Below are 72,089 nucleotides of genomic sequence, written 5' to 3'. Positions count from 1 at the left end.
GCTCAATAGCTTTGAAAAGAGTAACAAGGTATTATGCCATAACATCAACTTGATAAGGAAGGCTCTAAACCATACATGTGAAATTTAGCTTCATCACACTAATGCTCTTTACATACATGGTAAGATTGAGAAATTGGTTGGTATACTCCCTTACACTTAGGCCTCTTTTCTCTAAACCATACCATCTACGTGCTAATTTCTATGTTTCAAGAGGAGAGAGAAAGACCTCAGTCATAAGTGTCTTGAAAGCTTCCCAATTCTCTACAATTATATTTTCCTTTTTAATATACCTCCACTAAGTATGCGCAAATCCCTCCAAATGTAAGGAAGCAAAATGAATCTTCATATCATCAATTCTAGGGAATATATCAAAGTAAGATTCCAATTTGAAAATCCATTCCTCTAGATCAGATGGTAAAGATGATTGACCATTGAACTTGGCTAGGATGATCTTATCTTTCTGCTCTCTTTCATGGAAGAGTTGTTGTTCCAAAATAGACTAGTCATGAGTATTAGGAATTGAGCCCCCAAAATTAGATGGAACTCTCCCAATAGGGGACTAAGAACCAATATAAAACCTTCCCGTTGGTAGAAGACCTCTAAGAAGTTGGATATTCAACCCAAAAGCTTGGGAGTTGACACCATTCAAACTGCCCAAATAGTCATCATATCTTTGTGAAGTCTCACCTACTTCATATTGGCTATTTGGGATACCCCTTCATCCAATGATTCCATGACCTTGACCATTTTGGTTAGGTGGTTAAAGTGGACTGAGAGTTCACTGTTTGTATAAGCTTTCTCCTTTGCTTCTTTGGATCCCATTTTCATTTTCATCCATTGGGAAAATTGAGCCATTATTTGAGTATTAGATTCTACTAACTTGTCAATGGAAGCTTTTGTTTAGGTAGTTGAATCCACTAACTTCTCAATGGAAGACTTCGTTAGTAGACAAGACCATCTACTCTACTCTTGATAATAGCTCCATATGACGTTAGGCATTCATATTTTCATGTTCTCACATGGTTTTGTTAAGTGCATTGATTTCTCCATACACTTGAGGCTCCTCAGGGCTCTCTTCGGGTGTATTATCCAACATAGAATCTCTGATTTGCTGAGCATACTCATCCTGGGCCTTATTTTTTCCTTTATGCCCTGCCATAATAGTATAGTCCTACAATAGCCCCTATCAGAAAATTGGCTATAACTTGAGCTAGGAAGCTCCGATTCCAAAAAAAATTATTCAAATAAAAGCCAACAATTCCCTCTTTAAGATGAGCTTAACACATCATAGTAGGTTTAGGACATAAAATTTTGTAATTCAATCTTTGAGTCTGAATTGTCCAAGTTTGCATCCTATTTCAACCTGTAAATGCCATGTTTTCATGTGTAAGAGTAAAATGGTGGTTCCAAATGGCTACCAAACCTCGTAGAAGGCTGAATAGGACCTATGGGCATCATGTAGTAGCTACACATATACTTCAACAATGAAGTTGGTACCTGTAAGAATTCTCCACTTGATATACTTGTGTGAGGGATAAAATGGTAGGACAGGCTCCCTACACAAGCTCTGAATCACCAGGAAGTGGGCAAAATTCCCCCTGGGTCAATTGTTACACCCCTTCGCGATCTTCTATAATGAGCAAGGGTCACCTCTCTTTTGCCCCACTATCTCCCTCAGCATAAACCTTTTTCCTCGGTAGGTATATCAACATGGCTGTAGCATACTACTCTAATTGATCAACATGAAATGCATTTCTAAAATATTCATTCATCCCCTTTCATGGAATGCAATAGGATGAAAATTTTGAAAGATTGGATGGGAAAGGATCTTACCAATGCAATTCAGTGACTCATTGATTGCTAGCACTTACCCTTTTACAATATTTCAAGCTTGGGTAAAAGAAATTAGCCAATCAATAGATTAGAGTGAGCAAACTTATCAATCAATAGGCTTAATCAATCGGATTAAATGTGATGCTAGAAATTTCAATTTAAAGCCTCTAATTCACATATTAGAGCCAATATGCATCAAGCAAACATTGCATTACATAAATCAATGGTTGGCTGAGATTTGATGGAAATTATTCAATTCTTTAATCTCTCAATCAAGTGGATTAAGTTAAGGAAATGGATTAATGAGAGAGATTAAAATTTGAAGAATAGGACCTTTGACATGGTTGATGATGACTTGATTAATCCCCAAATGCTTGATGAAGCCTTCGGTGGTCCAATGTTGCTAAAATAATCTTCAAGGCTTGTGTATTTAATGCTTGGGAGCAATCTTAAGCTAAGATGCTTAAGATTGAAGTATGAAACATGTTTCCTCTAAATTTTGACTCCATGGAAGCTCCTAAACTTCAATCTTTGACCATTCGTGCTTAATCCTTGCAATTTCTTCAAGAGTCCTTAACTTAAATGATCCCACGGGCTGAAATGACGAAGAATCTTCAGGAAATTGAATGAAATTTGAAGCTTGAGTCGAAGCTTTCATGGCTGCCCATGGATTTTTCATTTAGGATTTCAAGAGAGCAATAGGATGAGAAATAGAGCTTCATTTGGGAGTCCAAACATCAGAGACTTGAAGTAAACGATGCCAATGATCATTTAGAAGCATCAACGTTGTCAATGAGAAAAAGATTTGTTGAAGAAAAGGGCTTAAAAATCAGCACAAATTTCGGGTTGCCTTCCTACACATGTGGATGTCCATGCATTCATCTTGAACTTGTTGCATTTTACGCCTAGAAGATCACTATGCATGCCATTGTTGAAGAGAAACCAAAATCGATGAAGGAGAAGAATATCTTTGCTAAAAACTCCATGGAAGCTTGACCAAAACTTGAAGAAAGAGGAAAGAGAAGCCTCTCTTAAAAAGTAACCACAATTTAATCCCCAACTAAGCCTGGTTTTTTACCATTTGACCTAGTTACCTCTAGATTGCATGAAAATTTGGTGACGTCTTGCTATTTTAGCCTTCCACTGCCATATATGCCATTGAAGATCTCCAAATATAGTCTCTTGCTAGTTGTAGATGATCTGCAAACCTCTACTAGTCATTGTCTATGTCAAGTACCTGTAATACTTGTTTGAAAAATGTTTGGACTAAAATAGAAGGAAAATTTGATCAAAGACCAATGCTCTAATACCACTTTTCAAGAAGTGAACTGAAGAGAGAGAAAGAGGAGATAGAATACTACATAAAAGAGAGAAGTGCAGAAGAGAGAGAACGAGAGTGATGGTAGAGAGAAATACTAGAATAGATGAGAGAAAGACAAGAAAGAGAAAGAACCCATTGAAGCTTAGAGCAAGGTGAAGAGGAGAAGAACAGTAATGTATAAATGTGTCAAAAGATGAGAAAAATTACATGTCCCCTCCTTTTATACCAATGTCAGTGTGACATGGCATCAATACTATTTACACACTAAATCCTTATTCTTTCCAATTTCTTACAGAGCATGTGAGGTAGTTGTAGGTTGTTGCACGTGGACAAGAAGGTTATCATATACTATGATAGCCTTCATAACATTTAGCTAGCCAAGAACCCACTGTCATGCAAAGACCAAACATATAGAGATTCATTTCCATTGCATTTGAGAGTGGATTCTATTATGTGATATTAACTTGGCTTATATCAATACACAAAATTAAGTTGCATATATTTTCATCAAGGCCTTGGGAGCTAAGAAGCTCTGTCACTTCAAAACTATGCTTGGAGTATATGAGCTCATGTTGAGCGCTCAAGGGGGAGTGTTGAGATTTCAAGCTCCACATGATTTGACATCCACTACAAGAATGATTTGGCATATGCATTTCCACTTCTCTACGAGTGCCTGCTATGACTATACCAGATGCCAAGCTATATGGAATTCCAAGAATGATTTGGCATAAGTGGTTTCCACTTCTTTATGAGTGCCTATGACTACACAAGATGTTGAGCTATATGGAATTCCAAGAAGGATTTGGCATATGTAGTTTTCACCTCTCTAACTATGATTGCCTATAGCTATGCAAGATGTCGAGCTATTTGGATCATGGCTCAACATCACCCTCTACTAGACAACCTCCTCAAGGAGGAAGAGATGCATGTTGCTAGCAAAATAGGAAAAGGAGACATGATACTTGATATCATTGCTTTGCTTGCTAGGGTATCACAATTTCTTGATGCATATACTTCATGACAATACAATCCTAACTTTTATGAATGGCTTGTTCCAAATATGACTAACATTAATATCATAGTCCACTAACTTATATATAAGCAAAACCCAGTACAATTATGTATAAACAATTTTTTTTTAAATCCAAGCACATGAAAGCATTACCCTTGCAATGCTCGATAGCATTGCAACACTTCCATTGCGGAGAGAGAAAATGAGCTACAAACTATAGTATAAGGTAAAGTTGTGAGATTATCGACTATTACTCAATTTTTTCTGATTCTTTGGAGCTAGTTTAAATTGTATATGCTCTCAAAGTTTTATCAAGTGAACACAAGATAATATAGGTAACAAGCAAGAGAAGTAAAAGTTAAAGAAGATTTCAACATAGCAAAGACATTCGCCAAAAATCTCAAAGCATAGAAACACTAAAGACACAAAGATTGCTCATGAGCCTCAAGAGCTTCAAATACATGTAAGAACTATCAACATTGAGTCCCTAGTTTCATCAAGCAAATGTACCCTGACTTCTATATCTATAGTAAATACATTCTCCAAAAAGCTCAAAGCATAGAGACACTAAAGACACAGAGACTACTCAATGAGCCTCAAGAGCCTCGAATACATGTAAGAACAATCAACATTGACTCCCCAGCTTCATCAAGCAAAATATACCCTGACTTCTATATCTATAGCAATCAACTTCCTAAAAAGGATGTACAATTTACTCAACTAGGAATACTAATTTTTACTAACAATCATGATCTTCATTAGCAATATATGCTTCAACAGGAAGGCTTGTACTATGATAGTTATGGCCCAATATTCATTGTACAAATTGAAAACATTTTTGGGGCCCAAAGTTTCTGATTAATCAACCTGTCAATCTCTAATATTTCCATTGACTCTATAAAAGGCTAAAAGCCTCATTGTAAGGCATTATATGTTTATTCAAAAAAGATATTAAAAGTTTTAAAAAATAAAAATCTACACTCATAGGCACTCCACATACCTAGGGATCCTAAAGTTAGGTATGTCCAATGGCCTTGGTTGGCCAGCTTCATCTCTTAACTCCCTAGCCCTTTTTCTAATTCCCACACATTCACTCAAGGCCCATCAAGGGCAAGGCATCCCTAGGGAACTTGACTCATCTACAATTAGGCACGTCTCCTTAAGTCATTTGCACTTCTCTCTACTTCTCATTCATCTAGTGCCATCTAATGAGCCATGAAAGTAAGGTGGAAGAGGCACTTTGAGAAGAGATTGATCACTCTAACTGCCATGCAATTGATCCATTAGAGCCCTTGTTCTCTAGTTATTTCTTGAATCAAGCTTCAAACTTTTGTCCCAACTACCTTCCAAGTCCTAAGTACCCTCTTCATTAACAACAATAATTTTTCCTATCTCCATCCACCAAATTCACTTACCTATCAATTATCATTAATAAGAACCAATGGAGTTGTTTCTAACTATATAATAGTCTATAATGCACATATTAATTTTGCAATAACCCATTATATCGTTTGGGTCCTCAAGTTTGGGACAATAATCCAAGCTTTCTTGGAGCTCAACCTATCTCACAAACTAGTAATATATCTAGGAAGCAAATGCTTGTGAGGTATTTGTTACATGTAAAGAAGTTTACATAGATTCATGGAACATCTTTTTTCTTTCAACGCAACAACCCCACCTTCCATAACCTAACCCAAATTGATATCCATTGGAGTTTGTCCAACAATTGGACCATTAATCAAGTATATGAACATCAACAACGTCACCCTCTAAAATAGGCTCATCTTTGATGACAACCCCTCTAGGTTGATGATGATCTTGCCATATTTATCCATCTTTGCTCCAATTAACTTCAAATGTGGCCATGACCAATGATAGTAACCAAGAATGGTAACTCTAGTTACCCTACCTAACCTCTATAACCAAATCTATGGTAGAAAATGACCTACTACTTGGATATAATCAAAGCTCTGATACCAATGTAAAGAAGGCGAAACATCTCTAACAGAAACCATGTCTAATTGGAAATAAAACATGAATCTAAGAAATAATGCCAAGAAACCATTGATAAACCTTGTATTGTTGAAAGACATAAGAAACCATAAAACACATGGTCTGGAGAATCCGTGGCTATAGTTGAAATGGGGAAATAGATGGTGGCTTTTGTAAAGGCCTACTCTAGGCATGATACTCACCTCATGCCAAAAATGTCATGGAAATACACCTCCATGAAAGGTGGACATGGATACACTCCTCCATGAAAGGTGGAAGGGTAGAAACCCCAAAAATCCAAGATTGGAGAAGTTACAAATGAATGATCCAAAAAGTTGTACACAATACTAATTTCTAGTCTTTTATATCTAGCCCTAATTTCTAAAGCTAGCACACCCCAAGTTCCATTGCAACGAGAGAGAGAGAGAGAGAGAGAGAGAGAGAGAGAGAGAGAGAGAGAGAGAGAGAGAGAGAGAGAGAGAGAGAGAGAGAGAGAGAGAGAGAGAGAGAGAGAGAGAGAGAGAGAGAGAGAGAGAGAGAGAGAGACATGCATATACATATAAGGCACTCTATGTTTAGATTCTTCTGGTGCTTTGCATTTAGGTTTGAAAGTAAGTTTTATATAGCAAGAGGATTCATGGGAGGTTGATATAAGAAGCATAATCCGAACTTTGAAAGCTTTGGCAACTTAGACTAATACAATGTTGAATATTAAAAATAGAATATATAGCAATATGCCACTCACTAATATATATGGAGTAAAAGACCAACATTAACATATATTATACACATATACATTATACATCTTTTATTAAAAACCAATTAACGCATTAATAGTTCATGATCGATACATAATCAAATATATGAATGTATGAATAACTATAATTAATTCATATATTATTAAATTAATATACAATTATATTGTATGTATAATTTTTATTATTTATGATTATACATATTAAATATAATAGTACATATACTTATTTTATACACACACACACACATATACATACATACACACACACTCACTCACACACATATATATATAGTATGTATATGTGTGTCTATGTATTGATTATTATATACATATTTATAGTTATAATATATATAGTAATTATAAATAATAATTAAGTATTAATACATAATACACACACACACACATGATACACAAATTCATACATACACATTCGCACACTTTCTCTTTTGCTTCTTGTTTTTTCTATGCTTTTTGTGCATGTGTGTCTGTGTGTGTGTGTGTGTGTGTGTGTGTGTGTGTGTGTGTGTGTGTGTGTGTGTGTGTGTGTGTGTGTGTGTGTGTGTGTGTGTGTGTGTGTGTGTGTGTGTGTGTGTGTGTGTGTGTGTGCACGCATGCATATATATGTGTATTACATGTATATATGTGTGCATATATGTATGTATGTATATATGTGTGCATATATGTATGTATGTCTGTATGTATGTATGTGTTTAACTATGTGTGTCTTTATGTAATCATGTAGATATATGTCCTCTCTGCCTCATCATTTTTATTTTCTATCCTTTCATTTTGTTCCTCTTACTCTCACAGGTTTTCACCTCATATGTGTGCATGTGCACACAAGTATATGTATTTGCACATGTGTGAATGTGTATGTACATGTGTGTGTGTGTGTGTGTGTGTGTGTGTGTGTGTGTGTGTGTGTGTGTGTGTGTGTTATAAGCCTATATCTATTGTTTGTCCTCTCTTCTCTCTCTCTCTCTTTTTTTTCTCGCTCATATATGTTTACATGTGAAAGAGCATGTATGTATATATATGCATACACGTAGGTATGTGTGTGCAAGTGTGCATGTATTGTTCATATAATTTTATAGTCTATATGTATCTATTGTGATTTTAGAGTACAGGTCCCTATTAAGATTCTTGTACAATTCTGATGCCAGGAGGCATATTCCACGGTGGATTCCGTGAGGTTTTACGGTGGATTCCGTAAAATTAGATGATCGGGGCTCATACGCAAAGAGGATTCTTTGTGCGAGAAGTTGATGGGGACGCCTGTCCTTTTCGGGCGTTTCATTAATTTAGTGTGTACATGGGTGATTCCATAGCGGGTGATTCCGCAAAATGCATATTAAATTAATAAACGTTTATGAGTTTAGAGTGCGCACTCGTAATAAATTAAGGTTAGGATTTATTTCTAACCAGTTGATTTATTTATGTAGCTGAAGACTGCTAGGTATTCACTTTTGTCGGTTTAATTGTGTTATTTTACTAACGATTGTGAATGCTTCAGTTGATGTGTAGAGATAGCAGGAGTGGCGGAGGAAAGCATTGGAGTCTAGCGGGTTTCCGACCTTTGGATATATTTTGATAGGCGCCACGCCTATATTTTGATTATGTCTATAGAGACATCGACTATTTATTATTATTTTGTATGCGCTTATGCGCCTGGATATGTTATTTTTATTTGGACATTGAGATTGGGCGTGCCAGACTCTTTGGGCACCGTCCATTAGCTTTATTTTCCTATTTTTGGTAGAAAGCAAACTCAAAAGCTAAAAGCTTGTATATTTTTGTAATTGGACTATTTTTGAGCAAAAAGATTGAAAATATATATTAAATACATGCTTTGTGAAGCGCTCACACAAGGCATGGGGGAGATTCAACCCAATTTGTCTCTTGTCTCATGTCGTGCTTGTTTTTACATTGGTCTTTGTGCTAAAAAGTAGAGTGCTTTGTTCTTGGGGACCTTTGGGAATTCACTACGTGAGCTACCTGCGTCCGATCTGCGCACCAGTGGTATCAGAGCGGAGCAGAGATCAAGGGCTTCCAATCGCTACCAATCTCGGGCGAAGGCGGAGCTCCAGGAACAAACGACCTCTACAGTCAATCTCGTCGCGAACCGTCGATACAGGCAAACTTCTGGCGATCAAGAACCCCTGTTTCCACTCTCAGATCGCGAAGGACCACTCTCTGTCGGCGGAGGACCACTCATCCATTCTCTTCATGAAGTCGTGGAGTTACAGATAAGCTTGCCTAATTTTCTCATTCTTTCATTTAAAAAAAAGGCTTAAGACAAAGCTTAAGAAGCTTTAAAAGCTTCTAATCTTCAAATCGACCTACAAGAGGAGGCGCCCGAAATTTTCGGCGGAAAAAACGGACCCCCCCCCCCTCACGATCAGAAAACGGCGGCCTATTTCCTCCTTCTTAAGCTTATTAGCTTAAGCTTAATCTATTAAGCTTAAGTCATTAAGCTACTCTCAAGTCAGTGAAGGCAGATAAGTCTGCAAACTCTCGGTCACGCACTCCAGAAGACAAGTTTGGCAAGTCGACACTAATCAAGTACTGCAAGTCCTGCAAATCAACTAAGTTCAGCAAGTTCACAACCCTGCAAGTCTGTTAAGTCTGCAACTCTGCAAGTCAGACTAAATCAGAACTGACTAACGCTTGAAATTCCTAGAAGACTTGTTCGTTTGTAAAAACTCTGAACTGGAAAGTTGTTCGCAGCAAGCTGGTTTACCTATCTGCAACTTCGTTGAAGTATTTTCAGCAAACGGAGACAGAAATATTTCAGAATTTCTGAAAATTGAAGAAGAAAATACCCAAAAATACATAGCCTTGTAACCCCAAATTTGAGCTACGCTCATCCCGCTAACTGATTTTGAGTGAGAAAGGTTTGTTGAGTTTTACAGGATGACTACCCCACATATGGATGATCCTATGGCTGAAGACGACCTACCCGAGCCTACCATGGAGCAAAAGCTGGATCTTATCATGCTTCAATTGGACGAAGAGCGAAGAGCTAGGCAAGCCTTGCAAGCGCAATTGACAAAGCTACAAGGAGCGTCCACTGATAAAGAAGAACCTCAAGCTGAAGATTTGATACGCCGTACCATCGACGCCACTCTTGAAGCACAAACCATTCGCAAGGAATCCAAGATAAGTAAACGAAGTTTCAAGTTTCGCACTTTCAATGGCATAAGAGAGGGAAAGACTGTTTTATCATTCATTAGCCAGTTTGATGACTATTTCCATGAGGAAACTTATCCTGAGAAAGATAAAATCAAGTGTGTTACTAATCATCTGATAGATAGAGCATCACTTTGGTGGACTGTCGTCCGCAAGAGCATAGAATGTCCTGCTACATGGGAAGATTTCAAGAACAAGTTCATGCAAAATTTCCTTCCACCGCAATTTCATGAGAAGGCAATCAAGCAATGGGATTTACTGCAACAACGCGACCGTGAGCCTATTCCACAGTATACAGAGCGTTTTTGGAATGCACTTCTACAGCTACGCATGCTTGAAGACGTACCAGAGACGACCCATAAGCGGAAGTACATGTCTGGACTTCTTGGACATTACTACGCTGAGGTGAATATGTTCAAGCCTGCTACCCTTGAAGATGCCATCTCCTTAGCTCACGACACTGAAGATAAGTTACGTGGAAGAGATCGACGACCACAGCCATTCCAAGCAAACGGTAATTATGGATCTAAACAATTCAATTCAAATTTCAGAAGGTTTAATCCAGGTCGTTTTTCATCACCATCTTTCCGCAAGAATTGGCCTAAACCACCTGCATTACCATCCACTGTCAATCCAAATCCTAAGCCTATCCAACAAGCAAATCCAAATATACCCAGACTCCCAGCCATTGCAAATAATGTGACCAAAGCCAAGCCTATCGTATGTTACAAGTGTCACCAGCCAGGCCATCTCGCAGCAAATTGTCATTCAAAGAAGCCATCAGCACATATCAACTACCTTGGAGCTATGGACGAAGACGAGCATGAGGATATGCCGGACTTCACTGAAGAAGAAGATGATCCTACTACTACTTCCGACACTTTACCAGGTATGCCTACTTTACATTCATTGTTGACTATGAAATGTATGGTGCATGGAAAATAAAGAACTGTATTGCATGATGACGGTAGTACGCATGATTTTATTTCAGCAAAATTGGTAAAGGAATTGAAATTGCATACAGTACCTACGCACTATCGCATAAAAGCTGCATTTTTAGGCACTAGGTACAATGGCACACAAGAAGTTCAAAATTTAGAAATTCAAATTGGTCCATATATTGAAAGAAGAAATTTCTTAGTTGTCCCATTACAGTCTAGCGACATTATTCTAGGAATGCCATGGAGACACCAACATAATCCCAATATAGATTATTCCACACACACAATGAATATTAATTTTCAGGGAAAATCTATTACATTATTTGGTATGCATGCATCTCATATGTTTCCACTGCTTTCGCATACTCAAGCAAAACGTGCACTACGCAAGAACACTAAATCATATCTCATTTGGGTGAATGAATTGCACGCAAAAGAAACTCATATGCACCCTAGGCATAAGGAATTTCTTGCATATTTTAAGGACTGTTTTGCAGAAGACCTACCACCAGGTTTACCTCCATCACGTCCAGAAGACCATAAGATTGACCTAATACCTGGCACACAACCACCTTGCAAAGCCCCATATAGGCACAATCAAATAGAGCAAAAAGAAATCCACACTCAAGTAGAAGAATTACTAAATAGAGGTTTAATTCGACCTAGCAGTTCTCCATTCGGTGCACCTGTGCTCTTAGTCAAGAAAAAGAATAATACTTATCGGATGTGTATTGACTACCGAGCATTAAACAAGATCACTGTAAAGAATAGGTATCCTATACCTAGAGTTGATGACCTTATGGACAAACTGCAAGGATCTTCTATATTTAGTAAAATTGATCTTAAATCTGGATATCATCAGGTGAGGTTAGATAGATCCGACATATTTAAGACTGCATTCAGGACACAGTTTGGCCATTACGAATTCTTAGTTATGCCATTCGGATTAACTAATGCACCTACTACTTTCAGTAGAATGATGAATCGTATTTTTCTAAAATATCAGTATTGTGTGATTGTTTTCTTTGATGATATTTTAGTGTTCAGTCAAAGTGAAAAAGAGCATTACGAGCATTTATCAATAGTTTTTCAATTACTGAAAGAAAATCAATTGTTTGCAAATCCTGACAAGAGTGAATTCTTTAAGACAGAAATAGAATATCTAGGTCATATTGTATCAGAAGAAGGAATAAAAGTTGATCCTAAGAAAATTGACGCAATATTGCATTGGCCTATTCCTAAAAATGTACATGAATTACGCTCATTCCTTGGTCTTGCTAGTTTCTATAGGAAGTTTGTACGTAATTTCTCATTACTTGCTTTACCACTGACCAAACTTCTTAAGAAAGGCATTGTTTATCAATGGACTGAAAACCAACAGAAATCCTTTGATTTACTTAAACGTGCATTGACCAATGCCCCTGTCCTACAATTGCCTGACTTTAATAGACCATTCTTTTTAGTTGTGACTGATGCTAGCGGATCAGGAATAGGAGCTGTGTTAATGCAAGATAACCATCCAATAGCATATTCTAGTTCTAAGCTGAAACCCTCTGAGCTCAAATATTCCACTTATGACAAGGAACTCTTAGCAGTTGTACAAGCATTGAAACAATGGAAGCATTATTTAATGGGTTCAGAATTCATGATAAAGACCGACCAGCAAAGCATTAGACATCTACTTAGCCAACCCCAAATTTCTGACCGTCATATCAAATGGGCTTCATTCATTCAAAGTTTCCATCCTATCATTCAATACCAACCTGGAAAAGAAAATGTAGTTGCCGATGCATTAAGTAGAAGACCTGCAATTCATAACATTTCTATCATATCTTTTGATTCTTTGATTGCTATGAAAGACACATATCACCAGGATATTACTTTTCATTCTGATTGGCAAAAATTAGTTCAAAATAATTTCATTCCTGTTGATTCATTGTCATATAATGATGGATTCATGTTCTTTGAAAAGAGACTGTGTGTTACTATTCCATTCCGATCTTTTGTTTTAAATGAAATTCATTGTCCCCCATATCAAGGTCATAGAGTTATCATTTCTACATTACGCATGTTAACTGAAGATTTTTATTGGCCGCATATGGATGCAGATGTGTCTAATTTTGTTTCTGAATGTCTGATTTGTCAAAGAATAAAGAGACATCATGGTAAACAGTATGGGTTATTAATGCCTTTATCTATTCCATCTAAACCTTGGGAACATATATCTATGGATTTCATTACTGGCTTACCAAATACTAAATCTAACCATGACATGATTTGGACAATTGTAGATAGATTTAGTAAGCAAGCATATTTCATTGCATGTAAGAAAACTTTAACAGCATCACAAGCAGCACAGTTATTTTTGAAAACTATTTTTACTAACCATGGATTGCCGAAAGTGATTATTTCAGATAGAGATTCTAGATTTTGTAATAATTTCTGGATTACACTGTTTGCAAATCTAGGCACAAAGATTGATTTCTCATCTGCATTTCATCCAGAAACAAATGGACAAACAGAAGCCACAAATAGCACTATTTTAGATCTTTTACGTGCATACACTATCTCTAAACCTCAGACATGGGATACTCATTTACATTTATTACAGTTTGCATATAATAATACACCGCACACATCTACAAAGAAAGCACCTTTTGAAGTTATTTATGGATATAGATTATCTACACCTGTTGCATCTTTGTCTAATAGAATACAAAGTGCCGATGATATTGCTGTTATGCATAACACTATTTTTGATGAAGTAAAGGATATGATTGCTAAAGCCCAACAATCATATACCAAACAAGCCAACAAGAAAAGACAAGCCATGAATTTCAAAGTTGATGATTATGTTTGGCTTAGAATAGAAAAGCGTAGACTGCAAAGTGTAGATAGACATCCAGTTGTCAAATTAGCCCCTAGATTCTACGGACCATTTAGAATCATTTATAAGATTAATGACAATGCATTCAAGTTAGAACTGCCATCTCATTGGAAAATTCATAATACCTTTCATATTAGTTTATTGAGACCATTTAGAGGACAATTACCTATCCACCCTGTCTATGAAAACCCACCTTTACTAGAAGAAGAGACTGAAATCCTTGAACCAGAAGCCATCATAGACACTGATTACATGACCACTAGAACTGGCCGAAGGTACTCTAGATATCTCGTGAAATTTAAGAACCATCCTGTAGAGGAAGCACAATGGATGCACGCTAGAGACCTAAATGCTTTCTCCACTCTGTTAGCTCCACATTGAGCTAATAGCAATTGAGGTCAATTGCTATCCCACCCCGGGGGTATGATGCCAGGAGGCATATTCCACGGTGGATTCCGTGAGGTTTTACGGTGGATTCCGTAAAATTAGATGATCGGGGCTCATACGCAAAGAGGATTCTTTGTGCGAGAAGTTGATGGGGACGCCTGTCCTTTTCGGGCGTTTCATTAATTTAGTGTGTACATGGGTGATTCCATAGCGGGTGATTCCGCAAAATGCATATTAAATTAATAAACGTTTATGAGTTTAGAGTGCGCACTCGTAATAAATTAAGGTTAGGATTTATTTCTAACCAGTTGATTTATTTATGTAGCTGAAGACTGCTAGGTATTCACTTTTGTCGGTTTAATTGTGTTATTTTACTAACGATTGTGAATGCTTCAGTTGATGTGTAGAGATAGCAGGAGTGGCGGAGGAAAGCATTGGAGTCTAGCGGGTTTCCGACCTTTGGATATATTTTGATAGGCGCCACGCCTATATTTTGATTATGTCTATAGAGACATCGACTATTTATTATTATTTTGTATGCGCTTATGCGCCTGGATATGTTATTTTTATTTGGACATTGAGATTGGGCGTGCCAGACTCTTTGGGCACCGTCCATTAGCTTTATTTTCCTATTTTTGGTAGAAAGCAAACTCAAAAGCTAAAAGCTTGTATATTTTTGTAATTGGGCTATTTTTGAGCAAAAAGATTGAAAATATATATTAAATACATGCTTTGTGAAGCGCTCACACAAGGCATGGGGGAGATTCAACCCAATTTGTCTCTTGTCTCATGTCGTGCTTGTTTTTACATTGGTCTTTGTGCTAAAAAGTAGAGTGCTTTGTTCTTGGGGACCTTTGGGAATTCACTACGTGAGCTACCTGCGTCCGATCTGCGCACCAAATTCCATATGTTCATTTTTTTTAAAAAAAATCAACTCTTTTTTCAATTGTGTACGTAAAATTATCAATGTTTTTAGGATATGCACACATTGCATGTACATGTTTAACTATTAAAATATCATATTATTTTATATGTTTAATTTTTAAAAAAATCATCTGTTAGAGAAATAGAGAGAGTGAGTGATACAATTTTTAGAAGACTCGTCCTTTCCATTTTTATGATCGTATTCTATATTCAAATTTTTTTTAAAAGAATGTGTATGTACAAGTATGTTCAATTGAGAGAGAATAATTATAAACTCCACATATTCTTTTTTAAAAATCCATCTTTTATTTTTTAATACCAAACTCCTTATACCACATATAAACTTAAGAACCTTCTGGTTGGTTATATATGTGTGTGTATATATAGAAAGCAAGTTTGGCTCCACTAGCCAACTCTGCTCAATGACGCTATGCTCACCAGCAACCAGCTCCGTCCCCATGGAGTGGCGCCTTTCCACCTGCACAGACACAGAGAGAGAGAGAGAGAGAGAGAGAGAGAGAGAGAGAGAGAAGTGCCTCTGTCGCCCCGAATGGCAGTGGTTCTCTCTCTCACAGCAGGCGCCATAATAGGTTGCATAGCCTATAGTTCTCCATCCATCCATCTCTCTCTCTCTCTCTCTCTTTCTCTCTCCACCCAAAAGTGTTGGCTGTTTCCTGCTGTCGAGCCGATGGCCGTGGCAGCATAATGCCTCACCCAGCCGCCTTGCCTGCAGACTCGCCTGCCAATGGCTGTCAGAGATAGTGAGAAAGGGGTGAAGACTGTGTGGCCTGCTCAGGCCAACCTAAGTGAAATTGAGAAAGACTGCGTGGCCTGCTGAGGCGCACAGAGAGAGAGAGAGAGAGAGAGAGAGAGAATCTCCAGGCCTGCTCGTGCTGCGCGAGCCTGCTAGAGAGACAGAGAGACCCAAGCCTGTTCTACAAACCGCTGCTCCACCGGATGCTCGGCTACTCTCTACAGTGCTTGCTTTGGTCGCCACTGCTGGATACTTCGCTCAGCTCATCTCAGCCCAGCAGTCAGCTCTGCACTGCCCCGACGTGCCGAGACTGGCACTGCTCAGCTACGTATGATCAATGGCAGCCGTGCATGTGGCATCTAATATATCTTAGAATATTGGGAATATATTGGGAATATATTCAAATGCCAAACTAAATATATCTAATGTCAATCTAATATATGCTAAAATGTTTCCAAGATTTAATTTATGTATTTGATGCCGATCTTTCTATCTTAAATGTTGAGAGAGAGAGAGAGAGAGAGAGATCAGTCTTAAAGCAATGAAGAGAGACAATCTATTCTATCTTTAAAGGTTTTTAACATTTAAAAGAATCCAATCTCTCTCTTTCTATTTTAAAAGAGAGAGAGAGAGAGAGAGAGACATACACACATTCCCATATAAATCAAACAAAGGTTGGAAACATCTCTACATAAACTAAAACTATTATAAACATCTCTATCTCAAAAGGTGTGTGAGAGAGAGACAAAGAGAAAGATCCATCTTGCCTATAAAATTAGATTGCATAAATAAACAAATCAAATTTTACCAAAATATTCAAATTCAATATCAAATTAAATGTATTATTTAGTACAACCTATATTGAAAGAGAGCTAGATCACCAACCTAGACAATAGTCCCAAAAAATACTTGTCTAATCACAAACTTACAAGCCTCAATCCCAAAAAAATAGCCAAAACCTCAATTAAAAGAGCTCTCTCTCTCTCTCTCTCTCTCTCTCTCTCTCTCTCTCTATAAATTAATAGTAATAAAGTAAGCAACTAAACAAACTAATAGATAAAAACAAAATAACACACTAAACTAACCAAATTGAACTAGAAACCAACTAATAATAGTATCCTAGAGTATTCTAACCAATCAATAAACTAAACAAACCAACAGATAAGAACTAAGGATATATAAATTTACTATAACATAATAAACTAAAGTAAATAATTAATTAATAGATGATAATAAAGTAAATAACTAAACTACCTAATTAACCAATCAATAAAAAATTAAACTAACCCTAAACTAAATCTATAAATAAACAATTATAATAACATAAACTCACACACATAATCTTACTAACTAAAATCGTAAGAAACTAAAGTTAATAAATAATAATATTAATAATATAAATCACTAAACTAACTAACCAAACAATCAATAAAAATTTACACTAATTTTAAACAATCAAAGTAACCAACTAAACAAACTAATAAATGAATATAAAATAAAATTAACAAACCAATATCTTAACCATGTAACTGACTGGCCGACCAACAACCGCTAAACTAAATAAACAATTAAATTTTATAAACTCACACCTAAACTCACAAATAACATAATAATAAAAACTAATTTCATAAACAATTAATAGATAACAATAAAGTAATCGTTAAAATAACTAATTAATCAATCATTAAATATTTAAATTAACCCTAAACCAATTGAACTATACATACATACATACATACATATAGAGAGAGAGAGAGAGAGAGAGAGAGAGAGAGCAAAACTTACCAACATTAGCTTGCACATCCAAATCAATAAACAACTAAAAAGTAAGTAAACAATTAAAGACTTACTAATAAATATTCTCTCTCTCAAAACTTACTAACAGTAACTTGCACTTATAAACCAATAAATATCTAAAAAGTAAATAAAATGTTAATAAACTTATTAACAACTATTCTCTCTAAAAACACACTAATTAATTCTCTCTTTTTTTCGTAAATAATTAATTTTCTCTCTCTCTCTCTCTCTCTCTCTCTCTCTCTCTCCGTCCGACCTGGCGACGGCCATGGCGGCGAGTCTAGCGGTGGACAGGGGGGGCAGGCATGGCGTTACCTAGTGGGTCTGACGGCGAGCTGTGTACCAATTGCCCCTCTCTCTCTCTCTCTCTCTGTGCCCCCGCCCCCGCCAATTATAGCCATTATACCCATCCAGTTAACGAGTGGGCATACTTGGAGTTAGAATTTTGACTGGAACAGGTGCTCAATGGTGCTGTATTCCCAACTTATAGCTTAAATAATTTAGAATAGATAGATATAGATAATACAGTAGTATAGATATAGATATAGATAGTGAGAAAAGAATATATATTCTAAAATTTAGATAAATACGAATGATAATACATTGAAGTGATTAGTACCCTTTTATTATGTGGCTTATTGTAGAAAGCCTAGACAGACAGACCTCTAGGCACAATTATTACCTTGCGGATGACATGCACATAAAATCATGATAACACCTCTGAGAATACAGGAAATCAACTAGCTCTTCAATCAATGTTAGATGTAAATCTTACCCAGAAAACCCCATACACGAACCCACAAAAATTCCCTGTCGGGTCTTTACAAGAAACTTTGCGCTGAGCTTAATACCTTTCTAGAAGAAACAAGTGAAGATTTCTGGATGACAATTTCTTTACAGTACTCAGATACAAAAGCTGTGTTCCTCGCACATGAATATATCTTGGATTTGGACCCCATCCCCAAACTATTGCTTGTTTGAAGAGAGCAGAATGCTACTTCTTTACATCAGATGTTTCACTTGTGCATAAGCAGAAGACCGTTTCCACTTTCCAGGTATCTTTACAAAGAGGCATTTGAAAAAATCCTGTCCTTTCAATGATGTAGCTTAGCACTCCCTACTCACACCCTCTTTCACTGGCAGGTGAAATTGCTCGAGACATGGTAAACAGCACACAGCCTTCGGAAAGAAGCCATGAGACCCAAAAGGCACTCTTCCCTGAGACCCATAAGACTCTTCCAGGAGAAAAAAATATGACAGCTGAAAAGAAGCCGCTTGAAAGCCCCTTTCCAGGCAGCTCAAATTGGCCGAGACAAGGCATTGAAAGAGCCATGAGCCCATAGCCCATGAAACACTCTTCCAAGAAAAAAATGAGAGCTGACAACCAGTCTCTCCAGTGCAAGCTGATTGGGGGGAGCAGGCCCTCAAATGGGGAGCCCGCCAATTCTTTATTGAAGAAAGAATGTGTTAACTATCCATCCTGTTTGTCGGAATTGGTGTTTGTAGGCGCCTGTAATACAGATTCATCCACTGGTTCAGGGAAGATCTCGCTTGATCCTGGTCTTCTCTGGGAGACTTCGCCTTGGCCACTCCCTTGTGATCCCCCGTTTGTAGGCTGTTTGGAGTTGGTCTTTTGAAGGTATTCCTCTCTCAGTGAACCAGGAATAACAACTGTTTCTGATGAGCTATGCCTCCAGCTGCCAAATAAAGCAGCATTCCATGAACCATGCGAAGACGTTCGTGACCTTGCAGAGCCGTTTGACGTATCCTCTCTCACAACCTTGAGAGGATTCTCCAATGCTTTCAATATATACCTCATTAGTGGTCGCTTGGAAGGCTTTGGATTAAGACAGGATTTAGCCACTATGGCCATTGCCCAGACCTCCTCCATGAGATCTTCATCAACAATCAGATTTGGATCCATGATCTTGCTAAGTGACTCTTTATCATATACATTGATGAATGTTAGGGCCCATTCAAGCCACGAATCTGAAGAAGGATCTGTAGAGCCACTTAATCCTAGCTTTCCAGAAACAAGTTCCAATAAAACTTTTCCAAAGCAGTACACGTCATAGGCACATGTTGGAGCAGCAGCACCTGCTTCACTATGTTCCGATGTCCTGGTCAAACAGACAACTATTGCAGTTAGATACACTTGTCTTGGTAGGAAGACACAATTCAATGGAAGCTGAAATGCTAAAACTTGAAGACAATCGCAAAAACTGCATGAACAATGCATGAATTGTTTGCATGAATTGTTTATCAGTAGCAACAGAACTTAGAACTGGTTCAAAAAAGAAATTTAGGAAGTAAAAGTCACACGTGTACAGTTCACCACCTTAGAACCATGATCCAAGAAATTGAGTGCGAATTTGCTTTGCCTCCTCTCAGGAAAGCAAGATCCAAAGAAGAAGAAGAAGAAGAAGAAAAACTAGCCTCTAAAGTATAAGTTAACCTCTGCAACAAAAAAGACAAAAGATGTCCAAAGAAGCTCCCTGTCTCCCTGTAATGTGCCCTCTCCAAGCTCCAGCTCCCAATCCCGAGTCACAGGACTTCTCCAATTTGACCAGTAGTACAGTGAGATCCTCCGGCATCAAGCTGGGACTGCAGTGCCCTTGAATGTGAAAGCACTGTACACCCACTCCTGGACAAAACCTGTTTAACTGAAATGGAAAATCTTGAGCATCAAAGTTCAAAGCACCTAACTACCAATCAACTTGGCTTTCCGGGGTTTGTTCAGTGAGTGCATGCGAAAGATCATGCAAAGCCGTATTTCCAAGGAGTGAGGGATAGTTATTGGCCATCTCTCGTCATGCTCTAGTGGAATAGCACATCAGCACCTGCAAATCAATTAGAATACCTATCAGACATAATAACCTTCGGCTGGGCAAGTAGCCCAATACGGCCATTAATTAGTGTGTCCCGGACAAGGGCAAGAAGTACCAAGGTCCGAAGCTCGGGGGATACCCTCAGATTTCTTGCTAAATTGGACAGGACTTGTCTATTTGGGAACACCGGTCAGGTGCACCATGAAAACAGGCCCTAGAGACCCGATTAGAAGGTGGGAAGAGGGTATATTTGGTTGGGAGGTGAGTAAGACAGACAAGAAATCTTCTTCTCTTCCTCACATTTGGTATCAGAGCCAGGTTTCAATCCTGGGAACTGTGGGTTATGGGCCCACCACGCTTCTGCTGCGCAACTCTGATTGATGGTATGGTACCTTTGCAAGAACAGGATTCAGTTGTTGACCATGGACCAGACAAGATACTAGATCCGAGAGAGAAACGGTTGCGTAATCGTACTCTCCATGAGTATCTAGTTGCCTGGAAGGGTCTACCAATTACTAATGCTTCATGGGAATCAAAAACTCTGATTTGACGACACTTCCCATCACTAATCATTGAGGACAATGATTTTTGAAAGGGGAAGAGAATGTCAGACATAATAGCCTTTGGCCGGGCAAGTAGCCCAAGACGGCCATTAATTAGTGTGTCCCAGACAAGGGCAAGAAGTTTCCTTTTTGGGATTGTTAGGATTCTATAGGAGATCTATGTACGCATACTCGTATAAAGCTGCTCCTATGACATATTTATTGCAAGATATGGTGCCCTATGTGTGGACATCAGTGCCACAAGAAAGTTTTGAGGCTATGAAACAAGCAGTTTCTACTGCCCCTGTTCTCAAGATAGTTGATCCTAAGAAACCATTTGTTTTAGAAACAAATGCAAGTAGCATCGTGATAGGTGCAGTCCTTAGCCAAGAAAGTTATTGCAAGATATGGTGCCCTATGTGTGGACATCAGTGCCACAAGAAAGTTTTGAGGCTATGAAACAAGCAGTTTCTACTGCCCTTGTTCTCAAGATAGTTGATCCTAAGAAACCATTTGTTTTAGAAACAAATGCAAGTAGCATTGTGATAGGTGCAGTCCTTAGCCAAGAAGGCAGGCCTATAGCTTTTGAAAGCAAGAAGCTTTCCCCAAGCCAACAAAATTGGCCAGTGCATGAACAAGAGCTTTATGCTATTGTTCATTGCCTTAAAGTTTGGCGGCACTATTTATATGGTGCAAATTTTAAAGTTTATACAGATCACCATACCCTTAATTATTTTTGTAGTCAACCAGATCTTCGAGGGCGCCAAGCTCGATAGGCTGAAATGATGCAAGAATTTCATGTGGAAATTCTACACAAGAAGAGTAAGGATAATGTTGTTGCTGATGCATTATCTCATATAATGTATCAAATGAGCTTTACAATTTTAGAAAGCTCTGCTTTAAGAAATAAAGAAAGCACAGTTGGAGAACTCTTATATGGCAAAAATTTATGCGGCCATAGAACAAGACTCTTTGATTAGAGATGGACCGAATACTTCTGCTTCATTACCTACTGTTATTTCTGATAAGGCAAGTTCATTTAAGAACTTTTCAAATGAGAATGGGTTTCTTAAATGAAAAGGCAAGATCTGTGTTCCTAGTGCACGGGAACTACGAAAGAAAGTTTTATTTGATAACCATGATGTGCCTTGTGCAGGACATCCTAGTATTGATAAGACCATACAGCTTGTTAGAAGGACATTTTGGTGGCCAAAGTTGACCGAGGATGTCTGCCAATATGTCCAACAATGCTTTCAATGTCAAGTTAATAAAGCAAAAAGGATGAAGCCACCAAGTCTACTAATGCCATTACAAATTCCACAATCTAATTAGAAAAGTATTTCCATGGATTTCATTATCGGCTTACCTAGAACCCAGAGACAAAAAGACACTATCCTAGTGATAGTGGATCACTTCAGTAAAATGACTCATTTTATAGCCACTCGCGAAAGTGTGGAAGCTCCACAAGTCGCAGATTTGTTTATTGATCATGTGTTTAGGTTGCATGGTCTACCTACATCCATTGTGTCTGATAGGAATGTCAGGTTTACTGGTCATTTTTTGTGTCATGTCTTTGGTCGTTTAAAAGTGTCTTTAAACATGTCAAGTGGTGATCACCTAGAAACAAATGGTCAAACAGAAAGAGTCAATCGGATACTAAAAGACATGCTGAGAGCATATGTATCTGATAAACAAACAGATTGGGATACGCATTTGTCTTTGTTAGAATTTGCGTATAACAACAGACGTCATAAGGCGACAAATTTGCCTCCTTTTGAAATAAATTATGGAATGAATCCAAGTTTTCCTAGTACAATAAGGTCAGATGAGAAATGCCCACAGCTGCGACAGAACTTCTTACTGACATACAGACTAATATTAAAATTGCTCAACCCAAGTTACAGCAAGCTGTTGATAGAGCTAAGCATTTTGCAGATAGGAAAAGGTCAAGTAGGATCTTTGAATTAGGAGAGAGAGCTTTTCTCCAAGTACCAGCCAAGTCGTCTAGTATATCAACTAGCAAATATCCAAAGTTATCTCCAAGATATTATGGACCGTGGAAAATTATTCAAAAGCAAAGTGATGTAGCTTACCGATTGGAACTTCCTCCTAGATGCCGTGTTCATCCAATGTTTCATGTTAGCAAATTAAGAAAGTATATCTCACGTGATGATAATCTAATTGATGGTATGGTACCTTTGCAGGAACAGGATTCAGTTGTTGACCATGGACCAGACAAGCTACTAGATTGGAGAGAGAAACAGTTGCGTAATCATACTCTCCACGAGTATCTAGTTGCCTAGAAGGGTCTACCAGTTACTAATGCTACATGGGAATCAGAAACTTTGATTCGACGACACTTCCCATCACTAATCATTGAGGACAATGATTTTTGAAAGGGGGAGAGAATGTCAAACATAATAACCTTCGGCCGGGCAAGTAGACCAAGACGGCCATTAATTAGTGTGTCTCGGACAAGGGCAAGAAGTGCAAAGGTCCGAAGCTCGGAGGATACCCTCAAATTTCTTGCTAAATTGGGCAAGACTTGTCTATTTGGGAAATCCGGTTGGGTGCACCATGAAAACAGGCCCTACAGACCCAATTAGAAGGTGGGAAGAGGGTATATTTGGTTGGGAGGTAAGTAAGACACACAGGAAATCTTCTTCTCTTTCTCACAATACCTCTTTTTGGTGACTGTAAAACGAATGTGCAAATAGGAGTTGAACCTTTTTCAAATTTATTGGCAGTAAAGCCCTTGCATTATACATGATGAACCACCCTAGTTGGAGTGAGCAGTAATCAAGATGGGGCAATCAGCATGAGTGTCCTAGTCTCAGCAAGTCATGATCTTCAAAGCCACTGCACACAATTTCATCAGCTTGTTTGTGTTTTGCTTCAATTGGCCTATGTTTCTCATTGCATGCTTGCTGGCAACAAGCTCAGCCTGAGTGATTCTCGGCCATAAAATGCATCCCTGTGCTGGTATCCATGGTTAACAGATAGTGGTGTGCTGCTAGATGGTTTTGCTTCAATTCTACTTACAGAGAACAGACCAAGTATCACATCAGGGTCTCACGAGGGACATCCAAGCCCAAAACCCACGAGATTTGTGCCAATTGATAAGTATGTCTGATGCCCAAAAAAATATGGTTAACAGATAGTGGGGTGTTGCTTGATGGTTTTGCTTCAATCCTGTTTAAATGGGACAGCCACATCAGAGTCTCAAAACCAAGAGAGATGTTCAAGCCCAAAACCTACAACACTTGTGTCAATCAATGAGTACATCTGATGCCAAATGAAATACCTCCAAGGCTGTAACACCTTCCTCTAAATACTCTCCCAAATCTGATGAATCGTTCAATTTGTATTGACTCCAACCATGTATTATCAGTCCACAGCCAAAATCCCATTCCAAAACCTATCCAATAATGTGAAACCAGTTGGAGTTTCAACTTCAATGGCGCCAGCTACTGATGTGGCTATCATATTAATTTGGGAGTCAGCTAAATTTACATCTGTCAACTCCTACTCTAAAATGGAAGTCCTAGGAGAGTTTTCTTTCAGAAGATCAAGTTTGCATGTTGCAGCACCACTCTTGACTGGCATGGCCTACATTTGGTGGAAAGGGTTTGGAATACGACCATGTTGCTCTGAGATTCAAGAGGTCCTTTTGCATGTTTTAGCCACAATATCTACTCGCCATTTGTATAAGAGAGATGATTAAAGCAACTAACACATCCTTATACACTTGTAAATGTTCCAAAGAGCAAGCTTGTAGCGCCATTTGGAATACAACCACTTTGCTCTGAGATTCAGATGGTCCTACTTTTGCATGTTTCAGCCACATTATCTCTTTGTCCTGTCTAAAAGCAAAATGAGCAAGCAACTAATATGTCCTTCACATCAAAACCCAAAGAAGATCAAACCTTATACATTTGTAAATGTTCCAAACATCAAATTTGCAGTGCCACATTTGATTATCCTAGCCCACACTCAATGGACAAGGGTTTTATTTAGAAAAGAGATGAAGCAACAGCTAGGACAGCCATCAAATAAAATCCCACAGCTTAACCTACATTTAATACTGTATGTAAGAGATGTGAATCATAGTTCTAAAGATGTTGGGACTGATTACAAACAAAGCAAACACCATTCTAATTCTTCTCGTTAGATCTTCCAACCAATCAGACTGCATTTCTGCAGTTGATCAAACAAATTGGTGTAGAGAATCAAGACATGGAGATCCCAGCAGTCCATCCAGCTGCCAATCCTACTTAAGTGATGCATTTACCACCATCAGTAAGCTGAAATTTCCCTCTAAAGCTAAAATGGCTCCTTGCATGGTTTTCAGTATACCATATTTGGCCAAAAAACTAAAGAATGTTTGGCCAAAAAATACTTGACATTTTCAGGGCCTTGCCATGCCTTTACTTTTGAGAACTTTCCTATCAATGTACTCAGAAAGGTTACAGACTGAACTGGCTGTCACTGACCTTAAATCAAAACAGTGGATGGGAAGGGGAGAGGAAGGTTGATGGGAGAGGGAAGATTGGTGATTCGTCACCTTTCTAGAAACTGCCTAAAAGAAGGGGGGAGCAGAAAAGGAAGTGGGGAGGGAAGGAGATTATTTAGTGGAGAATCAAGATCAATTATCTTCATTAGAAACTTCCTACAAGATGATTTAGTGGAGAATCAAGATCAACCTACCTTGTTAGGAACACGTACTACAGGATCCTTGCTAGGGCAGTTGGTGGCATTTTTGCAACTTTAATGCCTAACCTTATTCACTTAAATAGGTTTTGGATAGGAGAGGAGTATATACTATTTTCACATGCAAGAAGTCCATGGTTCTAGACTGATCTTTGAGGGACAATCTCCCTGCACTCCTGCTCAACTTTGAAAAGGTTTATGATAGAGTGGATTGGGTCATAAAGGGCATCATGTTACACATGGGATTTTTCAGAGACATAGTCGGATCATTGGCTTTGTTTTGTTTAGCACATAGCTAGGCTAGTTCAAAGAATATAGAGGCCCAAGATACAAGATCAGCCATGGGTGAGATAGGGATGCCCGTTCACACACCGTTTTCTTGTTGGTTGCAAAGGCTATGAGTTCCTTATTAAATGTTCGAATGATCAGAAGGACGTTGGCGTTTGCGGCAATGGTTAGATCATGTACATAAGGGCTATGACTGTGTCACTGCTTGATCCATTTAAAAAGGCAATCTAGTCTTAAGAAAAGAATGGGTTTTGTAAATGTCTCTTGCTTTCTTTTATTGAATCTTCAAGCACTCAGCTCATTGAAAGCGAATGGACTTTCATTTGATGCACTTGGTTCATGGAAAGCAAATGGACATTTTGATTGGCTTCTTTACATGCTCTTGTAGCAAAAGACCCTTTCTCATTGACACGCTAATATTTTCAAACTTTGAGAGTTGCTTACACCTAATATCAATTGCTCTTGAAGACTTTGAATGGCTAGAAGTATAGGAGCAAGTTGTGTGTATTGCTCCCAGCCCCTCTTGAAGACTTTGTAAAGCCTGAGGTACAATGATCTATTTTTCCATTCTAGTCTCGTTAAGCAAATAAATATGGTTTGTAGACTCGTCGTGTGATGGCATCAACTAAGGCACATAAATTCATGGCATGGTCTACATATAATGATGAATTATTTAAGCCATAGACACATTAAAGGAGATGCACATTGATTGATAGTTGGAGATGGGGAATCCTTCGCATCAAAGGAAAATAGTATTTCTGGCTCGCCCAAACAACCTTAGGATTCAGTAAAGTACTAGTAGATCTCACTATTACATACAGTGCTCAAGTCTAAGGCAAGCAATATGTACACACATAAATGCAATTTAGATACACTTGTGGAAGCCGTGGAAGATGAACTTTGACTAATATAGATTTTTCTTCACATTGGTGCACAAGGAGTTGGAGATCATTTTAGCAAGTGGAAGAGAAGGTTATAACTTTAAGAAACAAGGATTCCAAGAAAGTGTTCGACCAAGGGGTAGAGTGGAGCCTCAAATGACAAGTTAATTCCAAAGCATCTATCGTATAATGCAAATCAAACAACCAGGAGAAATACTTCTTTGACCATGGCATCTTGTCAATTGTAATAACCATTTGTTTTGGCCCAACCAGGCCATAGGTGATATGCATTATCTATGCTAACATACAATGTGAATCAAAATCACTTTTGAACACCAAAAACTCTTCAATAGTCAGCTCTCAAGCACTATTCTAGTATTTTTGGTTCTAACAAAGAAAAATGAATTGGAACAGAAGTAAGGGATGACTGCCAAAAGAGTCCTACTTTTGTGAGGAACACATCGAAAATACTCCTAACATTTAATTAAAATTTTCCAATACACACTCCAGTCCCCCCCCCCCCCCCCAAAAAAAAAAAGTAAAATTTGCCACAATTTCCCAAACACACCTAAAAACTTTCACAAAAAGTGCTAACAAAATATCTGATGATTTATGGACACAAATACTAGTCATCTCTCAAGATGGCTCAACTTCAAGGCTAAGAGGATACAGCTCAAAAGTGGGTGGAACTTTGGAAATAAGCTTGTAGAAAAGTCCCAATTAGTCGAACATTCAACTAGTCAAATCTAATTGACCTAGACCAACACCCTGTTTAATGCAAACTCTTCAACATCTTTAGTCTTCATCTCCTAAGTGGGGCCCTCACATCCACTAACGTTTTGAACAATATTGAGATCATGGTACATGACTTGAGACCATGAAGGTTTATGGTTCAAGGCTACTAGATGTTTGAAATTGCAGGCATATTCTGTTGCTAATCAGACTCTTCAACATCTTTAGTCTTCATCTCCTAAGTGGGGCCCTCACATCCACTGACATTTTGAACAATATTGAGATCATGGTACATGACTCGAAACCATGAAGGTTTATGGTTCAAGGCTACTAAATGTTTGAAATTGCAGACATATTCTTTTGCTAATCAACACCTTGTTTAATGCAAACTCTTCAACATCTTTAGTCTTTATCTCCTAAGTGGGGCCCTCACATCCACTGACGTTTTTGAACAATATTGAGATCATGGTACATGACTTGAGATCATGAAGGTTTATGGTTCAAGGCTACTAGATGTTTGAAAGTGCAGACATATTCTATTGCTAATCTCCAAAATAAGCACCACCATTGGAGGTGAGTTAATTGTGGCCGATTCTACCTGCATGGCTACCAAAATAATCTGCAAGCATTGCCCCATCAAGGCAACAAGGCTTTTGAGACTCCTTGGCCATTCATTAGAGGTGGAGTATGCCATCTTCGATTCATAACATAGTTTCATTTCATGTGCACATGGAACTATATAGAACAATCTGTACAACACAATTATACTAGTACAATTTATATTAGATCCAGACTAATTTTAGAGTGTTTGGGCACTTTAAGCCACCTTCTAAACAAAACTTCTCATGCATTTGCCACTACTCACCTTCTCCATCTCTTAAGCATTCACCTCTTTACTTTCTATCTCTACCCCTACCCATACCTTCACTTCATCTATCACTTCTTCAAGAAGAGTAGAATGTATGTTCCTAGTAATGATTAATTTATTAGGTCTTCTTGACAATTAGTTGAAAACCTATATTTTGTTCTCCAAACTGTGTATGTTCCATACTTAGTACATGTACAGAACACATCCCACATATTGTAATTGACTACCATGATTGCAAGTTCCTTATGTGGTGCCATTTGGAGTCAGCAACTGCAAAAAACAAATTTTGCATTTCCTTCTAGGCTTCCAACAACCCTCTATGAATAATACAAACAGCATGAACCCCCAGCACCAAAGTCTAGCAGCAGCCAAGAACACCTCTCGGCTGATTATAAGGTGACACTAACAAACCCTGCTTATTATCTACTATTTCTAGTGCAGGAAAGGACTGGGTTATTCCATGTACCAGCAAGAAACAAGTTTTTTGTTCACTTCTGAACCTCTAAAAACCCTCTATGAACAATACAAAAGGATCAAATCCCCTGAGCAGCGTCAGACTCTAATTTACAAGTTTAACAGCAACAATGAAGACTTTTGGGCTGGTTACTAGCAATTACAGCAGCAAAAGCACAGCCTACAGCAGGCAAGAACACAGCAAAGAGCCATGAATACAACTCATACAGCTTTGACAGCAGCTTGGGGAAAATTTTGAGACAGGCTCTGATAACAGATGGAACAGCCCGGCCTTCTTACAGAATCCAATAGCAGTGCAAATAACTTGAGGATGAAATGACTGAAACAACACGACAAGAGGAAGCCCAAACAACCAGCAATTGTGTATTAATAAACAAGGGGAGGACACATGGCAGTAGGATGTGAGAATAGCCATCAAAATATGATGATGTATGCCACTAATGCTGTCACACATAACCACTAAGCCCAAGTGAACTAGCCGACCTGTAATCAGCAAACTGGCCAAACAGAAAACGGTCCAACCTTGAAGCTGGCCTGATCAACACCACCACATGGCGGCCCTGCCCAGCCATCACCACTGCTCCACAGCCTCAAGCACCTACCAATGGGGATCCAGTTGCTGCTGTCTTCACTTCAAACTTTAGAACGCCTTGCTTTGATCAAGTGTGTATAGTTACCAACAGAAAAGCTCACAATCAAGCAAATAAGGACAAGCCTTGTTACACTGATACAACTATAAGATGATACTACTCAGATTTGTCTGACTCATAGATGTTTAATGTAACCAGCTGATAAAAAATGATGCATTTAACCGTCTTTTGTAGCTTCTTTAGAGAACATGCCAGGGAATTCTTGTAGAGAAGTTAAACTCAATGAACTATCTAGCTTATAAACAGTCCTTGCAAACAGAACAAAGCTACCCAAAAAATCAATCAATAAATCCACTTTGTGGTGAGAAAAACATTAGATCATGCTGAAGAAGTCAAACACAAAAACAATGAGGCCTTCAAGAAAATAAATGCTAGCCATAGAGGAACACATTCAAAAAGGAAACTTCAACACTTACTGTTGTCTACGCAGTATGCGGGAAAAAACTCCATGATGTGATTCTCCAACAGCAACACAGGCTTCTGTCAGGCTACCCAACCTAACCTCAAACTTGTCATCAAGAAGGATGCTGCTGGCTTGAACATCCCTGCAAGTGTTCTACTTTTAGTATTTTGTCAAACAAAAAACCTAAACTACAAATATGCATGGGAAAGCCAAACTCACAAAATGCCAAATCAGATTGATTGATGGGAGTTATGCAAACATATGCTAGGGTTTGCACTAAGAAAACACACAATGTACGAACACGACTAAAACACAATAACTCAGACAATTATGCAACAAACACAAACCCTAAACACAAAACTCAAAACTCAAACTCAAAATGCAAAAACACAAACACAAACAAAGAGAGAAGAGTAAATGAATGTAAGAGTGTATGGAATCCTGGAGGGCAAACTGGTGAGTAACGATGTCCACCAAATACAGATCCTGCGCGCTATAACCACCAATTAAAGCTGTAGGAGTGTGGAAAGTGTATGGCAGCACACTGGTCACCAAAGCGCAACAATTTGGTGGCTGCAAACTGGTGAACACAGCATTGTATAGCCAATCGAAAGCTGAAACCTGCCCACAGGAGCTGTAAACAGCAGGGCAACAGCTGGAGGAGGTGTGTCGGATGCAATACGGGCTGGACTGTCAAAAATGGCAGCAGTCTCATGTCCACACAAGAGGAAATCAACAGGGAGGCTAGCTGGAGCTGCGAATGCAAGCTCTTTGGGGCATTTGATGCAGTTGCCAGCAGCAGGAGCAGCCACCAGGCAGTAATGGACAGGCCGATGATGGCATGGCAGCAATCGTGGAAGGCTGGACAGCCACTAAGTACAAGATAATGGCTGAAATCTACATGTAGGATGGGGCTAAATGGTGGGTAGCCTGTCTATTTATAGATGCAAAAGGATCATCCCAATTTAGGGTTTTGCATGTGGGACACAAAAACTCTCTAGGACTACTCCCCCATTAATAAAATTATTGGCAATTTACATATTTTGGGGTCAATTTGTAATGCATTTTAGGCTCAACACTGTTAAAGTGAAGCAATGCAAAAGCATATGACCAAGACTAAGTGAACAGAGAGAGAAGAGAGAGAGAAAGAGACAATAGAACACAGAAAATCTGCAATGAAGGATTTTGAATAAGGAAGCAAATATGTACATGGGCACAAAGTGTATGTTTGCATGTCTCCACCTCAAAGATCTCATGGGCTGTGAACCTCGAGGAATATGCAGCAGTCTCCACGATCAGCAATCTGAAAACTTGTGATCAGAGTATATTAAAGTGTGCGGAGGCTGATCAGAATAAATAGCCCAAAAAGAAATGCTAAAAATAATGCAGGCCGGCTGCATTAAATGCAGCCAACTGCACAAAAACTGGCCAACTGCTCCTGTTGTGCCACGTGGCACCTGCGATGATTCCCCCCCATAGTACCCCGAAACCATGTTTCAGGGCTGCCCTTAATAGACCGGCAATTTCAGACCGAAACAAAAACAATGAAACGGTGTTTCGACATCCTGCGGTCCAAAACGGGCAGCAGGTTGTCTAGACAGAAAACAGCCTTCCTTTCGCATTTTCACATAGCATACTTCAGCGCGTTCATCTCGACCTTCCTGCACTCCAGCTTTCGAGTCTTCTCCTCCTCCTCCTCCTCCTCCTCCTCCTCTTCTTCTAAGTTCTTATTACTTATCCTCTTTCCAAATTCCAATTTCCCATTACCTAATCATGGCGCCGGATCCATATTGGAGGCTTTTCACTCCAACCAAGGGGTATGAGGGCTCTGACAAATCAAAGAAGTGGTAGTGCAACCATTGTGGATTGGAGAAATCGGGGAGTGTAACGCACATGAAAGACCACGTGGCATGCGTTCCCAACAAAGACATCCGGCCTTGCATATATGTGCTGACAGAAGTAACAGTAAGTCTCCATCTTTGGTGCCGAAAGCGTATGGGTATTGAGCTAGAAGAGGATGAATCCTCTCATCCAACTCCACATCAAGCTAATGAAGCACGAGGGGAATAAGGAGAGGCTAGTGGACCTAGTGGCGCTAACCAAATTGGAGGTGCTAGTGGCCCATCAAAAAGAACTGCATCCATATCCATATCGAGTCCACGTGCAAAAAGGACCTCGTTGCCATCTTCCAGTGGTAGTGGGCAAAAGGGCCCCTTGCATGGTGCAAGTGTCCATGTAGGACTTTAGAGGCAAGCAATTGTGAAGGCAGCTAGGAAACTCACACGCTAAATTCGATGTGCTATCCCTTTCAATACGGCCACTACACATCAATGGAAAAAAACAACCAGAGCAATAAGAGCATAGGGTGTGAGTGGAAAGGCCCATCTGTGGATGCATTACGCACACCGAGCTTCGAAAGGAGAAAGCATCCATAGATGCTCAACTGAAGCCCTTGAAAGAGACATGGGAGAAATATGAATGCACAATATTATGTGATGGATGGTCGGATATGTGCCGAAAGAATGTTTACAATGGTTTGGTGTCTTCATGCAAAGGCACCGTGTTCATTTAGGCATCGATGCCTCTGCCTCAGGTCTTACCATCATAGAAGCTTTCATTTGGAAGCACATGTGATAGGTCATCATGGATGTAGAAGTCCAAAATGTGGTGTAAGTGGTAACAAATAATGAAAGTAATCGTGTGTCTATGAGACATATGCTTGAGAAGGAGTTTCTTAGCATAGTATAGACTCCATCATAGAAGCTTTCATTTGGGAGCATATGCGATAGGTCATCACGAATGTAAAAGTCCAAAATGTGGTGTAAGTGGTGACAAATAATGGAAGCAATTGTCAGTCTATATACATATGCTTGAGGAGGAGTTTCCTAGGATAGTATGGACTCCATCCCATTACCTTGACTTGCTTATTGAAGATGTTGAACAAATATCTTAGGTAGATGACATTTTCAAGACAGCAACAACCATGGTAAGATTTGTGAAAAAGAGGCCATCTATCACAAGCATATTTCGAGCCAATAGCACAATTGAGCTATTAAGCCCTCTACCACTAGATTTGCTTATTTGTTTATTGTATTAGAGAGGTTGATGCAAGTCCGTCCAAATTTGATATGGATCATTGCATACTAGCAATGGCTCACATGGAGTGAGAGAGTCTCTCCAAAGGCTCTTGCTTTTAGGCACAATATTTTAAATGAGAGTTGGTGCATTGAGACAGATACATTGGTGAAAAGTCTATCCTATTTACACTGTTGCGCACTACTGATATGGAAGGGAATACTTTGTGTCTTATATATGAGTATATGGATAAAATTAACGAGGTCTTGCTTTGCAACAACTTTTTGCCTCGAGACAAGTAAGTTCTTGTTTAACTTTTACACACGTAATTATTTAGTGTTACCGACTTCTTGATGATTGATCATTATCCTACTTAGAATTTTTTAACTTATTTTATCTATGATTCATCATCATTCACTCTGAAGGGTTGATGAGATTTGTGCAATGTGAAATGCACAATGGGATTGTTTCCATAAAGCAATCCATGTTGTCGCACATATCTTGCATCCCCTTAGGCGCAACAAGTTGTACACTATCGAGGAGTTAGAGAAGGATTGCATGGAGTACATGAGATACCTCACTGGGGATGATATAGATATAATGAGAGAGTAGAGAATGATTTGTTGGTACTTCCGCAATCATTCTCTTCATTTTGGCCGACCCATAAGCTAAGCTTTAAGAGAGACAACTTCAATCTATTTCTTGGTAGGAAAAATATAGCAATTATGCTTCTACTTTGATATATCATTGGTAACTTTTATATTTTGAATCTTGATAATCTAATGCATTATGTAACCTAAGTAACAGCTTCTATAATCTATTGCCCACTTAATTGTTGAGTTTGTGACTTATCTATTAGACATTGTCAATTACTTAACCTCAATCTCTTACATTTAAAAAGAAACGTATTGTCATTCGTATCCTCTCGCAAGATTGTAATTCAAGGCCTACTGAGAGGAAAACTAGATCACATGGGCTCTCTTTTACACCAATAAGAGAAACAAGCTCACAACTACCTAGCTGGAGCATTGAGTATTTTGCCATTGCAATCTCCAGCTTCTTGAGAGAACTGCTCTATCCCCTAAGCCTTCACAAGTAAATTGGCAATAATTAATATTATGTATAATTAACGTTTTAACCTTGACACTTGACATTGTTTGGAAGTTGGATTGTAAATTGTGATATATATGAATGTTGAACATGTTAAATCTTCTCTCATATCTTTGTCTTGTTCACCTTTATAAGTGAATGTTGACAAGATTGATATAAGTGAATGTTGACAAGATTGATATAGAAAAGGTAGGACGGGTTGTGAACCTCAAAGTATATGCAACAATCTCTACGATTAGCAATCTAGAAACATGTGATTAGAGTATATGAAAGTGTGTGGAGGCTAGTCAAAGTAAATAGCCCAAAAATAAATGCTAAAAATAACGCAGATCGGTTGTCGTTGCCACGTGTCCTCCCTGTTGCGACTGCACAAAAATCTGCCAAGTGGATATCCTGCTTGCTTCACTACACAAGACTGCTCTTGAATGCTTGTCTGACAAGAAATACATATGTACACAGCCTATCTGATGAATGTATGTCCAAGGGATGACAATCTCTAATAAACACCCACTCTCAAGCCCAAAACTGAAACCAAAAAAAGACTATCATTTTTTACCAAGGCATCCCACCCCAAAGCAACCAGGGCATTAAACAAAAAATCCACATCAACTACCCAAAGGCCTACCAAGACTACAAAGATGTGGCAGCAGGTCGATCACCAAAACGCAACAATCCGGAGGCTGCAAACTGGTAAATGCAGCCGTGTACCACTGATTAGAGGCTGAAAACTGCACACGAGCTGTACACAGCAGGATGACAGCTATAGCAGGTGTTTCAAATGCAGTACAAGCTTGAAACTGTCAAAAACAGCAACAATCTGATGCCCACGCAGGAAGAAATCAGCAAGGTGGCCAGCTGCATCTGCAAACACAAGCTGTTTGGGGCATTTGATGCAGTCGCCAACAGCAAGAGCAATTGCCAAGTAGCAATGGACAGGTTGATGATGACATGGCCGCAGTTGTGAAGGCTGGGTAGCCATTGAACAAAGGCTGATGGCTGAAATTTGCACATAGGAGTGAGAAACCTGCACAAAAGGATGGGGCTGAATGGTGGGCAGCCAATCTATCTCCCCAATTAGGGTTTTGCATGTGGGACACAAAAACTATAGTTCATTAAGTTCCAATAATCTCAACACAAGGTCAAAAGAATAAATGGCCTTTTAACTCCTTGAAAGCTTGCCATTATCTCTCATCTGTGTTCACTAAAACTCCTATAATAATTAACTCATCTATTTGTGGCAAGAAAAACTTGTTTTTGACGAAGAGCTTGGCGAATGCCATGTGCAAGAACAAGCTTCGTATGCACAACAAGACTAGAGCATCAAACAAGCTCCAAATGACCCAAATCAATCCTTGCTACAATAGGTCCTCAACCTTTGCTCAAAGCTCCTAAATCTCATTGCTCGTTTAGTAGGTTGCCTTCAAGCGAGGTTTCGCTTGTGACTCCTAAAACTAGCTCTTGATCCTTAAGTCCTCTGATTGAGATGGGAAAACTCCCAAGTAATTCAACCAAGAAGAGAGAGTTAAACTCTCACGACTCCTAAAACTCTTGAGGTAATTCGACAAAGAAGAGAGAATTAAATTCTCATGGCAAGCCCATCCTATCCACACTCCTTGCTAAGAAGAAGAAGAAGAAGAAGAATCCTTAAGCTTCACATACATGTACTAGTATGAGGACAAGTGTAAGTAATGATACATGAAGCCCGTGTAATGACAAAACCATGGCTATGCTAAAATCGTGTCCACATTAAGGAGACCGACCAATTACAAATACTCATAGAATTTCAAGCCATGAAGTCTTCTATTTGAATGGTCGCATCCTCTACTTGCTCCTATAAGTCATGTTCATTAACTTCTACCTATCACACTAGTGAGTATCATTTGGAGATGGTACTTCCCAACAAACCTATCCTAAGTAAACTTGCCATACATTCCACCATCCACCAAGCAAGGATCACGATCCTGCAACCACCACATGCACAAACACAAGAGCATGAGTCATAATGCCCAAAGGCACACAAATCCACATCCTCTAAGGACAATAGCATCAGAATAGAAGCCATGAAGAACAAAGTTGAAGCCTCCTTTCCTTCACAACCTTGTCTCCTACCTTGCAAGACTTGTCTTTTGAGTCAACTTCTATCCATTCTTATTGATATATCTCACTTGTTTACATGTGAAACATTTGTTTTTCTCTTCTAGCTTTATCTAATCCTCTCAAGCAGCTAAGATCTTGGAAGCATCTCCCCTATTACTCATGGACTTGCCCTTCTCTTTAGTTTTTAAAAGCAATTGACTAATTGTTTCTCTTGCTCTTGGTTGACTAATTGTTTTTAAAAGCAGTAGACTGACTAGACTTGTTGCACCTCTTCTACTTCTCATAGCTGAGAGCAAACTTCATGGCGCACTCCAAAGAATGCAAACTTTGTGCCTCCACATCAATTAAGATGGTGATATGCCCACTACATACAAACTTACAAATAATCTCATCATCAAAGAGAAAAACGGGATACTTATATGGTGAAGCGAATTTAAGTCTCCACATTCTCCTCTTGCTTTTGCCTAGAAGATTCCCCCTCTTTCCTTTGTTTCAACATGTAGTCCATCATAGTGAAGTTTTGAAGAATGGGCAAATGCATCTCAACCAAGTGCTCATTTTATGAGACTTGAATAACAACTCCCACCACACAACCACTCCAACTTGAAAGACACTTGTATGCATGATGAACTTTAAAACGCTCCATGTGCCACATAAAAGAAAGGATACTATGGCCTTCTTAAACAAAGTGTAGACAATCATGTTGTCCTACTTGCCATTGGACTTTCAAATGGTCAATTTCTTCATTATCACTATTGTTTTCTCAATGAAAGAGATTTGGAGCCCTGTTGAGTAGTAAGGTACCCATTATAGATGGGCGTTGAGGAATCAATCCCCTCCCCCCAAAAAAAGAGCCAAGTTAGCTATAAAAACCATACAAGAGGACACTTGGTGCAGCCCGAACCACCTAGAGGGAAAGAAGTGAAGAAAATGAGGAAAGCTAAAATATGAGAAGGTTTATGCAAGTGCACCAACTCACCATCAGTTGGTCTAGCATGCTCATTTGATGGCAAAGAAACAACCCAAGTATTAGATCTCTCATTATTGGGAGGCTTGGTGTTGAGCCTAGTTGTTACATTAATAAATGTAACTTATTGGGAAACAAGCGTGAGAGATGACCGTCCGGGGGCCCTGGGCGCCCGTACAGGGTTAAGGGAAGCTTAAGAAGTAAGTGAGTCATAAAAATAGTAGAACTCACTAGGTAATGACAGCTGGCAGGGGGAGTCACAACGAGGTTCCACTCCAGCATCTTCCTGAGCATGGTTGGGTGGAGAGAGAAATTTTTATTGAGCTCGTCTCCCTAGAGCTGAGTGGGGGCATCGGTAAAAGACAAAAAGACAGTCCCATATGTAATACTGGTATCAGAGCGACTTTGATCACGTCATGTGTTGGCGACTGTAGTCGAGCCACGCCAAGCGCCACTTCCCGAGTTGGCGACTATAGTCGGACCACACCAATCAAACCGTTGATGCTATGCCACTTTCAAGTCGGGCCACATTCCGCCGAAACGATCATGTTCCGCCGAAACGATTATGCCCATTTCTAGCCGTTTCGGCCACGTCCTACGTCAATACGGGCCACATTAATTATAACTCTGGCCACGGTCTTGTTCCCATGCGACCTGGTTGTGGTGCTAACCCAGCACTCCTACCGACAGGCTTTGTTCCCACGCGACCTGCACACAACCACTACAGATCGGAGGAAAGTCGCACTATTTCTCACGTTCTTTCTACCACTGAGCTTTAAAGGCCGTCGACATCTGTCCTACCTTTGTAATCAGGGAAGTACCCCACCTTTGTCTGCAAATTTCTTATATTTTCTTTCCAATTCCAGTGTATTAATGGGGGAAAAAGAGAGAGAGGGGGCAACGGAAGGCTCTAGTTCCGGGGACCACCCTATGGTGGATCCCCATGAAACTGAAATGCAAGAAGAACACTGGGAAGAATTTTTTGCTACACGAGAACAATTTGATGATCTAATGGCTCGTATGCAAGCACACGGGATTCAAATGGAGTTGCTAACTCAAGCACTCATCACCGAAATAAAATCTTAATTAGCTTTATTACTAGAAAGGGATAAAGGTAAGGTAGAGACCTCAAATATTCCATCTTCATCAAAAGATGTAGATGTGACTATGCGAGATCCTAGGGAACCCCGCCAAAAGCTGAGGGATAACCCAGTGTTAAAATATATGAAACCCCCTTAGTTTCATGCGGAGGAAAAAGATAGAAATAAAGATACTATCTTTAACTTTCTCCAAAAATGGAAAATTTTACACAAAATTAAGAATACTCCACCACATCTCCAAGCATTGGAGGCCAGTCTAACCTTGGGGCCAAAAGCATATAAATGGTGGAGAACTTTAAAGGAGGCAAATAAAATACTTGAAACTTGGGCTCAATTTGAATCGGTCTTTTTGAAAGAATTCCTTTCTGAAAATGAAATGGAAAGAAATTGGGAAGATTGGGATTTTGTCAGACAAAAGGCAAGACCTTTGCTTACATATCTCGAGGAGTATCGTGAGATAATCCCCAAATTGGAAGGAATAGATGAATTTCAAAAGACAAGAGGATTCATAAGGGGACTAGATAAGGCCTGTAAAAAGGAAGTGAAAAGGAGTTCACCCAAGACGCTTGAAGAGGCAATTAAATTTGCATTAATCAATGAAAATAATATGCGTCCAGGTGCACTCACTAGTCTCATTGATAAGGAGCCCAAAACTAAAGAATTTGAGACCTCAAAATTTGTAGGCAAATCCAAAAGGAAAATGTCATTCCTTAAGGGTGAAAAACAACCCTTTGAAAAGAAACAATATGTATGGCCGAAGCTAAGTCAAGTTGACTTTGATAAGGCCAAAAAAAAAAGGTTGTGTTTCAATTGCCGGGAAGATAAAGGAAAGGATAAGAACAAGGGCAAGGGAAAAGAGAAACAAATCCATGTAGTGCAGACCCTAGAATTAAAGGGGCATGAAAAGTATAAATATTTAGAGATCTTGCACAAGGATGTACAACACAGGTGTTGTATGTTAACTTCTATGTGGCAGCCTACTTTTGGGCCACATGATTTAGTTAGAGTGCATGGATTGATAGCTGAAAAGAGAGTTATAGTCATGATTGATGACTCTACCACCCACAACTTCATAAATTATACACTTGTCAAAAAGTTGAAACTTCCCCAACAACAGAGTAAGCATCAATATATTGTTCGTATGATCCAAGGTCACGATAATAAAATATGGCATACAATGGTATCCAATTTGGAAATCGAGATCCAAGGATATAAAGATAAGCTTGATTTCCAAATTATGAATATGGAAAGAGCCGATATTGCTTTAGGAAGGGAGTGGCTATGGGGATTGGAACCATCCTTAAAGCATAGTTATCATTATAATATACTAGAATTTGAATGGAATGGTAAGACTTTTGTGATTCAAGGTGAACATGAAGTATCTAATAACCCTTTGATGTGTTCCCTTGAAGTTCAGAAGCTAATAAAGAAGAAAGCTTGTGAGGTATATATGTTATGGTCCCTTACTGTACATGACACTTTTACTTCTTGTAATATAAAGCAACAATTTTCTTACGTTTGTGAGTTGAATGTAAATAATGAATTAAGTGATTTGTTAGATGTATTTAAAGTGTGTTTCCATCTAACTTACCAAGTGGCCTTTCACCAAATAAGGGTGATGTAAATCACCCAATTGACATAGATAGGGATACACACCCTATTTCTAAACCACCTTACAAGCTAAGAGAAACACAGCACCAAGAAGTCGAAAGACAAATCAAGGATTACCTTGATAAGGGGTTTATACATCCCAACAATTCATCTTGGGCTTCACCAATTTTATCAGTGAAAAAAAAAGATGGTTCTATGAGACTTTGTGTTGATTATAGAGCACTTACTAAAATAACGGTGAATAATAAATTTCCTATGCCCAAAATGGAAGATCTTTTTTATCAATCACAAGGGCCAAAATTCTTCATAAAGATTGATTTAAGATCAGGCTATCACCAAGTAAGAATTAAGACCCAAGATGTTCCTAAGACGGCATTTCGTACTAGATACGGGCATTATGATTTTTCGGTGATGCCTTTTGGTCTCACTAATGCACCAGCTACTTTTATGAAGCTGATGAATATTGTGTTACGGCCCTATCTGGGACAGTTTATAGTAGTCTTCTTGGATGATATCTTGATCTTTAGTAAATCAAGAGAAGAACATTTGCAACACTTACGGTTAGTATTCCAATTGCTAAGAACCCATTCCATTTATGTGAAGAAAACTAAATGTGAATTCTTCGCACAAGAGGTCAAATATTTGGGACATATTATCTTGAAAGAGGGAATCAAGATGGATGCAGAAAAAGTAAGGGCAATTATTGAATGGCTATCTCCAAAGAACCTGGAAGAGCTGCAGATCTTCCTAGCTAGGTTTATTTGGATTTTATCGTAGATTCATTCGAAATTATGCCAAGTTAGTTGTTCCAATGACGGACCAACTTAAAGGGAAAGGAAAGAGGGAAGTACAATATAGTGGCTGATGCGCTCAACAAAATGCCCATCATAAATGAAGAGTTTTACTCGATTCACTTTCGATTTGCTCGAATCCTTAAAGGGGAAATGCCAGGTTGATCCGACATATTCCAACATATGGGAAGCAATAGAAAATGGGGATCCAAACGGAAGGGCCTCCATTGATGAAGGAACATCTGAGGATGTTCAACAAGGAAATGGAGTATCAAGGATTGCTCAAATAGGATTCAAGTGGAAGAATTTTACCATTGATAATGGTTATTTATTCTACAAGGGTAGGGTATGTGTCCCGAAAGATGAAGAAATAAGGTGCCAAATACTCTTTGAGTGTCATGATACCCCTAGAGCGGGACATCCAAGAGTTAATAAGACTTATAGTCTTATTAAAAGACAGTTCTATTGGCCGGGAATGAATAAGGACGTCCTTGACTATGTGGTCAATTGTAATAAATGCCAGGTTAATAAAGCTGAAAGATTGAAAATGGGAGGACTTCTCCATCCATTAGAGATTCCTTCGGGAAAAATGGAAGAGTATCTCCATAGACTTTATTGTCGCATTACCTAGGACACAAAGGGGACACAACTATGTGTGGGTGATTGTGGATAGGTTAACCAAAATGGCTAGGTTTATTCAAACTTCAATTGATGTTAAAACACCAGAATTGGCTAGATTATTCATAGAGAACATATACCGATTGTATGGCCTTCTGACAAATATAGTTTCTGATCGGGATAGAAAATTTGGTAGTCAATTTTGGCGCGCTGTATTTAGGAAGTTGGATACTAAACTTAGCATGAGCATGGCGGAGCACCCACAAACTAATGGGCAAACTGAAAGGGTTAACCAAATCCTTGAAGATATGTTGAGAGCACATGTAAGTAAAAGGCAAACTAATTGGGAAGAGTATTTACCAATAGAAGAGTTTGCATATAATAGTGCCAAGCACTCTTCGACTGGATATAGTCCATTTATGCTAATGTATGGGTTTCAGCCCAGAGCTCCTCATGCAGTAGGACGGCACAAAGAAAAGGTTCAGGCAGCAAAGGATTTTTTGAAGGATATGAATAGAATGTTAAAATTTACTCAAGAAAATATTAAGAAAGCTCAAGACCGAGCTAGAGCTTATGCAGATCCTCACCGAAGAGACATCTCCTTTGAGGAAGAGGAATTAGTCTATCTTAAGATACCTAAACAAACTAAAACCATGAAAACGAGACGATGTCCAAAGCTTTCGCCCAAGTATTGTGGTCCTTTCACAATACTTAAGAGGGTGGGGAAACAGGCTTACAAGCTCCAACTGTCTGCTAGTAGTAAAACACATCCAGTTTTCCATGTAAGTAAGCTAAGAAAAAAGCTAGGTGATATGGATAATCTAATCTTAAATAATAACATTGAGGAGCTATTAGGTGACCAATTTATTCCACATGAACCAGAAAGAATTTTAAATGTTTATAACAAGAATATCTGGTGAAATGAAAAGATTTTTCAAAAGAAAGCTCAACATGGGACCGAGTAAGTACTTTAGGGAAAAGGTTTCCCAATTTATAGTTGGACCTTCCAAGTATCGTTTTCGAGGAAGAAACCAATTCTTAAGGGGGAGGAAATGTTACATTAATAAATGTAACTTATTGGAAAACAAGCACGAGAGATGACCATCCGGGGACCTTGGGCGCCTATACGGGATTAAGGGGAGCTTAGGAAGTAAGTGAGTCATAAAAATATAAGAACTCACCAAGTAATGACAGTTGGCAGAGGGAGTCACAATGGGGTTTCACTCTAGCATCTTCTTGAGCGTGGTTGGGTTGAGAGAGGTTTTTCTCGTGCTCGTTTCCCTAGAGCTGAGTGGGGGAGCATCGACAAAAGACAAAAAGACAGTCCCGTATGTAATACTAGTGATGGCAACATTGAACTCCTCGTCTGTTCAATTTCAAACCACCAATTGCTCTTGTCGATCCACCCTTCACTCCACATGTTGCCCCACATCTTGGACCTCCCCTCACAGCCAAAAGGCTATTAATCAAGAAGAAATTACATGGCTCCCAAGCAAAGCAAGCTCCAACCAAAGCACCACTACCTCTAAGCCAATAGCCTCCACTTTACATCATGAGCTCTTCTTGCAAAGCATCATGATCAAAAAAGAAACCCTTTTGTTATTGCTATAGAGAAGAAATTAAAAATATTTTGGCAACTCAAATTAGTCTTTGCCAAGTCGTTGAGAATTGGCTTCAATACCGATTGTAGCAATGTCCTTGAACCATGAAATCTTAGATAACTAAAAGGCTAAGGATCTTTAAGAATAATTGATTGTTCAATTGATTGTGGTCCAACTAGTGATCAAGCACACCGTATCATGTGGCAAATCTCTTTTGCAAACCTTTATCTCTATTGTAGTAAAACAATCCCAAATATGCCACTAATATCCTCACCACATGCTCTTCGAATACATCCCATCATTGCCCTAGTGCATAATTCCACGATTGCTCTCACCAATGGTAGCATCTTCTAACGAGATTAGGGCTTTTGGTTGAAAACCCTAATTTGTACAGCAACAAATCAGTTCAAAGTTTGCCCCTATACACAGTGCACATGCTCACACAAACCAATTTTCCCTAGTACATTTGCCACATGATCCTCTTGCCAATAATGACTTATATCGCAAATCCACCCTAAACAATGTCTAATGTATGAGATACCAATGTATCACAACAAATTGCCCAATCACACTCTACTAATGCATTCATGCATCATGATGCTGCCCACACCTAAAAAATAGTTGCATACGAGAAACCCTAATATAAAATTGCTTGCAATGTCCATTTCTACATTAAACAACACTCATTTTTTGTCAGCATTGATAAAAAAGATTCATCGCCTTGATTTGATCCGAGCTAGTAAAAACACATGCCACAATCCTACTCTAGATACAAGCACTCTATCAAAGTTATCTCCTTTCCACAAGTGGCACTATCCAAGCTTTGGCCTAATATTGGATTTTTTAAATGGCCTGCCCAACTTTGGTTGGTTAAAAAAACACTCTTTCAACTTATATTTGGGAAAGTTTCACATTCAACCTTAGGAAACATATAGTACGCTAACATGCTTGTGACAATTGTTCTAAGGTGCCATCCAACAATGTAGCATCTTGCATAGATTACAATATTGGAGCTACCATCATCTACCAACAAGAGCTCTAAATATAGTGAGCATCAACAGCATACCTACACATGAGCTTCCAAAAATGATGATTCCCATAGTGTCCCATAGAGTGGAAAAGGGATGTGACTTTGTTTACTACTTGGCAAAAATGCACAAATCTATATCGACATGTTTGGAGGTAACACACCTATAAGGCATCAAATATGAATTTGCGAAGTAGATTGGCCCAAGGTCCCATGGAGCAAAAGAAACAGTATAGCATCTTGCCTAGGCTACAAAACTCAAGCTGGCATTAGCTATAAACAAGACCTCTTAACAATGGTGAGCATCATAGATCAACAACATAACTACATAAGCTTCAAAATGTAATGTTGGTACCCATGAAATGTGACACTTAGTGACAAAGGGAAGAGTTCTTGTTTTCAACAACTCAAGAAATGCACAAGTCTACATTAACATGGTTGGAGGTAATACACTAACAAGAACTCAAAATAACAAGCTTGAAAAGTAGACGGCCATAAGGTTCCATTGAGCAAAAGGAACATCATAGCCTCTTGCTTGTGCTACACGAGTAAGGTAGTATCACCTAAACAACAAGGACTAGCCTAAGGGTGGAAAAAAATAGTACATCAATACTTGGAAGTGACAAGGACAACACAACTAACTTAAAGCACAACAATTTATACATAGTGGTATGTAAAGAAACAGACACCGACTTAAAAACCTAGGTGACCAAAAAGACAAAAGAAGCTAAGGTAGTATTATAAACAATATAGCAAACGTAAGGAAGTCATCCATAGGTTGCTTGATGTGTTTTCATGCATCATGCAAATACAAGTATGAAACATTGGAGTATGATTCAAATTTTGGGCCTAAATCATACCTCATCCAAATCTACATAAAAGGTTTAGAATAATACAAGGGGAAATATATTGATTGGTACAATATTGTGGTTGTATACAAGTTAGTGGTTTATACAAGAATTTGGAACTAATTGGCACTACCAATGGTACACGAGCATATGATTGACATGGGAAGCATGGGTATGTGATACATTATTTATGTGAGACTATGTTGCTATCTATCATGTTATTTTCTGTTCATTGTGTTATTGCAATCTATCTCAGTAGTGTCTATTTGTTGCACAGTGCACACTTTTCGAACATGGTATCAAAGCCTGTTCTACTTGGTTCAAGCACTGCCTCTTATGTTTGACTAATGCTTTCAAGTCTCTTCACGCAGCTGCAACAGCTTGCATTTTGTGTTATCTACATTCAGGCAAGTCCAAACAACTTCACCTTCATACAGCCTGCATTTTACAACTGTAGCCTGTGTTTTTTAAATTTAAACGTATGATTTGCAAAACCAGCCTGCATTTTTAATTGATCTGCTGCCATCTTCATCTAAATTGCTAATGCTTTACCGGTACGACTGAAGTTTTGTGGTTTTAGTGACCTTTATTTCACAAAATTTACTCTCAAGCAATCCGCATTTTCAGCCAAGTTTGCATATTCAGCCTAATTTGGACATTGTCAATGGACAGATCACACATGTTAGTTGTTGTGATTCTATCACCACACTCTCTTCATTTTTGTCGCGCTCTCTATATTTTGAACTATCCTACTTGAACTATTGAACTTGAGGTCTTAGGCTATGTCTCCACACAAGTCTCTCTTTCTCCCCAACCTCTTCACTTCATTCATGTTCTTTGCATCTCAACTACCATGGCACCACTATGTTGGCATGTTGATGACAAGCTTAAGGGACTTGGAGTGCCATCATGAAAGCTTGGGTTGTGCAAAAGCTCCTGTGATACACTGTTCCACCAGCCCTCTTACCTCACCGAATGCCCTCCTATTTGAGATGACTAGGACAAAGACAACTATGAGGAACCGGTGCCTACTTGGGAGACAAATGATTCATGTGCCTACTCTTCTCTTCTTCAATGCATCTCTAAAGAGGCTTTTCAAGCGGTTAGCTCTTGTTAAGACATTTTCAAAAACATGGGAGAGGCTACAACACATATACGAGGTGTTGTCAACCGTGCAAGTTGTAATCCTCTATAATCAACTAAATTTAAACTATCAGATCCGAGACAACTAATATAACTTACTCATTCGTTCTTCAAGTGACACGAGATTGGCTTCGACACATGCAAACCACCCTTCCAAAAGCACATCTTATAGGGATTCTTCTCCTTAGGCTTCCTCTTGAGTTTAATGGTGCAGCTAATGCCTTAAGAGCTGAGACATCAGCAACACCTGTTAGTTTTGAGCACAAGACCTCTATGCTACTTTAGCATGAGGCTTGTTTGTGTTTACATAGGAGGCTTCCATCTCAATATGGGGACAGGTGTTATGAGGACGTGAAAATTTGATGCTTTGCTTATGTTTAATTGACATTTGATTAAAGGATTAATCAAATGTGCAATTAAAAGATGCACATGTGTTGCACATGTGAGGTACAAGCTACTTTTTTATAGTTGAAGGCCCAAGGACCCTATGAAAAAGATGGGTGTCAAAAGCAAAAGTTGTAACAAGTTACATTTGTTAGATTCTAGGTGAATTTTAGTGTCAGTTTGTCCCTAGGACCATTAATTGGCCATTAAGTGTCAGTGGTGACACTAGGGACTAGACATTATTTAATGGATTAATGCTTGTCCAAGGGTCAATTAATGCATGGGACCACTTTGGATTGCAAATGACCTAGCCAATTAATTTTTGAATGGGTAAGGTTAATTTCTTGGACATGGATTAAGAGTTGCATTACTTTTCAAAATTAATTAATTCTGAAAATTAATTAAATAACTGAAATTTACTGAAAATGGATTAAGAAAGCTGCCACTTGGCAAAACTTTCCCATGCAAGAGGTGGAAAGGCTAAATAGGGCTGAAGGGAGAGAGAAATCTCGTTTTTTCATTTTGGAGTTGTTGGAAAGAGGTGTTGGACTGTTGCTACCAGCTTTTGGGGCCATTTCCCAACCATTGGAGACCATTTTGGTGATGGAGACTGCATATTCTTGACCTTGGGAAGCTGGCAATTGCTGTTGATGCACTTTCTCCTGAAGAGCACAGTCTCTGATGCTCCTATTGTTGTTGGTGCATCCGTTTGGGGCTGGTACAGCAGGGCAGCAGCTGATTTTGATCAGTTCTTCGCGACAAATCTCAAAATTTTCTCTCTTTACAGCATTCTCTCATCTCCTTCCTATGCTCAACCATTCTCAACAATTCTCAGTCATTTGGAGAATATTTCAGCTATTTTTGGTGGGTTGATTTGTAATTTCCATAGCAAACCCTAATTTACAGCAAAAAATTAAGGTTTAGCAGCCACCTTGAGATCCGTGCTAGAGATTGAAGGCCCAAGGAACTGAAATCAGCAACTGATAGCATTCTCTCATCTCCTTCAGCCTATGCTCAACCATTCTCAACAATTCTCAGTCATTTGGAGAAGATTTCAGCTATTTTTGGTGGGTTGATTTGTAATTTCCATAGCAAACCCTAATTTACAGCAAAAAATTAAGGTTTAGCAACCACCTTGAGATCCGTGCCAGAGATTGAAGGCCCAAGGAACTGAAATCAGCAGCTGATAATTGAAGATTATCAAGGGATTTCAGGAGCCAGCCCATCCCGAATCGATTTGGGGCAGCACTTGGCCAACCAAGGGTCAAATTGGAGAAGACGTCCTGGGTGAATCAAGGGGCAAATGACCCAAAAGCATAGTTGCCTGGAACGGGGAACGGGAACGGAAACAGGACCCCCTAGAACGGGGGGAACGTCCAAGGTCGGGGAACGGGAACGGGGGGAACGGCACATGTCTTAAGTGCCCCAAATATGCCCTACATGACCCAAATTGCCCCAAAGAATGTCCCTCTAATTGCCCCAATACCCGTCAATGCATGAAATTGACCCAAATGTCCCAACATTGACTCGATTATCCCCATAGCTCCAAATTGCCTTGAATTGCCCCAATTATCCCAATTTCCCTTGAAATTAGACAATATAAATGGATGAATACCTTGGAATTGAGGATTGGCTGAAATTTAATTCTGATTTGCAAAAGTTGATAATGCATCAAATTTGAGCTTTGCATGGACTCCTAATTAGATTGTGGGTTGTCTTGACACTTTAAATCTTCAACCCGAGAGAGAGAGAGAGAGAGAGAGATAGAGATTAGTGTGTCCACATTAAACAATGGAGATGGGTGAATATGTGGTAGAAGGACTATGACCCAAGTTTTTTTTTTAAAAAACAAGAAAAAACGTCAATTTTCAGTAAACAGGCCTGGAACGGCCGTTCCAAACAGGGAACGACAGGGGGAACGGCAAGGAACAGCAGGGAACGTTCCCTGGCCGTTTCACCTCCTTGGAGGGTTTGGAACGCGTTAGGCCGTTCCTACAGGCCGGAACGGCCGTTGGCTGTTTCTATGCCCAAAAGGCTTGCTGGTCATTTATGACAGTAAGAGCAATTGGTTAGCTGGAGGATATTGAAGAATCTCAAGTTGTACTCCTTCCAATTGAATGAAGCTAAAGAAATACCGCAAGGGGCGCCAGTTTTGGGGCCAACAGGGAGTCTACTATCCAAGAATGTTATGGTAAAGTGTATATTTCATTTTATGTGCATTTATTTATTGCTGTAATTAACTCTTAAATCAGGTTATCACCACCCATTCCAAGAAGGAAGGCAAAGCAAGGTGATAAGTAACAAGAGAAGAAATCAATGTTATAATTGTGGTAAGAAGGGGCATCTCAAAAGGAATACAAGGAACTAGTGGCACAACTGAAGGGGAAGGAGAAAAAGAAGTGTAAGGAATCCTCTGACGAGTCATCATCCTCCTTGTCTTCCCATTCGAATTCCATCTCAAACCCTCCAACCAAGGCTACAAAGAGCTCCTCTTTTGCAATGAAGGTAAAGGATATTAAGGCCTTCTCTTCCACTTTCTAGTCCTAGTGTGCTAGCATCCCTCATGACTCTCTAGTGCGAGAGAGGACATGTAACTCTCTAGAGCGAGAGAGGGCGTGTTAGAGAGAGGTGGTGGAGGGGCAACTTTGCCTCATCAATATGCAAGTGCGGTGGACCCAAGTTGCAACTTCCCACAAGCATTACCAAAATTTGGCAGGCTTTGAAACCCTAGAGCAAGATTGACTTCCACATTCATGATGGGTTGTCTTGTTTGATAGAGAGCAACCTTTGCTCCTAGTTTGAGCTCAGATAAGGGGACACTTTGGCAATCTAACCAAAGATAGGAATTCGTGGTCATGATGTGCTTTTCATGGAGCCAATTCATGCTAAGCCATTAAGATTCAACTATGACTACTTTCTATAGTCAAAGATCGATGACATCAACATCAACATCAATGTCTTTCCAAGGCACCTTGGTGGTGGCTTAGAGATCGCGCCTTTGTACTATCCTTCTGCCTTGGTATATGGATTTCATTTGCTGTACATATTCTATTTGAGTTCTCATGTTTTAGTGTTCTTTTCTACTCTTTGTGTTCTTGCAATCTATTTCAACAATGTCTCTTTACTTCCATTGCTGAACACTTTCCTAACTAACCTAAGTCAAATCTTAAGCCTTAAAAATTAAAGAGAGTAAGTTGCACAATTGATAGATTTGCTTATCTATCTTAAGTACTTTATTGCCTCCTTTGCTTTCTTATGTAATTTGACTCATACATCACCTTATAAATTGTGCATATGTTTTCTCCAGTCACCTCTCTAAATAAGTGTTTTCTAAAGCTCACAAATGAGCTTGGCCAAGATCACCTAATTTCATAAGGTGACATGAGCTAGTTAATATGCAATTTGGTGTCATAGCTTTTTTCAAATATAAATTACAACACCTTTAAAAGGAGTCCATTGCAAAAGCTTGTTCCCATTAATGCAATACAACATGTACAAGAATTGAAGTTCCATGTAAATTCCTCTTGATTATGGTTAGCCTTTGAACAAAAGATTGCTTAAGCGATGAGAATTATTTATGAACACATACAACATAATGCAAGGAAATAATTACAAGACCGTGTGCTTGGTTAGCAAACGTTTGAACATATATGGATGAGTGTTTGTATTGACTTGTGTATGGTTACATTCATTATTACATATACATTATCAAGTATATACAAGTGCATTAAATGTGCACATGTAGACAGATATGCAAGCAAAATAAATGGCTGCATATAGACGTACACACATTTTGTAGTGGTAGTTCATATCACTCAATGGAACACCACACACTAGGAGGAGAAACACATGCGTACATTGAAGTTCATATGTATATAGAAAAGTGTGTGTAAGTGTACCTACATAATTACTCACTGTGGGTGTGCACTTATGCATGCATGTATGTAATACACGTAAAGGATGCTTGTTATGACCAGCCTAGCAATAATATTGTGAAGCATTATATGCAAGTATCTCTTTTACCTAAACTTTATTTAAACTGAAGGCATAGCTAGAGAGATATGAACTAAGCCACATTTACCTGTGAACCAAGGGAGGTGTACATTCATGATGAAGGTAAGTCAGACCTTCTGCAGCTCCAATGGCAATCTTCAACCGTGTTATCCAATCTAAAGACTGCAGTGTGTCATCTGAAGTGTTTTCTTTTGCCTTGCGATGCAAAGCAAAGCCCAAATCCCGACCTGGCATGTACTTGTACACAAGAAGTTTCTCATCCTCTCGCTCCAGGCAGTGACCCAACAAAGGAACCAACCTCGTGTGGGAGGCCTTCCCAAAGAGCTCTAATTCTGCAAGATAACTTTCCCTCTTGAACTTAAAGAGGTCGACCCTTTTGACCACAATGGGTAACCCTCCTTCCAAAAAGCCCTGATACAAATCTCCAGTGTGACCTGCCTTCAATAAATTGGATGCATTAAATGCTGCGGTTGCTTGTTCTAATTGAGTATAGGAGAAATTCTCCCCGAGACTTAGTAGATTGACAGAAAAGCCACCAGTAACAGGCTGTGGTCCACTCTTCTTGGATGTGGATGCAGATGCAGCCTCCCCTTGAACTGGTTCCAGTTTCTTCTGCCTTTTGAGTACAAATAGCATCAACATCATGATGAGAAAGACCAGACCTATCCCGCCAAACACCCCACCTAAAATAGGTCCCAAGCGATTCTGTCCCCCCGAGGTATTCATTGGTGCAGGTAATGATGGAGACCCATTAAACCCCTCAAATACAAGTCCTCTGTCAGAATAGAAAGTCCTGCAGGCATCTAAAGTGCGCTGTCTTGACAGATCTCTCAAGCAATTCGTGTACAGAATAGCCCCAGATATAAAAGGCGCAGGCAGTGTGCCTTCCAAGTAGTTATCAGATGCATCGAACCTGCTAAGCTTAGAGAAGTTTGCAGGGCCAAATGCTATGGTTCCATAAAACAAATTACTGGAGAGATCAAGTGTGGACAGCCTGGACAGCCTGGAGAGTGAGGGAGGAAGCATGCCTGTGAGAGAGTTGTGATCCAAGGAGAGAACCTGCAGGCTGGTGCAGTTGGAGACTTCAGTTGGTATGGTGTTATTGAGGGAGTTGTTCGACAGGGTCAATGTGTTCAGAGCACCCAGCAATCCCAGCTCACTCGGTATCGACCCAGAGAGCGCATTGGATCCCAGATCCAAGACGCTCAAATTGGAAAGGTTGCCCAGCTCGGGCGATACTGGCCCTTGCAAATCGTTGCTGTTCAGTGTCAGAGACTGCAATCTGGACAAGCCCCAAAGCCCCGAGGGGATCTCTCCTGCCAGATGATTCCCTCCAAGGTTCAAAGTCTCCAATCTCAAGAGATTCGACACGGAAGAGGGTATGGAGCCGCTCAGCTGGTTGAACGAAAGGTCAAGCACACGCAGGTTTCTGAGATTCCCTAAGCTTGCAGGAATGTCGTCCGAGAGGCTGTTGTGGGAAAGGGTGAGGGTCTGGAGGTTCGATAGGTTACCGATGGAGGGAGGGAGAGAGCCATTGATGGAAGATGAGGAGAAGTCTATAACTTGGAGGGTAGAGAGAGTGCCAAACCAGGCTGGGATAGAACCAGGAAGGAAGAAGCCAGAGGAATTGATGACCCGCAAGCGACTGAGATTCTGTAGGGCATCCAGAGCAAAAGCAGGGTGCATTGCGCCGCTAACTGTTCTTCTAAGACCCGTCAGTGTGATGGATACCACGTGCCCTGACTCACACTCGATGCCTACCCAGACCGCGCAGGGATCCGTCTTGCGAGGCCAGTACCTGCTCCTGATGCCCAGCTCGCCTCGGAGACTGAGCAGCACGCCTATCTCTGTCCTGTTGATGGGCACTTGAGGAGAAGGAGAAGGAGAAGAAGAGGGGGGCGGCGCTGTTGCTGCTTTGACCCACAATAACAAAAAGGGCATCAACAGTAGAACAATAAGGCTCCAAAGCAAATTCGAAACTGGTAGCTGCGCCTTTCTAGACATGGCAGCAGCCCTCCCCTTTTCCTGCTATAGCTCTCTCTCTTTCTTACCTCTTCCTCTCGACTGACAACTAACCAATCGCACACGGCTGTCAGTCGCTACTCAGCTTCCATGGCTTCAGCAGGACACTTCAGATGTGCTTGTCTGCCAGACCCCGGATGCTCGCTCCATGATTATCATGATGAGATGAGACCTGCTTGGAATCGGGAAGGAGGAGGAACCCTGTAGCTGACTCTGCCTGAAAAGGTGCATGAAACCCAATACTCAATTGGCTGGCCGGGTAACAGAGGAGGAAGAAGAGAACTGGGGGGGCGCAGCAGGACGCGCGCATCTCCAGAATCGACAAGTCTCCACCGCTGTAGGCTTGCACGCATGGCTCTCTCTCTCTCTCTCTCTCTCTCTCTCTCTCTCTCTCTCTCTCTGTGTGTTGCACCAGGCAAAACCAGCTCCCGGAATGCAGCGGTAAAAGAACGTGGCAGCTTAAAAGAGCCAAAAGAGCTTCCTTTTTGTGTAAACTAGACCTTGTGTGTTGGAAGAAGAATAAGAAGGGAGAAGGAGAAGGAGAAAAGGCTTCAGCAAAAGGGCAAATGAACAGATTAGATGGGTGGTGATGCTACCCTGCGCACAGGAAATGCAGGATGGTGGGTTACCAGGGCTAGGGTGGGAATCCCTTCTCCTTCAGCAATTAAAGGAACAAAGTTCTGCATTTAGCCTCTCTCTCTCTCTCTCTCTCTCTCTCTCTCTCTCTCTCTCTCTCTGCTGGGAGCGAGAGATGTCCGAAGTACCCAAGTGCCCACTGTCCCGGTTCTGCTACCTACTAGAGGTAGTGTGTTTGAGAGAGAGAGAGAGAGAGAGAGAGAGAAATCCACAACGGTTTGATGCACAGAGAGTCTCAGACAGGTGCTCAAAATTGAAAGCTTTTTGGGCTAGCCCCTTTAGTAGAATCTGGGTTGGTGAACCTCCTTAAATGCATTTCTTCTTTTTTCCCTCTCCGCAGCACCTATACTGTGTTAACTTCGCCTCTTCAAAAACAGATCTCTCCCTCTCTTTCTCAAATTCTGTGATGCGCCATTGCGCCCCAATTAAGCACCACCGCTCCACATGTTTAATCCCCACTCGCATCGTCTGTCGATCTCGCTAGCAACCGTTGTTTATGTCAGATCGTTGTCACATACTGCTCCCTCTCTCTATTGCCACTGTAAAGCACCCCCGTCTATGTATATACTGCCCCCATTAACTCCTCCTCTGCCCCTGGCTTTTAATGTCCATTACGGCTAATCCGTCGAATGGGAAGCGCTACACTCCACTCCACTCCACAGACCCTACACCGGCTGTGTACGAGAAAGCAAAAAAATGGCAGAGTCTTTCATTTCTTCTGGGATTGCTGCGCTTGACATTTTTCCAGTCAATGTTGGTTATAATTGAATCTATGAGCTGTGGACATGGACTTCTCAACAAAGCTGAGAAATAAAGTTGTTTTATTACACCGTCATGCCTGCCTTTGGATTTGTTTTGGGTGGCCTACTTTGTGACTCCCCAACAGGTAGAAGGATTGACATTGAGAATAATAGGTTGGCATGCAAATTTAGATACGTTTCACAACCATGAAAGATGGGCTGACCCGTCTTCCCCTTCTTCACCATGGGAAATTAACATTTTAAGTGGAGTTGCTATGGTCTAAAGGATCAATATTGCACATGCCTCGCATCAAGTTTTTGGGTTGGAGCATGTCCCCATCGTTATATGCATGCAAGGAATAACATGTAAGAAGTGTCCCTCAAAAGGAGGCGTTGCAAATAAGGGGGAAGCTAGGAATGGCAGCTATCAAAAGGCTCGTCAAGAGTCTAAGGATTTGGACTACGCTAATGTCATGCACAACTCCCACATGGATATGCAAGCTATGGAGCTTTCCCTACATGAAGACCTCAATGCCTACATAGAAAGAAGAAAGGAGGTGCTTCTTGAGAGTGGCAAGATTGTAATCTGTCATCTATGGCATTCTTATTGGGATGTCTCTAACAAAGGTACATTTCCTGTGCCATTGTCATGCCATTTCTTTACTTCATAGCTACGGTTCCAACTTAAAGGGAATTTGAGGATTGGTTCATGGCTACTTTTGAGGCCAAAGCATCCTTGTCTCTTAACTTTTAGGAGAGGACCACGCAATCAAAGTTTGATTCACTGCTCAAGAATTATACATAGGACTTGGCTCCTTACCAAATGTTTACCAATTCATTGTTGAAATAAAGGCTTCTATTCTATTTAGTGCTTTTGCAGTCATTACAATACACAGAGAGAGAGAGAGAGTGTGTGTGTGTGTGAGAGAGAGAGAGAGAGATGTGTCGTAGTTGATGAAAAATAACCTAAAAGAATAGTTGTATAAATGTCAAATTTCTCTCCATTCATAGGGCTCCCAAACTGGCTTGAAAGGGAGGTGGCAACCATCCTAAGTCTCTAGAGAGGGTACTATACATCCCACAAAATGGGAGGTGGCAATCATCCTAAATCTCTAAGGAGAGTGTTGTACATTCCATGAAATGGTGGGAGATTCATGTGCTCAAACCTTTAACCAAAGTTTATGTAGAAAGAGGAAACTAGAAATATGGTAGCCTAAGAATCTACATATAGGACATGCCAATTGACATCATTTTATTGTACACTTTTGACGTGTCAAAAGAAACCAGAGCATGTTGGGCAGATCTTCAACAACTCATCATTGGTCAGACCACCATATTGCTTCTCCTTATATAGGAACTCATCAAGATAAGTTGTTTTACTAGGTGAGGGTACATAAAGTACAACAAGATGAGGAATAAACATTATCTCATCCTACACCCATCGGCTTCTTAAGGAAGGCAAAACATTCTGCTGAGAGATTTTTAGTGAGCAAATTTATAGAATTCTCATCAATGGAGATCTTGATAAGCTTAGTAAACCTATCCTCTACCTCCTTCCTAACGAAGTGATAGCACACCTCAATGTGCTTTGTCTTCACATGGAAGATTGGATTCTTGGCCAACTGAATAGCACTCAGAATTTGAATGCAGTGTAGAAGTAATAATAATACCAAGGTCTATCTCACCAGATAGCCTAACCATAGGGCCTTCTTACAAGCCGTAATGGCTACAACATACTCTATCTCAGTAGTAGATAAGGCCATACATTTCTGCCCCCTGGACATCCAAGAAATAGCACCTCCAACAAAAGTGAAGACGTACCTAGAGGTGGACTTCCTACTATCCGCATGTCTTGCATAATCAAAGTTAGTGTTACCTATTACTATAGTATTCTAGCCACCATGGTAAATGCTGTTATATGCAATGCTTTTCATGTATTTCATAATACCCTTTACAGTATTCCAATGTCACCAGCAGGTGTGGCCATATGGTGTACCACAACACCCACTACAAATGCTATATTTGGACAGGTGGCTATCATGGCATACATCAAACTACCCATTGCATATGCATAAGGGATCTTGGCCATCTTGGCCTTCTGCTCATTTGATTGGAAACAATTTGCTTGACTAATCTTCACATGGGAAGGTAAAGAATAGCCAATAGGCTTAATATCCTGCATATGGAAGCACTCAATGACCTTTTGTGTGTAGTCCTTCTATGATAAGTAAAGGAGCCCCTTAAAGTGATCGTGCATAATGCACATGCTAAGAATATGTAAGGCCTCTCCCGTGTCGTTCGTCTCAAAGCTCTTCTTGAGCTGACTTTTCAAGGTATTCAACTCATTATGAGCTCTCTCAACAATCAACATAACATCCACGTAAAGTACTAAGATAATAAGGCTACCATAACAAGCTTTCTTCGTGTAAAGACACAGATCCATATTACTAAGTGTATATCCCTATGAATGCATGAAAGTATCAAACTTGTGGTACTATTCCCTAGGTGCCTACTTAAGGCCATAAAGGCTTTTTCTCAATTTGCATACTAGGTATTTCCTACCTTTTTCCTCAAAGCTCTTAGGTTGTTGCGTATAAATCTCATCATGCAAGTCCCCATATAAAAAAGTCATATTTACTTTCATTTGATAAACCAAAGCTAGTACTAAGAGTAGGGTAGCCATCTTGACCACGGGAGAGAAGACCTTATCAAAGTCAACACCATGCTCGTGTTTATACCCTTTGCAACCAATTTGGCCTTATATGCCAGCATGGGATATCTAGAGGTACTCTTCAACTTGTACACCCACTTGCATGGCAAAGTGGGCTTTCCACTAGGCAAAGGAACCAAATTTCATATATGATTTTTCTACAAAGTCATACTTTGACTATATGGCCCTCTTCCAATACTAACTATTATCGCTACACATGGCCTCATCCTAGGTAAGAGACTCACCAACATCTATCGTCGTAATATAGTCCGTAGAGGGCCCAAACCGATCATGCTAACATCTATCTCTAGTAAACCTTTGCAAAACAAAATTTGGGATCTGTACATCTTATCCAACATCATCATCATGGACCATTAGAACAACAACTGTTGTAACAATAATAGGAATCTCCTCCTGAAATATCACTTTATATACCTCAACTACTTGTGCTGAGATTGCTTATGCATCTTCTCCTCATGAAGAACAATATCATGGCTATAGATAACCTTCCTAGGCTATAGATCCCATAGGTGATAGCCCGTCTCACTTATCCCGATAACCGATCTATTTACTGATTTAGGATTTAACTTATTGTGTTTGTTCTTGGAAATATGGTGAAAAGCCTCATATCAAAAGACGCATAGATGAGCATTTAATGGAGGTTTTCTAGACTATAGCTCCTCAGCAACCTGACAATCAATAGCAATGCATGGGATTTTCCTAATGAAAAACAACATCATGGCTACAAATGACCTTCCTAGGCCGCAAATCCCATAGGAAATAGCCCATCTTGCCTATATTCCAATAATCAAGAAAGGTGTATTTCACTAATTTAGGATTCAACTTATTGCGTTTGTTCTTGCATATATAGTAAAAAGCCTCACATTGAAAGACATATAAATGAGCATATGATGGAGGTTTTCTAGACCATACATCCTCCACAACCTGACAATTAATAGCAATGCATAGGGATCTATTTATTAAATGTATAGTAGTAGTAATTTTCTCAATGCAAAAATATTGCGATAAGCATGCTTGGCTAAACATACTATAGACTCTCTTTTGAATTGTCCTATTCATGCACTCTATAATAGCATTCTAAGGTAGGGTGTAACGGATAGTCAATTGACACTCCATACTCCACTCATTACAAAACTACTCAAATACTTTAGAGATATATTCACCCCCATGATCTTACCTTAGGTATTTTAACCTACACCCAAACTCTCTCTTGAATTGTCATATTCACGCACTATGTAACACCATTCTAAGGAGATTCTAAGGTAGGGTGTAAGGGGTGGTCAACTGACACTTAATACCCCACTCATTGTAAAACTACTCAAATACTTTACAGGTATATTCACCCCCATTATTTGACCTTAGGCATTTTAGCCTATACATAGGCTAGTTCTCAACAAGAGCAAGCCAATGTTGAAAGGTGGCAAATATATCTAATTCTGCTTTATGGGATATGCTCAGACCTTATGCAAATAATCATCAACGAAAGTCACAAAGTACTTCACTCCACCTAGTGATTGACATGGCATGGGACCACATGCATCAGAATGAACAAGAGGCAAATGCTCATCCATGTGCATAACACCAAACTTTATGAAAACTATGTGCTTACATGCCATAAAGAAAATGATCACATGAATTAAAACATTTGTAGTCAAGGGTGGAAGATACTGTAAACGAGAAGATATTTTGATTCCTTTTAAGGACATGCACCAAGGTGGCATTTCCATAAGGATACATGTGGTATATTAGCCATAACCAAAACATGGTTAATGGATCTACATACAAGCAATAGAGGTTGTTGACCTTGGCACCTCAAGCAAAGACAAGATTCCTATGTCTAATCTTCCATGCAGAATCACCAAAAGATGCATGATATTCTACATTGTCCAATTGTCTCATCAAAAGGCTTTTGGTCAAAGCTAGAATGTGGCATACATCATGCAAAATAAAAGTGATGCTTGCCTTAAGCAACCTACAATCTAATATCACCAATGCCAAGTATTTTCCTAGTTTCACAAAACCTATCATGTTGCAATAGGAATGAAACCAATCATTATGTCGGGTAACATGAAAGGAAGCCCTCAAATCAAGTAGCTAACACTAAGAAAAAGTGGACGAGGCATTAGCTAACTAAGTAGCATCAAGAGAAAAAGCTACCAAGATGTAATCATCATCAGACTCAAGCTTCAAGGTATTTTATCTCCTCACTTTTTATGCTAGACTTACTAGGAATAATACTATGATCGTTAGACCGTATCCTATACTTTGCCCTTGCATTTCTCCTTGTGCTTATCATCATGTTTTTATGGCATTGTGACCGAAAATGACCCCACTTTCCACAATAATGACATGTAAGAGAGGCCTTATGACCACAGGACTTACTATAAAACTACTTATGAGATTGAGGGCTTTGTGAGTCTCTACCACAGTGGTTGTTACTACTCTTACCATCATGTTTGCCCCTAACAGTCATTATATGAAAAGTATGGGCTCCATTCACATTCTTTATGTTTATCTCCTACATGAGTAAGGCACCTTTAACATCTTGGAGTTTCAAACCATCCTTGTTCTTGCTTGTGACTTCCTGAGTCATGGGACACTTATTGTATTTCCATATGTGCTAATATAAGGGAAAAAGATTATCCTTAAACTCAATGCCCTGAGAAGTCAATTAACTGAAATTGAATGAAACTCATTCAGAACCCAGAATGCAAAGTGAGCAAGCAAAGCTCAAGGCACATAGATCAAAGCCTTCAGAAGTGTAAGTATCAAATGAAGCTTCAATATCTGTAAGTGAGTAAGCATAAAAGCTCAAAGCAACTAACCAAAGCCTAAGTACATCAAATGTAGTTCAAATCTAAGTATCAAATCATTTCATAGCCATATTCACGCTCATACATCAATGCTAGACATCATTGTAGACATGTAGTATACCCGAAATACCATGTAGGCACAATAGGTATTCAAAGCATAAAGCTCATTATTGTATGCTTGCTATCAAAACTATTATTTCAACATTAAATCTCTACAAAACTGAAGCTCTAAAAAATCCAAGTAATATCCCAAAAGCATATCTAAGCACAAAAATAGCATCCCTAAAGCATCAAACAAACATTATGGAATTTATTGTTTGTTGTCCAAACTAGAACTATTTTGCTTTGTGTCAAAAAGAGAGTAGAAAACTTTGTAGAATCAGCTTTTTGAGTGCTCAAATATGTATCTCTTGTTGTGCTCTTCAATTTTAGCTATAGAATTCCTGAATTCGATACCATATGCAAAAGTTGTGGCCAAAATGTGATAGTTTGTCAAGCTACCATAGCTATCCACCACTTCTATAACATGCTATGTATCCACTCAAAATGGATAGAATGGTTGCTCCTTAGCTCAATAAGCACTCAACAAGGCTTAGCTAAGCCTTGGAAAGCTCCTCAATAAGCTTGGAGCAAGATGGAACAAGCTAGGAGAAGGGAAGACTCAATGCATACCTTCAAATGAAGAAACAATGGTGGCTGCCATGAAACCTTGAGCTAAAGCTTTGAGTCGAGGCTAAAGCAAAGGATGAAGAAACTCCTTGAATGGTTGGGTCTGATACCAGTTGAAAGGTAAAGCCCGAGTGGAAGTACACAAGTAGAAGCATGAGCAAAGCAATAACTATGGCGGAAGGAGCAAGAGATCGAGAGAGAGAGAGAGAGAGAGAGAGAGAGAGAGAGAGAGAGAGAGAGAGAGAGAGAACGTATGCGGAAGCTCCAACAGTCACAATGTGTGACCGAGCAGTCTTCCCTTATTCAATAGTCATTGAAAGAATAAAGAACAAAGTGACATTGTATAGGTGTGTGAAGTAAATATAAGGTGATGTAGGCACAAGCGTCTTTACCCCCAATAGAGGAAGATCAGTAACAGCCAATATATGATCAATGGATCTAGAAAGAAGCAAAGGATAAAGACTACCAATTTCACAGAGAGAATGAAAATTGACCATCAGTCAATTTTGTGGCACCAAGTGAAGAAGCAACCAAGATATAATCATCTAAATTGTATTCCAATGCGTTAATCTTCTCAATCTTGACATTAGATTTAGTAATGTAATGATCATCATATGACTTAGCATTATCTTGCACTTTCCCATTGCCTTTATCATGCCTCTCTTGGTGCATCTTATGGCACTGTGTCCATATATGCTCCTATTGCCCAAAATAATGACATATAAGAGAAGACCTAGGACCACGGTTAGCATTATCCTACACTTTTCCATTGCCTTTATCATGCCTATCTTGGTGCATCTTATGACATTATGGCCATATATGTCCATGTGCCCATAATAATAACATGTAAGAGAAGACTTTGGATCATGTGATTTACTATGACCCTTACCCACAAGATTTAGACTTAGATCTATTTGCTATGGGTCTCTATAATGGCGGTCATAACTACTTCTAGCATCGTTCTTGTCTTTAACTGTAAGAGCATGAGAGGTAGGGGCTACATCAACATTCTTTCTATTCACTTCCTCAATGAATAAAGCTCCCTTTACATCTAAGCATTTAAAACTATCCTTAGGAGCATTAGTGCTAATGATAGTGCACAATCTATCTCATGACTCAAGATAAGTGGCAAGCAAAAACATAAACTTAATGTTATCATCAAATATAATTTTTTATTATGTAAGATGGCTACAAATAGAGTGAAACTCATTTAAATGAGGAGACATGGGAGTGCCTTCCTTCACATGAAGATCCATAATCGTCTTGAGCTAATACCATTGTGAAGTGAGGCTCCCCTTATCATAAAGATTGCATATTTTCTCCCATAACTACCATACAACACCAATAGTCTCAACAACATCAAAGTATATTCGCTTAAACAAAGACAAAATGATAGTGGACTTGCTTAACTCATTAAGCTATTCCCAAACATCAATATCCATATCTTATGGCTTTATACCTTTTCAATGGCTTGACCTATTTCATTTTTGTACCAAAACTTGCCAAATATGGGTCTTGTAATAGTTAAAGTTATTGCCATCCAACTTGTAAAAGTTAAAGATGACACTATCTCAAGAAGCATTAGAAGCACCTGCCATTATGAATCCAAAATAAAGAGAGTATGGGTCGTTGTAATTTCAGCAAAATATCCCCAAAACTAAGCCAAAAATATATACAAGAAGATGAGTACAATTCAACATCTTGTTATCCACAAAGTAGAAGCACTAGAGTGCCTGAAACAAGTATTTGCTCTGAATAAAATAGCTCAAAGTTGAATTATAGCAATCAAACTATAATCAATCATAAGTAAATATCCAAGATAAGATGCTCCCACTGCTAGGGATGTCTTGATAGCAACTAGACCTACAATGCAACTAGTAGTGTATAAGAAAGAGCATGCAACTCCAAGTACCAAATATTGTTAGAGCATTCAAAGTGTTGAATACATAGATGCATCCCAAACAAAGGGGTAACCAAGTACATAAGCTAATGTAGAGGCAAGCTCAAGCTCAACCGCCAAGACCCACGGACCACTTATTGTTTCAAGCATTCCAAGCCGAGCACTAATGGCTACCTCTCACATAGCCGGTGCGCTATCTCTCTCTAAGAGTGTAGTGCCTGATCGAGTTGCCTCCTCTCCTGAGCACTCTGGTAGCTCCACGATCCAAGTGCAAGCTTGATCCTCAAGCTCCATGCTCCAAGCTCCATTGCTGCGAGCAAGAGAAGAGAAGAGAATAGAAGATAAGAAAAGAAGAGAGGAGAAGATGGGAAGCTTCTCTATCACAGTCCCTCACCCTCACACACTCACTCCCTCACACTCCCTCTCTCAAGCACAAGCTCAAGCAAGAAATAACAAGAAGAAGAAAAAGAAGAGGAGAGCTACTTTTGGCTACACATAAGAATGAGCTTTTCATTCACTTTTCAACTTTATATATAAAACCCTAAATCCCTTTTGGGCGGTCATCCCTTTTCCCTTTTTTTACATGGGTGGCCGTGGCCCTAGGCCCTTTTTCTCATTGTCCTCCTATCTTCCTAGCTTTCTTCCTACCGCCCATCCACCTTTACAATTTGCATAGGTGAGAGAATAGTGCTTTTAAAATAAGTCATGGTGCGCCTTGTGCTCTTTTACAAAGTATTGACTTACGCTTTTTCTTGTGCACCTTTCTCCTTGATTTAGGACTTTTCTACACTTCTTGTGTTTCCATATTTCTCTTAGCGCGCCTTCGTCTTCCATTTCACTTTTGCCTTGGCCTTGTTTTCTACTTTAGATTTTCCAACTTTTCCACCTTGTTCCTCTGAGGGTTAACATTACCCCCTTTTAGATGAGTGCCAGTCCCATGGCACTCATCGTCATAGGTAGTAGGCTTTGGTATGCACTGAAAATGTAGGTGGAAGGGACTTATGTGGTTTGCCTTGGAGGAGTTTTGGTGTTGATGTGGATGAAGGTTGTTGAGGGCACGTTGTTGACCTAGTTGGCTTGTGGTAGGGTTGTTGGAGTTGGTGACATGGCTGTTCTTTGTTGGGAATTGCACTGATGGCTGGCACATGTGTTGGTTTTTGGGGATTCCACACGTGACGATTCTTTGGTGGGCTTGCATGATGATAAAAGACAAGAGTTCAAAGTTGAGTGTTGATAAAGAGCTGACGGTACTTTTGTTGAAGTCTTCAATACTTGCAATTGAAAACATCTCATATGGTCTCTCCCTAGGGGTTAGTGATAGTCTTCTTATCATGCACAAGACATAGTTTGATTAGTTTGGGAGACAGGTTGAACTCTAAGCAACTCTAAGCAAGCTGAGAGTATTGTTCTGCAGTTGAGGACCCAAACTGTGTATAGATTGTGGGGCGAATATTATGTGAGTGCACGTGCATACTTGGATAATACATAGTTAGACTGTAAGTTCCGCGTAGTAGTGCATGGATGAAGTGAGGGTTCAATGGAATGGAAAAAAATGTCGATGTTGAGGAGAAATACACTCGAAGGCTTCTTGAGAAATAATTTGTGCTTTTATCGATATGATGTAGGATAATTGAGCTCATTGATGCTGAGATTAGATTGTGGAGGTCGAGACTAGATTTTATCAAGTAGTGGGGGCCTTCAATGTTAGTGGTGGTTGATCACCATTGTTGAGTATACCTGAAAAAAGAAAAAGGAAGTGCACTACCTAGGGATGCATCTACCGCACTGTGCAGTGTTGCATGGCATCCGTGCTACTAAAACTGGGAATTGGGTCGAACCTCAGGGAAGCGTGTGGTGTCGTCCCACACTTGAAGACCCAGTTTGTGCACAGGGGAGGTGATGTGGGTGTCACTTAGGTGTTGGGGTAAAAAGCCTTTGGGCCTGCCCGTGTACATTATGATCACCCATTCTTTATTCATATATAATATGATAGTGCAATAAGGTTGTCAGTTTAGTTGGACAGCACCTACATTGTGTGTGATCTTCTCTTCTACATCTTCCTCTTCTCCTTCTCCACTGCCATTGCATCCCCTTAAACTGGTATCAGAGCTTTGGATCAGAGCTTGATCGTGGAGCTTGGCTCAGCATTACTTTAGCCCAGATTGAAGACCTAGAGCTTGGAGCTTCAATGCCAGCCATGGCTTCTTCCCCTTGAGGTAAGATTTCATCTCCTGCCTCTCCCCAGCCCTCATAAGCTCTTTGCAGGTGTTCCTTGGCTTCATTGGATACCTTGTATAGCCCCATTTTTCCCCTTATCCTCAGCATAACCAGCAGGCCCCATAGTAGTAGCTCACGTTTTTTTTTTTTTTGCGCATGTTTTAAAATCTGGCTAAAAAATCCCATTTTTTCTCATATCTCAAGCTTTATTACTTCTGTGTTGCCTAGCTTCTATACTAGTTGGGTTGCTTTTGGCCATACATGTTAGAGAGCAGTTGCTCTTGATGCTTACCCAGCTATGCACTTTGTCTACTATCATGTACTTTACAAAGCCACTTATTTGGATACTATCATGTACTTTACAAAGCCACTTATTTGGATGTTATTGTATAGATACTTGGGCTTCTCTTGGAGCTTGACCATTGCAAGATCTTATGCCACTTACTAGTCTTGCATTGACTTGGATGCTACTATGTGGTATGATGTACTGCAGAGTCATGTTTGCCATTATGGTTATGGGCTAATTTCATGGCTGAATACCGTATGCTCCTTTGGCAGATGTCTTGGCCTTTACACTATTGTGGTTGGTTATGTCATGCACTTAGCTATGAGTCTTTTTCACGTGGGAGCTTCTGCATCCCTAGTAGATGATTCTGTGCTTTCCTCTCCAGTGAGGATGGAATAGTACTTGTAGCAGCATGCTGCTACCACTTGTGCTTCTACTAACAGTTGTCTTGATGAGTAGGTTCTCTATGTTGGGACAGCCCTCGACTCCTTGAGCTCTGTGGATGCTATGGATAGTCCTATTCATGATGACTTGGATTCCTTGTCATCTTCTATAGGTTCTTCTTCTACAGATGTATGCTTCCATTGTGGGAAGCTTGGGCATGTTAAAAGAAAATGTTTCAGATGGATTAAAGAGCAGCAAAGACAGAGATGGACTCAACATGAGCAAAGAGTCAAAGATATAGGAGATGCAACGGGTGTTACCACTATTACTAGTGGTGAGGTATATGTTGTTACCCATGATGATGCAGTTGAGGATGTACTCCTGTCATCTAGTTTCCCTATAACTTTCTTGCTCAGTGATACGGCCTATGCCTCAGATTAGCTATTGGATTCTATGGCATCTTGTCATGTTACTCCATATAGAGCATGGTTCTCTACTTTTACAGGGAGTTTGATGGATGCATTTCTTTGGGCCTTGAGCAGACTTATGCTATTCTTGGTATAGGGAACATACACCTAGCTTTGCCTAATGGGACATCTCTTATGCTTAGGGATGTTTTACATGTTCCCATGCTCAGTCAGTCAGTCAGTTGCATGATGCAAGTGACTCTATTTCTCTTCAGGATAGGTCATGGAAGATCTGTCGTGGTTGCTTGGTTTTGGCCAGAGGTTCTAGAGTTGGTTCTCATTACCCAGTGCATGTCTCTCATGTGGGAGATTCTATGTTTGTAGTTATTCGGATACCACATGCATTGTTATGGCATTATCGCCTAGGCCATATGCACCACAGAGAGATGGAAATCTTGTCTCATTCAGACTCATTGATGCCTCCTATGTCACTTACAGATCTTGATGCTTGCCTTGATTGTACTCTTGGTCCTTGCAGAGCCCCCTTGGCTTATGGCGATCATATGAGGCATGCTCCTCTAGATCTTGTCCATTGTGCAGTATATGAATCTATGCCTTCCTAGTCACTTGGTGGAGTGTCGTACTTTGTGACCTTTGTTGATCATGCTACCCATCGTGTTTGGGCTTTTTCCTTGGTGCAGATTGAGGATTTTGTAGTTATGCTTGACAGGTTTATGGATTCTGCTGCTGTTGGTAGCAGGCCTAGGTGCTTGCAGATGGTTTATGAGAGTCATGCTCTCTCTCCCAGCATTCGAACCTCTTGTTAGCAATATAGCATTGATTTCTTGTGCCCACGGTATTATGGGATTGCTCATGGCATGTGCCTGACCTTACAGGCAAAGGTTGCTTCTATGCTTACCACAACTGGGTTGTCTTATGGCTTTTGGGCTGAGACCCTGATGACGATAGTCTATTTGGTTAACAAGACGTTATGCTTGACCTTGGATCATACTACACCCCATGAAGCATGGAGTGGCATGCAACCCTCGTATGATCACTTGAGGATGTTTGGCTGCCAGGCATCTGTACATATGCCATATGAGCCTATGTCACGTAGATGAATCCTCCTTGGTTATGGAGATGGTGACTTTAAGGCCTAAAGATTATGGGATTTGGATGCCTAGCAGGTCATACGCAGCTATCATGCTATCTTCTATGAGACATAGACACCTCTCAAGCCTCTTGATGAGTGTTCAGTACGCTTTATGGGGCTGATTTTACAGCAGCTACAGTGCCATTACAACAAGCTGTTTATGTTGAAAATGAGGCACTTATTGGCCCATATAACATACCTATGCATAGCAATCAGGGTCAGGATGTTGGTGGTCAGTTGCTAAACCCCCTTGTAGGTTCATGAGAGCCATTTTCTTGTAGTTTTGCAGACTGGACAGCCAACCATATGTCATTCTTCTGCTTCGCTGAGGCCACGTGTAGTCTTGAGACCCCGTTGGACGAGTGTTTGGGATGTTGGCTCTCTTTTAATGATTGACTCTAGAGAGTTTGACTGCTCTCCGCTGTCTTGTATGCACCACGGTGATGCTATGCGCAACTTTGATACTTTAAATCTGTGCATTGATGAGTTGTGCTTGCTTCATGAGAAGCATTTTTGGATTGCTCCGTTGTATGGAGCTGTGGGATTGCTTATCTCTTGGATGTCATGGACTCAGGGATGCTTGACTCTTCTTCTGCAGAGGTTCCCGACACTTCTTGCATAGCTCGCTTTCCGATTGGGCGTTGGGTGAGATGTCATAATTCCTCACCTTATCTTTTTTTTAATCTTTTCTTTGTTTTCACTCCCCAGCCACATTGGCTTTTTAGTGGGAAGTTGTTGGGGTAAAAGGCCTCTGGGCCTGTTTGTGTACACTATGACTGCCCATTCTTTATTCATATATAATATGATAGTGCAATAAGACTATTAGTTCAGTTGGACAACACCTACATTGTGTGTGCTCTTCTCTCCCGCATCTTCCTCTTCTCCTTCTCCATTGCCATTGCATCCCCTTTATTAGGGAGACAAATCTAACCATAGGCGAGCACAAACTCCCTAGGTGTGTCCTGCTTTTGATGTGCCCTAAATGTGAGGTGGGGGGACGTGAAGGGCTAGGGGGTCAGGCATGGAGCTGACTGACCAAGGCCACTGGTCATGCCTAACCTGAGAAACCCTAGGTGCAGTGTTTATGGCACTCTAATATACATGGAAAAGCCCATTGTTTCTTTCCTTTTTCTTTATGCGAGTCTTTGTTTGTTTGATCTTTGTTTTTTTTCTTTTATTATTATTATTATTTTTTGTTTTGGAGATGCATTGGGAGGGGGCATGCGAGACATCATCCTGATGCTCTATAGTAGTTACATTCTGAGGGGGCCTAAGAGTTTTACCAAGGAATGCATAGCTTGGCATGGAGCCCTTTTCTCTTCTGACTATACTTGTTGTGGCCATGGAGGGACTTGGTTCTTGGAATCATTCTTTCTTTTGTTGATCTGATTCAGAGTTGCGCCCTTCTTTGTGGACCAGCTCGAGTGGCCCTTGTTGAGGCAGCTGCATTTGCTGTTTTGGCTCCCCAAATTGCTTTAGCAAGAAGAGTTCATGTGAGGTTCATCTAGTTGAGATTAGGGGAGCACATTGATCCTCTACTCCTAAGCCAATGTTAGGCTTACGTGTCATGGCATCATGGAGTCCATGTTGCAGCGATGTGCCAGCTTGTAGGCTAAATCTTTGATTCCATTTTCATTAGAGTAATTTTCTTCTCCCTTTTTGCCTTAGTTGTTCTTCCTCCTCTTCTGGCATTTTCTTGTGCTCTTCTTCTAATCTCTTTGAATCCTCCTCCAGCCTTTGCAGCTCTCTAAGTTCTTTGGAGGTGGATCAAGTTCTTCTTATGGGGATTTTGAGAGTGTGATCTTTCCTTTCCGCTTTACTTGACAAATTTTGAGCCTTCTTGCTCACGGATTATCCTCTTGCTTTCTTGTTGTTGAGATGGTTGGCCATTCTCCTTTTAATTAGTAACTCTCTCCATGATGGTCCTGCTGCTCCTTGTAGACTTTGTCTCCCTCTTGTTCTTGGATTGGTGATGGCTCACCCCTAACACATCCCTCCTTGGGCGTTTCTAAGTCTTGCTACCAGCTAAACCCAGGGCCTTCTCCACTATCGCAGGCCTCCACTCCATCTCTACTTGATGAGCTTCTTCTCCTCTTCTTATCATCACCATGCCATAGTTTCTTTCGACATCAAAGCTCCTTAAAAATTTTGCGCATTGGCTATAATCGATAGCCTGCTCGATCTTCTCTACATACTTCTATAGATTGCACTAGTGCAGGAGTTGTTTTATGGCTGGCTCCTTCATGATGGCGTCTTTTAGGTTTAGGGTAAGCTTGAATGTAAACTAGTTGAAACCCCTCATTTCCACCATTAAACTGTACTTTTCTTGCTCTTCCACCATGAACGGGAGCTTGCCACCTTAATCTTGCCCCAGGTGTAGAGTCTGGCCACCTAATGACTATGCTGTGGGCCATGCTCAAATACAATGTGTGCTTTCTATAGGGGTGACTTTCTCTTCCAGCAATGGGGCTTCCGTCATGGCTCTTTGTTCTTAGTATTTATGTCGCTTTCTCCATAATGGTTCTTTATGGGGCTTGTGATCTTGTGGTGACTTGGACATTGAACGCTTTCGTACAGAGACCTATGTCGTCCTGCATTCACTTGGCAACTCGTGAGAGTACATGCAAGTCATATGTTTCAACCATAATGAATAGGTGTAGCTCAAAGAGACATCACTTATCTGAATCCCATGGTTTTGATTTTGATGCATATCACATGCACTTGATTATCATTGCTCGTGTGTGTGCTGGCCTTTTTTTTTTTGGTATTATCTATACACAATCACAAAACACATTGTTTATTTATATACACATTTTTAAATCCATGTCACTTCGTGAGGATAAAAACCAATCGTAGAACTCCTCAGTGAGAATTTTATCAATCAGAGAATTCTCTTAGCTAGATTTGACTAAGTCCATACCCCTAACGACAGTTAGTACTCGAAAGGAAGTTGGGGCTACATAGGTTGGGTCTCTTTGAGACCGCCATTTGGCCAATTGCTCCTCCAAGACTGTCATAATCTGAGATCCAAGTTTGGCCATTATAGCACGGTTTTCAAGCCAACGTTTTTCAAATCGACTTCGATCCTCTGATTGTCGCTTTAGCTACTCTATCTCAAAGAGATTTGGTTGGCAAAGCACTTCATTGAATGTCACAGTTAAGTGTAGCTCATTGGCTTCCTCGTTAGAGGTGAGTTACATGCGTTCATGTAGGAGCTTGTCATAGTGCTCATTAAGATATTATTGCTCTTTCTAAGATAGCGGATATGGCAAGTATTCCTCAAGCTGCTCCCTTGGGAATGTGCCCATGTCTGCAAGGATATAAGCATGTGCAAATAATTTGAGTTTAGCATTCAACTCAGTCAAGCACTCTGTGACACTTCTATTTCGATGAGGGCTTTCTCGGTTGCTATCTCATGCAAGGTTCTGGGAGTTTTCCTAGGCTTTAGCATAGTTGGGGGCTTATGCCTAGATGAACAAGATTGATCAATGCTAGGATTGCTTTTGTTCTCAAGATTTTCATGTTTCTCCTGAGGCTTTGCTCCTATTGTGTCATGGTTTTCCTCGGATGTGACTGGTATGGTTTTGTCAACCTGTTGTGACAGTGTTGCATCCACTCTTGATTGGTTAATGTAAGTTTTGTTGTCGGTGGATTGAGTGTTGCAAGCAGCCGTTGATGGTAATGATTGCTTCGACTTATCAGAACACACGAATGTTTCTAAGGTTTCACCGTTGTTAGGAGAGATGGCAATGGGTTCATTCATGGGTGGATTCGATGCTTTATTCCTCAACTATTCAGCACTCTTTGTCTCAATCTTCTTGGCGTCTATAGCCACTTGCAACTACCATTGTTTTCATTGTTTCCTCCTCTTTTTCTTCGGCAATTGAGGTGCACCCTTTAAATACTTAGGACCCTGAATTAGTTCGGCTATTGATGTGCTTGGTTGGGCCTCAACAATCTCTTTTTCTGGCATGTCCTTGTGGGACATAGTCGTACCCTGCTAAACAACCTCGCTAGATTGTGAGGGTATGACTGGCTCTCTTTTTGGAGAGTCTAGCTCTTCAGCTAATTCCCCTTCGTTTAGCCCCTCATTTGATTGCATTGGCAGTTGCTCTTGGTTGGGTGTTTGCTCTAGACTCTTGTCCTTACCCATTGGAACATACCTCCATTGCTTCTTGCCAGTGTAGTGTTGTGTCTAGAGCTGCTTTTCTCTTGCTTAGGAGGTTTGGGTGACTCTAGTGTAGAACTAAGAGACAATTTAGGATTCTTGTCATGTAAGCTTGGACGAAACCAGATGAAGAAGTCAGGGTTGAATTGATGGGAAGCATAGAGATTTAGGATTGCAGGGTCTTGAGTGAGGTAGAAGACATATGCACTAACATCAAGTACCATGCTTCCTACTCTTAGCCTACTAGCCACATGTAGATATTCTAGAAGCAGTTTACCGTCCAAGGGATGTTTTTGGATAGTGGGCAGAAAGCTGGACCTCATGGACCGCTGCCAACACTTGTAATGAGGTTGGGGCAAACATACGTGGGATCATGTATTGATGTCCAAAGGGCTTTCCTTTGCTCAGTGAGTGTCATTAGTCGATGGCCAATTTTAGCTGCCAAACTTTGGTTGGAGTACCATTTATGCACAAAGTCACCTTGTCCTTTCCCTTTTCGTTTAATTGCTTTGAGCTTTTCCTTGTTAATCACACATTGAGCAATATAGAGTGAGGGTATCAAGCACAATTCTCTAGCTATGACTTTTGAGATGTCCTTTATGACTTCTTCAATTATAGATACATAACGGGAGTAAACATGTTGTTGCTCATCCCAAGTTAGGGGTTCAGCTATGAGCTTTGTGTGCTCTGGTGTTGGCCTTCCAATTTCCACATGGATGTATGCATGTGTGATGGCTGTCAACTTGTGATCAAGCTTCATCAAGCGCTTAATCTCTGGTTCATTGGTTAGATGTGCCATCTCCTTGGCCAAATCTTTGAGAGATTTCTCCTCAAGCCTAGGCTTTAGGTGCTTTGAAAGTGCTAGAGGTATCAAGGATGTTGGTTGTGATACCTATTCCATAGGTGAATTGCTAAGGACACGTTCCGCAAGGGGCGTTGTCAGTCACAGCCAAAGGCTGTGATTGCTATGATTCCTGATTGGAAGTAGTAGCAGCTAGTTCAGTGGATTGGCTATTGTTAGTGGATTGCCATGTCAAGTCCTTAAGCAGATCCGAAGTGGTCGTTTCTTTTGTTGCCATTTGAGAATTCACTTGTGCAGATTGAGCATCAATTGAGATAGCCAACGGTGGATTGCACATGCATATTCTTAGGCTAAGAACTAAGGGTGGTGTCATGTTCCGCATCTTGGATATTTGAAAGCTCAGATGGAGATAGAGATTGGGATTGAGCAGCTGCACTAGACAAATGTTGTTGTGCTTCTTGTGTCTATTTAGGAAAAGAGAATGTAGGAGATTTGGGACTCCTAGGTGGACTTGGCACTTGTTGGAAGATTTGCTTGTTGCTATTAGACTATTTTTCCATTTGCTTCGTTGAGTAATCAACCTTATCATGAGTAACATTGTGCCT

General features: G+C 39.9%; 1 protein-coding gene across 1 annotated transcript; it reads right to left on the bottom strand.

The window, feature by feature from the left end:
* Window positions 1-18,513: 18,513 nt before the first annotated feature.
* LOC148035207 (Leucine-rich repeat protein kinase family protein) lies at window positions 18,514-53,946 on the bottom strand. The gene is made up of 3 exons (XM_087680170.1): window positions 50,624-53,946; window positions 30,184-30,312; window positions 18,514-19,914 (listed from the first exon to the last, which is right to left on the bottom strand). Exons 1-3 carry the CDS (start codon window positions 52,558-52,560, stop codon window positions 19,266-19,268), a joined length of 2,715 nt encoding a protein of 904 aa, XP_087536296.1. The 5' UTR covers window positions 52,561-53,946; the 3' UTR covers window positions 18,514-19,265.
* Between the last annotated feature and the right edge of the window lie 18,143 nt (window positions 53,947-72,089).

This window comes from Lygodium microphyllum, chromosome 6, assembly GCF_053477565.2.
Source record: "Lygodium microphyllum isolate KBCC chromosome 6, Lygodium_microphyllum_v1.1.10, whole genome shotgun sequence".
Taxonomy (NCBI): domain Eukaryota; kingdom Viridiplantae; phylum Streptophyta; class Polypodiopsida; order Schizaeales; family Lygodiaceae; genus Lygodium; species Lygodium microphyllum.
The sequence above is the reverse complement of the archived record's forward strand: the minus strand, read 5'-3'. Positions and strand labels throughout refer to the sequence as shown.

Coding starts and splice junctions, on each gene's coding strand:
- LOC148035207 (XM_087680170.1), bottom strand. CDS start 52,560: ATGTCTAGAAAGGCGCAGCTACCAGTTTCGAATTTGCTTTGGAGCCTT. Junction 30,313..50,623: donor ACACCTCCCTTGGTTCACAG/GTAAATGTGGCT, acceptor GAACACTTGCAG/GGATGTTCAAGCCAGCAGCA. Junction 19,915..30,183: donor CGCATACTGCGTAGACAACA/GTAAGTGTTGAA, acceptor CTGTTTGACCAG/GACATCGGAACATAGTGAAG.